The sequence below is a fragment of the Tarenaya hassleriana genome, unplaced genomic scaffold, assembly GCF_000463585.1.
Source record: "Tarenaya hassleriana unplaced genomic scaffold, ASM46358v1 Cleome34, whole genome shotgun sequence".
NCBI lineage: Eukaryota > Viridiplantae > Streptophyta > Magnoliopsida > Brassicales > Cleomaceae > Tarenaya > Tarenaya hassleriana.
This window is the reverse complement of record NW_010966542.1, coordinates 5,446-76,822: the sequence shown is the minus strand read 5'-3', so window position 1 is coordinate 76,822 and position 71,377 is coordinate 5,446. Positions and strand designations below refer to the sequence as shown.

The 71,377-nt window shown below is 35.2% G+C and overlaps 7 protein-coding genes, 2 long non-coding RNA genes and 2 pseudogenes across 16 annotated transcripts in view; 9 read left to right on the top strand and 2 right to left on the bottom strand.

Moving 5' to 3' along the window:
- Positions 1–2,467, bottom strand: part of LOC104821616 (receptor-like protein kinase 2) — a 4,533-nt gene extending 2,066 nt beyond the window's left edge. The window contains exon 1 of the mRNA XM_010552536.1: positions 1–2,467. This exon is cut by the window's left edge and continues 709 nt beyond it. Within this exon, the coding sequence (XP_010550838.1) occupies positions 1–2,178 (2,178 nt within the window). The 5' untranslated portion in view covers positions 2,179–2,467.
- Positions 2,468–7,724: 5,257 nt separating this feature from the next.
- LOC104821615 lies at positions 7,725–9,756 on the top strand. Of its 6 annotated transcripts, XR_773103.1 has the most exons (5): positions 7,725–8,119; positions 8,398–8,468; positions 8,567–9,027; positions 9,127–9,204; positions 9,370–9,756. It is a non-coding gene; the product is annotated as an uncharacterized LOC104821615 (long non-coding RNA). The 6 variants fall into 6 exon arrangements; XR_773104.1 differs by having other exon boundaries at positions 8,567–8,715; positions 8,919–9,756; XR_773102.1 differs by having other exon boundaries at positions 9,127–9,756.
- A 362-nt stretch (positions 9,757–10,118) lies between these two features.
- LOC104821614 (ankyrin repeat domain-containing protein 13C-A) lies at positions 10,119–13,220 on the top strand. The gene is made up of 3 exons (XM_010552534.2): positions 10,119–10,537; positions 10,702–12,391; positions 12,477–13,220. Exons 2-3 carry the CDS (start codon positions 10,844–10,846, stop codon positions 12,822–12,824), a joined length of 1,896 nt encoding a protein of 631 aa, XP_010550836.1. The 5' UTR covers positions 10,119–10,537; positions 10,702–10,843; the 3' UTR covers positions 12,825–13,220.
- A 238-nt stretch (positions 13,221–13,458) lies between these two features.
- Positions 13,459–18,556, top strand: LOC104821613 (ubiquinone biosynthesis monooxygenase COQ6, mitochondrial). Of its 2 annotated transcripts, none has more exons than XM_010552533.1 (10): positions 13,459–13,555; positions 14,391–14,505; positions 14,740–14,839; positions 15,164–15,307; positions 15,527–15,585; positions 15,901–15,968; positions 16,046–16,097; positions 16,274–16,447; positions 16,944–17,549; positions 18,204–18,556. In XM_010552533.1, the coding sequence occupies exons 1-10, from the start codon at positions 13,548–13,550 to the stop codon at positions 18,417–18,419; spliced, it is 1,542 nt and encodes a 513-aa protein (XP_010550835.1). In that variant the 5' UTR covers positions 13,459–13,547; the 3' UTR covers positions 18,420–18,556. The 2 variants fall into 2 exon arrangements, with proteins under 2 accessions (XP_010550835.1, XP_010550834.1); XM_010552532.1 differs by having other exon boundaries at positions 14,391–14,520.
- A 2,008-nt stretch (positions 18,557–20,564) lies between these two features.
- Positions 20,565–22,968, top strand: LOC104821869 (annotated as a pseudogene).
- Positions 22,969–26,457: 3,489 nt separating this feature from the next.
- On the top strand, positions 26,458–29,874 carry LOC104821612 (protein PHR1-LIKE 3-like). The gene is made up of 6 exons (XM_010552531.1): positions 26,458–26,705; positions 27,747–27,823; positions 28,178–28,232; positions 28,546–28,624; positions 28,733–28,802; positions 29,243–29,874. Exons 1-6 carry the CDS (start codon positions 26,507–26,509, stop codon positions 29,690–29,692), a joined length of 930 nt encoding a protein of 309 aa, XP_010550833.1. The 5' UTR covers positions 26,458–26,506; the 3' UTR covers positions 29,693–29,874.
- Positions 29,875–33,010: 3,136 nt separating this feature from the next.
- On the bottom strand, positions 33,011–34,361 carry LOC104821868 (ethylene-responsive transcription factor ERF062-like). The gene has a single exon (XM_010552884.1). The coding sequence runs from the start codon at positions 34,359–34,361 to the stop codon at positions 33,084–33,086; it is 1,278 nt and encodes a 425-aa protein (XP_010551186.1). The 3' UTR covers positions 33,011–33,083.
- Positions 34,362–39,627: 5,266 nt separating this feature from the next.
- LOC109117009 lies at positions 39,628–40,808 on the top strand. The gene is made up of 2 exons (XM_019203450.1): positions 39,628–40,034; positions 40,178–40,808. Exons 1-2 carry the CDS (start codon positions 39,628–39,630, stop codon positions 40,806–40,808), a joined length of 1,038 nt encoding a protein of 345 aa, XP_019058995.1.
- A 9,412-nt stretch (positions 40,809–50,220) lies between these two features.
- LOC104821610 (glycine-rich RNA-binding protein 2, mitochondrial-like) lies at positions 50,221–51,774 on the top strand. Of its 2 annotated transcripts, none has more exons than XM_010552529.1 (5): positions 50,221–50,280; positions 50,589–50,718; positions 50,806–50,874; positions 51,175–51,281; positions 51,375–51,774. In XM_010552529.1, exons 2-5 carry the CDS (start codon positions 50,598–50,600, stop codon positions 51,585–51,587), a joined length of 510 nt encoding a protein of 169 aa, XP_010550831.1. In that variant the 5' UTR covers positions 50,221–50,280; positions 50,589–50,597; the 3' UTR covers positions 51,588–51,774. The 2 variants fall into 2 exon arrangements, with proteins under 2 accessions (XP_010550831.1, XP_010550832.1); XM_010552530.1 differs by lacking the exon at positions 50,221–50,280 and adding an exon at positions 50,291–50,362.
- A 9,181-nt stretch (positions 51,775–60,955) lies between these two features.
- LOC104821609 lies at positions 60,956–64,577 on the top strand (annotated as a pseudogene).
- Positions 64,578–68,591: 4,014 nt separating this feature from the next.
- LOC104821608 lies at positions 68,592–69,786 on the top strand. The gene is made up of 2 exons (XR_773099.1): positions 68,592–68,857; positions 69,427–69,786. It is a non-coding gene; the product is annotated as an uncharacterized LOC104821608 (long non-coding RNA).
- The last annotated feature ends 1,591 nt before the right edge of the window (positions 69,787–71,377 follow it).

Sequence of the window (71,377 nt, the reverse complement as noted above, 5' to 3'; positions counted from 1 at the left end):
TGCTACCCTGAGTTTTCTTGTTCGGGATGAGCCATCAGCGAGTCCGTTCCTGTTTCCGTCGCGTATAAAGCAAGAATCTTGGCTCGAAGAACATAGCTTCGTGTTTTCTTCCAGATCTTGAGGAGGTAACTGTCTGAAGAGCTTGTTGTCAGGAAGATAACCTGAGAACCCGTTGTGAGAAATGTTCAGAGATACGAGGTTATCGAGCTTGGCGAGTGGGCTGAGATTGCCTTCGAGCATGTTGTGGGAGATATCGAGAATCGAAAGCTTGTTGAGTGAAGAGATCGAAGACGGGATTTTGCCTGTGAGCTTGTTGCAGCTTAGGTTTAACGCTATCTCGAGATCTTCGATCTGTCCGAGCTCTGAAGGAATGCTTCCCATGAGCTCATTGCTGCTAAGATCAAGCAACTGAAGACCTGAACATAGACCAAGAGAAGATGGGATCGATCCTGACAATGAGTTTCCACGCAAAATCAGCTTGTTCATCGAGACAAGCCGTCCCAAGCTCGCGGGGATCTGGCCCGAGAGTTTGTTTAGCGAAAAGTCGAGAACTTGCAGACCCGAAAGCGAAGAGATCGAATTCGGCAATGGGCCCTCGAGAGAGTTATTGCTGAGATCAAGCATCTGCAGCTCTGAGCAGCCTCCAATCTCATATGGAACCGACCCGTGAAGCCGGTTGCTCGACAAGTCGAGAAAGTTCAACTTCTTGAGAGAGCCGATTCCCCGAGGGATCTCGCCTGAAATCCTGTTGTTACCTAATCTCAATCTCACAAGAGAGCTGCAGTTTCCGATTTCTTGAGGTATGAAACCCGAAAGATCATTCGATATCAAGAGGAGTTTGGTGAGGTTCTGAAGCATAAACAATCCTGGAGGAACCGTTCCCGTGAGCGAGTTATGAGACAAATCCAGCGCCTCGAGATTTCTACACTCTGCCAAATTCGGAGGAATGCTTCCTTCGAGCTGGTTTGCCCACGCGAAGAAGACGTTAAGCCTCGATAAGGAGCCGAGTTCTGGAGGTATCAGACCCGAAATCTGATTCGTATCAAGCTGTAATTGCAGAAGATCTGTGCAGTTTGCAATGTTTGCAGGTATAGATCCAGAAATGTTGTTGTCACTGATCATAAACTCTTCGAGCAAAGATAATCTCCCGATCGATAGAGGAATAGATCCGGAAAGCGAATTCAGAGACAAATCAATCATCCTGAGATTATTACAGTTGCCTATCTCTTCAGGTATATCACCAACAAGACCATTCTGCCATAGAAACAGCTGTTCTAGCTTTCCGAGTTTCCCGATCTCTCTCGGGATTGAACCAGACAAGCTGTTCTCATACAGGAACAGATTCACAAGCTCAGTACAGTTCCCTAATTCTGGAGGGATCTCACCACTTAACAGTGTAGTGTAAATGGAAAGTGTCTGAAGCTTCTTGAGCTTACCTAAGGATGAAGGCAACGTACCAGAAACACCCGTCTCGGCCAAACCCAGAACGGTCAGATTCCAGCAATCTCCGATCTCCGGAGGAATCCGACCACTGATGTCTTTGTTCCCTCCTGCTCTTATGACTTCGAGACCAGACAACTTCCCGAGCTCCGGGGGAATATTCCCGTTCAAGAGATTGTCGAAAAGAATCAGATTCTTGAGATTGATGCAGTTCCCAAACCCTGGGAGGATTCTTCCGGAGAGCTGGTTCGAGTTCACGATCAAGCTCTCAAGATTCTGGAGCTTGCTTAAAGTCCACGGAATGTCGCCAACGAGACTGTTGGAACTCAGGTCAAGAACCGTCAAGCCGAGGCAGTCTCCGAGATTCTCGGGCAACTTTCCGGTGAGATTTGCGCCGGAAATCACGAGTTTCCGGAGGGAACGGAAAGCCGGGAGGTTGTCGGGCAAGGGGAGCTGAAGAGGAACAGAGTTAATGTTGATGTCGGTGACGAAACCATCTGGAGAACATGTAATGAAGGTCCAGTTGTTGCAAGGAGTGGCGTCGATGGAGTTCCAGTTGAAGAGAGGAGAAGGTGGTGATGAAGAAGGTGCACGGGAGGAAGAGTGGAGCCATGTGTAGAGGATCGAAGCTTCCTGGTTTTGCTCTGCATTTGTTTTGTGCCAGAGGAAGAAACAGAGGAAGAAGAAGAGGAAGAGAAATGAAGAAGAAGAAGAAGAGATTTGGGGATGCAGAGACATTTGCCTCAAATTCCGAAAAGAAGTTATCTTCTTCTCGGGTTTAGTCCCATTTAGGGCTCGGTGCTGTGTTTCTTCTCAATCTCTGTGCCCCTCTCTCTCTCTCTCTCTCTCTCTCTCTCTCTCTCTCTCTGATTCTTGAAATCTGTTTCTTGCTTGGTTTAAACTCAAACTTAAGAACAGTCACTTGTAGTTGTGATCCTTTTTTGTTCTTCTTTTGTAATGAAGAGAAAGACCAAGGGTGAAGCAAAACCCATAAATAAAAAAACAGTGCCTAGAGATCAACAAAACTGCACCACCCCACCTCCATGCCACCTCACCTTGGATGCCCATCAAGTATATATATTATATTACACATATACATATATACATATGCTTGTGGATTTGTATACTCTGATACGTGTACTATACAATTACATATATAATTTTTTTTATTGTACATATATATATATATATATATATATATATATTGGACAAATTCATTTGTCTTTTGGTACTCATATGGGCACTTGCTAAGATATGGTTGAAAATATTACTCTACTCGTCATTATCAAGCATTATTATAAGAAAATTTTTTAAACGTTTTTCAAGATTTAAAAATATATAAGAAATATTCTCAATATAACTTTTTTAAGAAATAGAGATATGTATGACGTATTAAATAAAAAAATTGGGGTCTTGTTACTAATTACTAATTTGATAGCTTTACAAGTGTAGTTAATATAAGAAAATATATCAATGTAGAGTGTATTATAACATTTTAAATTGTATATTATGGTATTTTTTTTCTTCAAAATGATACAATTGGAATGCCCCACACTCCAATCCTTTCTCATATCCACGAGAAATTGCAAGTTACCACTAAAAAAATAATGTTATAAATGATAATGAAAATATAGCAGTGTAATTTTTAACTAGAGAATGAGCTAATTAAAGTTTTATGAGATAATGATGAATCTTTTTTATTTTTGGGTGTTTAATTTATTTTTAGCTTAAAATAATATATATATATAGTAGTAACATAAGTAAATTTATGTTTAATGATTATGATACTATCTAATGCTGATACCAATATTAAACCCTCAAGGTTCTACGTTTTAGCACTAAAATCTACAAACTACACTTTACAACAATTCATAATGCAATATAGGTCTCTCTATGTATATTACATAATTACATGTATACAAACATGTATATGTATATATGACTTTTGGTATGTTAATGGGTTTACCTATATAACATACATACATACATACATACATACATACATACATACATACATACATACATACATACATACATACATACATACATACATACATACATACATACATACATACATACATACATACATACATACATACATACATACATACATACATACATACATACATACATACATACATACATACATACATACATACATACATACATACATACATACATACATACATACATACATACATACATACATACCAGGCATGGGAATCCTTCGAGATTAGTGATTGGACTCGGAGCCTTGTTAGATCCAATGGAGTTTTCAATTTTTTTTAATTAATCAATTGATTGATTAAGCGCCAATATTCAGCAAGAGTTGGTACGTAATCCGCTATAATAATGTTCATATGGAATCTTTCGAATTAAATACAAAGACAGTGTAGTAAGGAGTCCTATGAGTTCCCATATTGTGATATTTAATTTATGTATAAAATAAAAATATTATTAATTGCTCTAAAAATTGACATTATATCACAATTTTTGTACTCTTCTCAATATTCTACTTCAATGTTACCGTTTTATAGATAATTTTACAATATTTTTGTAATGTATATATTAAAGATAAGGACATACTTGTTTTAATTCAGAAGTTTAGTAAAAATTGTCTAATTTATTTCTTTAACCCTAACGATATACCTGATATTTTCGACTCATTCTTATAGTTTATATTTGTTGGAAATTAGTTCGTATTTTTAGATTATAAAAAATTTGAATATCTGTTATATTAAATTTTGTTTTAATTGCAATATCACATGTGGAATACTATACTCTGTAGAAAAAGTTAATAGAAAGCATCATCATCATCATGCATAGGGCTTTTGAATTTGAATCATTATAGTACGAAAATGATTTTGATAATATAATGCAACGAAATTAGCTTTATCAAACCGTAGACATGACAATTTTTGTTTATTTAAATAAAATCAAATCGAATAATTATGATATATGTAGTTTATAAATCTAAAAATCCAAAGAATAAAAAATAAATATAAAATTATAAAAACTAGATAAACCCAAATGAAAACCTAACAATATATACAATATGGAAATAAGAAGGAATATTAAAATAATTACTAATAAAAAAAAATGAGGCAAGAAAGCAGAGGAGGATGGATGGGAAGCTTTTAGGTTAGGCGACAAACCCTTAACCCTGATTTTGAGGGAGTGTCACGTGAGATCACCCGACCCACTCATTAACCTACCCCGCTAATTATTACTTATTTTTAACCTTTTTTTAATTACAAAATTATAATATATGATCGTGTTTATACAATTGTTTTATACTTCTTAGGCCGAATCTGTAATATTGTATACTTTTTGGACCAATTCTATTTGAATATTAATTTTTTTAAAATAAAACAGTATGAAGAATTTATAAAATATAATTTTCTTATATTCTCTGATTATTAATATTACTTTGTTTTCAATTTTATTTTATATTGAATTAATCCATCTGATTATGGTCTAATTATATTTAAATCAAGTATGATATAAAAATTTAAAGAATATATTTTTAAAAAAGAAAGTATTTAGAATTCAAATTTAACATAGAGAATAATAGAAAAAACATATGAAATCATTTTCATAATAAGGAATAATTTTATCAGTAAAAATAAGGTAAAATCTAGTCAAATTGAACAAAAAATCTAATCGAACCCTATAATTTAAAAAAACGAAATTGATTATTAATTAACAATTATATTTAAAATGAGAGAGAGAGAGACATAAAGGGCCAAGGGGCAAAGAAGAGGAAAAGCAAAACGGCGGAAAGGCACAAATAGAGAAAGCCCATGTTTCAAGGGTCTTTGCCTCGGGACTCTCTTTTGTTTTTTAATTTTTTTTTTTGGAATCTCTCCATGTTTTTTCCTTTCCCCCATGAATTCTTTCAATATTTTTTTCTTATATTTTGTATTTTATTTCAATCCTTACCATACAACCACTCCCAATTCACAATTAAATTATATAAATATAATTATTTATTCCCATTTTATATATTTAAAAATGAATTTTACAGGAATCAAACTCTCCCACTTGGATTCACATTGTGTTTAAATATTATATTTCACTTTTATTAGTATAGGTCGGGTTTAATCCCGGTTTAGTTTTATTTTGATTTGAGTGGATTTAATCCGGTTTAATTTAGTTTAGGGATAATCTCATATTCCCCCACAAATATTCGAAAAAGTTCCAATTTCCTACACCAATTTTTAATTTGACAAAAAACTACACCGGATTTCAAATATTTCCAAATTCCTACACAAAATCTTAGAATGTGTTGCAATTTCCCCCATATCCGTAAACGGCGTTATTTCCGTCAATTTTAATGCTGACGTGGCATGCCACGTCATACAAATTTCGCCAAATCAGCACATTTCGCTACATCATCCAGCCACGTCAGCAAATAAATAAAAAATAAAATAAAAATAAAAAAAATTTAGATTTTTTTTTAAAACTAATAAAATAAAATAAAAATACAGAATTTCAAATTTTATTTTTAAAAATAAAATAGAAAATTACATATACATATATATACACTTTTATATCTATACACAATTATATACACATATACATCTACATACATAATTATATACATATATATATATACACACTTATATATTTACATATATACACATTTTTACGTTAGCTTTTGTTCCTTTTATATACACAATTTTTTAAAAAAACTTTTAAAAAATTACAGAATTTTAAAATTTATTTTTTTAAAATAAAATAAAAAATTACATATACATATATACTCTAATAATATATATATATATATATATATATATATATTCACATATGTATATATACATATTCATATATATACATATATATATATATCCATATATATACATTGAATATGTATATATATGTGAATATGTATGTATTTGTGTATAAATATATATATATACATACATATTCATATGCATATATATACATATATACATATATATATATACATTTATACATACATATATACATATGTGTTCTCCTTTATACATACATGTATATATGTATGTATGCATGTATGTATGTATAAATGTATATATATGCATATGAATATGTATGTATATATATATATTTATACATATATACATACATATTCACATATATATATATACATATTCAATATATATATATATATGGATATATATGTATATATATGAATATGTATATATACATATGTGAATATATATATATATATATATTATTTGTGTATATATGTATATGTAATTTTTTATTTTATTTTAAAAAAATAAATTTTAAAATTATGTAATTTTTTAAAAGTTTTTTAAAAAGATTGTGTATATATGTAAAAATGTGTATATATGTAAATGTATAAGTGTGTATATATATATATATATGTATATAATTATGTATGTAGATGTATATATGTATATATGTATATGTATATAATTGTGTATAGATATAAAAGTGTATATATATGTATATGTAATTTTCTATTTTATTTTAAAAAAATAAAATTTGAAATTCTGTATTTTTATTTTATTTTATTAGTTTTTAAAAAAATTCTAGATATTTTTATTTTAATTTTAATTTTTATTTATTTTTCTGACGTGGCTGGATGATGTGGCGAAATGTGCTGATTTGGCGAAATCTGTATGACGTGGCATGCCACATCAGCATTAAAATTGACGGAACTTAACGCCGTTTACGGATATGGGGGAAATTGCAACACATTTTAAGATTTTGTGTGGGAATTTGGAAATATTTGAAATCCGGTGTAGTTTTTTGTCAAATTAAAAATTGGTGTAGGAAATTGGAACTTTTTCGAAAATTTGTGGGGGAATATGGGATTATCCCTTTAGTTTATTTTATTCTCATGAATACACAAATTTGGTGTTATAGTACAACTGAAAATTTTGCTTCGAATTCCATTTTGATTCTCTCTATTTTAATAAATTATTCGAATTCTCCAAATAGCAAGGAAACTTAATAAATTCTTTTAAAAAATTTAGTAAAGGGAAATATTTTTAGGCTACTTAACAAATGCTAGTGTCAAGAGAGATTTTGTGTTAGCACAGAAGATAAATATGTCTGAACGACCATACACATGTTAGAGTTATAGTTGTCTGATTTGGACCAAGCGTTGACTTATCAAACTATATGGGCCTACATAAGGCCTAAAGTTCAATGGGCTTAACCCGAACCCGGCCCGACTCGATTATAACCCATTATGATTGTTGGGCCCATATTGGGCATACACCCAAATCAAGATCTTTAGGGGAGGGCATTCAGAGAGTCTGGGTTTCCAAGAATCTCCTCTGAATCTCCTCTACACGCACTCTCTCTCTTGATTCCTGCGAAGGACTTGAGTGATTCCAAGTTATTGGAGTGAAAACGGCGGCGGCGGCGGCGGCGGCGGGAGGGACGGTGGTGCCGCGGCGGATGACATTCGTGACGGGAAATGCGCGGAAGCTCGAAGAGGTCAAGGCAATTCTGGGGGAATTCCATTCCTTTCAAGTCTCTCGAGCTCGACCGTCCGTACCCATTTCGAATCTTCCGCCAAAATCCCGTCTGTCTTCCTCGTTTTCGATTAAAATCTTATAGCGTTCTCTTTTGGGTGTTCTTGTTTCGGTGTGCCTGAGTTGCAAGGTGAACCTGAGGATATCTCCCCAAAGAGAAGGCTCGTTTGGCCGCTCTTCAGGTGCCTTTGTTGGCCTCCTTTGTTTTTTGTTCATTATTTTCTGATGGAAGTTTTTACCTTTTTTTTTGGTACTTGTTATCATTGTTTTTTATAAGCAAATTCACTTTTAACAATGGAGTTGATACAGTAGTCGTCTATATAATGGTTGTGTAACTCATCTATGGAATTTGCATGATTGCACGTTTCTTTTCCTCCGTTGGATTGTTTGTGATTGAGTTTTTAGTTACAAAGAGTGAGATAGATGACATGAAATTATGTGTTTGTTGATAAATACAAAGGTAAACGGGCCGGTGCTAGTGGAGGATACATGCCTCTGTTTCAAATTCAATGCCCTGAAAGATCTTCCCTGGTATGGTGTTTAGGTTTCTTGAACATCTTGAACTTATCCTTTGTTGTCCAGTGGATTTTCAGATTGTGTTATGATGTTGTTTTGATATGTTTTTGCAGGGCCATACATGTTAGCTTTTGTTCCTTTCCTCCTCCTTTGTCTTGATGCCGTCTTTGTAAGTCGTAATTGCCACTCTTTTTTATGTACATGCCGCAATAAGAGACAAAACGATGCATTCGTAGAGAATGGGATCACGAGCCATGCATTGGTAATATAATCGTTGAAGCTTTACTGGCTTCCTTAGATATTTTTTTTTAGAAATTTTTGAAACTGGCTTGGAACACTCTGGTTCTTGATTTTCTTTTGGTGGCTGGTAACGAGTGTGAGTAATGAGTATAGTCAGTCCATTGATGACCTGGTGAACTATCTTACTACATTCGTTCTAATCCTAGATGTTCCCATTGATCGCAGTACCGGATTGCGAAGAAACATTATTTTCCTGGGATCTCGCTAGAGCTCATACTTGACACTTCTGATGTTTTTTTGTGTTTTTGCATAAAAGGGTTTCTGGAGAAGCTTGGTCTCTTTCTCCTTCATGTTTCACCTCGTTCTTTCATCTGATTCATCCTTTTTTTTTTCCGGAAAATAATCGTATGTGTGTTTTTGCTTGAATGCCCAGGTCTGAACGACTTACTGATGGCGTATAGAGATAAATCAGCTTATGCTTTGTGTGCATTTTCATTCTCACTAGGGTCAGGTGCGGAACCTCTCACGTTTTTCGAGGAAAACTTCGGCATGTTGCACGTTATCATCAAACTCTCGAAACCATCTGTTGCATAAGTTACACATTGAACTTATACGACCATTTCCATGCCAAGGCAGATCTTTTTCATGATGTTTTTGTTATGGTGGTGTTGTCAAGAAAAAAATGTTTCAGGGTAAGATAGTTACTGCAAGAGGGCCAAATGATTTCGGGTGGGGATCCCTTCGACCCGGTGGCTATGACAAAACGTCTGACTCTGTCCACTCCCGAGAGACACGTTGTGCTAATCCCGGGCTATCACAGTAGCATTTCTGGTTCATTTGGGTTGCAGATATGCAGAAATGGCAAAGGAAGAAAAAGAACAAGATATCTCATGGGTACAGGGCCGTTGAAATAACACTTTGCTGAGGCTGGACATGTTTTGTTTTGCAGACAGATGATGATGCTGCCTTGTAAGATGGAAAAGCATTTGTCTTACACTTTGATTTCGTTGTAAATGGTGGTTGTTATTTATATAAGCTAATCTAATATTTTTGTTTTCTGCCATTTATTCTATTCAAATGAATTCATCTATGTAATCAGTACTAGCAAATTCTTTTTATCCGTATAAGTTAAACAAATTATAAACTTCAAACCTTAATCTAAATACTGATTTGTAAGTGAGTTGGTCCAAATTCCGGATTACATGCCAATACCTTCAGTTTCTCTCAAGAAATGTAAATCCATTGGCATATTTTACCATCTGACCAAGCCAATAAATAATATATATAAAAGGTTTGGTGAGTATTAACTTGGTTTTTCAAAAACAGATTAATTAAATATAGTTTGCTAATACAATATATACACATAAAATGTACGTATACATATATATTGATTGTATCGGAGTGAATATTTTCCAATTTCACTGTGGTTGGTTCGCTGTCTTCCCTCCCACTAAGCACATGCTTCTTCTTCTTCTCCACCATCTCCGCGACTCCATTTCCCATTTTTCTTTCTTTTTTTTTTCTCTGTAACCAAATCTGGAATTGATTTCATATTCGCACCTTTTTTTGTGCCCTTTGAAATTCTCTTTTATTTTTGTGGCATTTTGTTTTTTGTTTCACGCTCCCACATGCGTCGCTCTCGTGTTGTCTGATCTGTACTGGATCACAAGAATCTCTCCTTCTGCTACTTTAATACTCTCTTCTCTTGTTCTTCCTCTGTAGAAGAAGAGGGGAATCGGAATATATCGAGGGGAAATGAAGAGAAAAGGTGCGACGTCAATGGTGTCTCCGACATGATTTTTCTCATCAGCCGAGAAAGTCAAGAGGGGACAGAAAAGAAAAAGGTGAGAACTTTCATGGGTTTTTGGATTTCTTGATCTGGACCCACCAATTTTCTCGTAGTGGGTTCCCCTTTTTCGTCGATCTTGATTGATCTCTTGTGTTTCCTCTGCTTGGGTTCTCGATTGGGTTTTTGACAATCTCTTTGCTTGTTGCTTACCTTCTTCAGGAAATTCCGAATATTAGCTTGAATCTCTACAATTGGCTTCCGAAGGTCGAAATGATTAGTTCTAGATTCGAAATTCTGAAGAGTTCACTTATGTTTTGGGGTTGAATTTTGGAACTTGATCTGATATATCTGTTGTTGAGACATGGAAACTACCATTGATGCTGCCAAGTACATACACAGTCCAGTTCACAGAGCCGTTGCCTGCAGAGACTATGCCGGTCTCAGGGTTATACTGTCTGGTCTCCCGAAGCATCGGAACCCGTCTGAGATTCAGACAGAATCAACTTCCTTAGCCGAGGAGGTGAAAGCCGATGCCATCTCGGCTATCATTGATAGAAGAGATGTTCCAAACCGGGACACGCCCCTTCAATTAGCTGTCAAACTGAGAGACGCAACCATGGTTGAAATGCTCATGATCTCGGGTGCTGACTGGACATTGCAGAATGAACACGGTTGGAACGCTCTACAAGAAGCTATATGTAGTAGGCAAGAGGCAATTGCGATGATAATAGTGCGGCATTACCAGCCATTGGCTTGGGCTAAATGGTGTAGAAGATTGCCTCGCTTGATCGCGTCAATGCATAGAATGAAGGATTTTTACTTGGAGATTAGTTTTCAATTTGAGAGTTCTGTTGTACCCTTTGTGTCCAAGATTGCTCCTTCGGACACTTATAAGGTGTGGAAGGTAGGAGCGAATCTGAGAGCGGATATGACTTTAGCCGGGTTTGATGGGTTCAAGATTCAGCGGTCGGATCAGAGTATACTTTTCCTCGGTGATGGGTCGGAGGATGGGAAAGTTCCTCCTGGTTCGCTTTGTATGGTTTCACATAAGGAGAAAGAAGTTATGAACGCTCTGGATGGTGCAGGTGCTCCAGCATCAGAGGAAGAGGTCAAGAAAGAAGTGGCTGCAATGTCTCAAAGCAATATATTTAGACCCGGGATTGATGTTACGGAAGCTGTGCTCTTGCCACAAACGACTTGGAGGCGACAGGAAAAGATCGAGATGGTGGGTCCGTGGAAAGCTAAGGTATATGATATGCACAATGTGGTTGTCAGCATTAAATCCAGATGTGTTCCCGGCTCTGCAACTGATAAGGAGTACGAGAACGGCGCAGAAGGGGGTGATGATGATCTCAGCGATATTTTAACAGAGGAAGAGCAAAGGCAACTAGAGGCTGCACTTAAGCTTGATCTTCCAGAAAACCTTCTTAACGAGAATGGTGAAAATGGTTCTCGAGATATTCATGTAGAGGATTTTAACGAGATGCGAAATGGGGGCAACGGGAAACACGAGAAGAAAGGGTGGTTTGGGGGTTGGAGAAGAAAGGAGAGTAAACACGAGAAGCAGAGTGTATATGTACCTCCGAGAAGTTCTCTCTGCGTAGACGAGAAGGTAAGTGATCTCCTCGGAGATTCTAAACAGATAAAACCCGGGAGACACTCGGTGGAGGTGGTGGTGAGGGATGAACACAGGAAAGCAAGAGTCACTTCTAAATCACTGAAGGAGGCAAACCATGAAAGCGAGTACAAGAAAAGTTTAAGACCTGTTCTCTGGCTCTCCCCGAACTTTCCCCTGCAAACTGAAGAACTGCTTCCATTGCTTGACATAATTGCCAACAAGGTCAAGGCAATTCGTCGTTTACGTGATCTTCTCACAACAAAACTCCCGGTGGGTACATTTCCCGTCAAGGTACGTTTTCTAATCGTATTCTGTTGAATCAAATCAATCGACCTGATCATAAACGATCTTTACAACATGTTCCTTGTGTGTTCAGGTTGCTATTCCTGTTGTACCGACAATCAGAGTGCTTGTTACCTTCACGAAATTTGAAGAACTGCAGCCAGCAGATGAATTCAAGACACCTCCCTCGAGCCCTACTGCTTCTGGCTATGAGAGCCCAGCTCCAACACATTCATCATCATCATCATCTTCCTGGTTTAGTTGGGCAAAAGCTCCATCTAACCACTCTAGAACAAACCCCTATGGTTCGAGCAGCTTGATCCATTCACATCAAGACCCGTTTGCTATCCCGGCTGATTACACTTGGGTCTCTGCTGAAGCAAGGAAGAAGCTGAAGCAACAGAAGCAGAAATCCAAAAAGGGAAAGAACCAGAACCAGTGAGATCACAGATGATGACCCGAGTTTTGAGACATACTCCTAACCTACACAGGTTTTATCGACACATTGCCCTGCAAGGATAGCGTATTCTTCACGGGGAAAACACGGAGAAACAAGGGCTATGCTTTTTACGTCAAAGCGGATAACCTCAGTTTCGAAGAGGAATTAGAACATTTCAATTGGGAATCAGATTGTTGATTGCTTGCTTGTTCTTGGATGGTACTAACATGTTTGATTGTTCATTTTGTAATATACGAGACAGAATTCTGCCTTTTACAGTTTCTTTGAGGAGCTGCAGATTGTTTGAACTTTCCTTGAGTTGATGGAAGGTTATTCTTTTAAATGTAACAGACATCATTCTTGTTCCTTTTGTATCTGAGAAGTGTTTCTACTTACACAGTTTCATCTCTTTGTTTCTCTTTTTTTCTCCTCCTAATTCTTGGTAAAGTTTGAAACTTTGTGTGAAAATCCGCGGCTTTTAGTGTAAGAACATGAGCTTTGAGCGCGTTCGCGTTTGAGACGTTTAGGACCGCACTGTACAAACTGTAACGCAGACCTCGCGTTTGTAACGCGATTAGAATCGGGAATCCGGATCCGGAAACACAAAAACGGGTCAACCCGATTTGATGCCTATATGCTTTTCAAGTTTTTTTTTTTTGGTTAAGCTTTTCAAGTTGTTTGCAAGCTCCGCATACCGTCTGATTCTCTCTCACCCACGACAATACGATGAAGAGGTTCGTGTTTCGCCTTGTTCGCCCTGTGTGTTCTCTTCACTTGATTTCCTGTGCATGCGGATTGCGATATTTTTTTCCTCGTAAAAACCAATTGTTCGATTAATCCAGACAGTAATTAGATAATCGTCGTTGATTGTGTTTTTTCTGTAAATTCATCTTCAAGGGTATTACGGATTCCAGATTCCGCTGTGAACAATACCCATTTGAGCTGATAATGATGTAAAAGATTTGATCTTTTCTTTTGGGTTGGAAATGGATGACGAAGTTTGCTGTTCCTGTAATTTGATTTTTAGCTATTTGGGTTCTCGAAAGTTGATTCCTTTAGCTTTGACGCGTTGGTTAATTTGATCTTGAAATAGTATTTCTTCACTGTGATATTGTCAACATGGTCCTGCATCTGATTCATGTGAATGGAATCATAATGACTCAAATTGCTTTTTGTTCTTGAGTATCACTGGCTTCCAGGGTTAGATGATTTTGTGATTCTACTGTCTGATTACATATTTTCTTCAATAGATAATTCTTAAGAAGCAAGAGGGAGATTTATCCAACATTCTCATGAATGTTTTTGGTATTTTATTGGAGTGGGAATTTTGTGGATGATTATCCAGTTCAGACTTTTCTTTTTCATTGCTTGTTTAAACCGAAAACCATGGATAAACTTAGAACCGGAGTTATGTTCTTCTATTTTGGTTTGGCACAGGGTCAAACACTTTCTCTTAGGAAGTTTGATTTGGGTTATCTATAATTTGATTCAGCTTACCTGAATACTAATGCATAGATCACCGTATTTATTGTTCCGTGCTTTGTCTAATGGGATCGGTCTATTGGGCAGGGTTCTTGCAAGGAAAGTTAGGACAAGTATAGGTGGGCCAAAGATTTTGCTGAGAACTTGTTCGAGTTATGTGACACCCGAAGCATCTGATTTTGGTTCTGCTGTGGGTGACGGTGTAAGATTCTTTGGAGTACGTTCTTGTGCATCGGTTCAGATATTTCATTTTCTAAGAATTCTCAGAAGCTACTTATATTATCATATCCCCTTTATAATGATATAAATTTCCTTCAGGGCTCCAGATTTTCTGTTGTTCATTTCCTTTCTTTGTGACAAAAATATATACGGTCCATGGAATACGATTTTGTGATATAAATTTGTAAACTCGGTTTACGTTTATTCATCAATTTAGGGGAGCGATACAAAAAAGAGTTCCACTGATGGTAGTCAACAACATGACATTGCTATTGTTGGTGGAGGAATGGTGGGCATTGCATTAGCTGCTTCATTGGGTAAGTAGCGATTGCAGTTTATAATTTCTCTAAATTAACTGGCTTTTATGCTCCCCCCAGTTCAATGAAATTTGTTTGGAGGTATAAAGGTGCGTCATTTCATCATTGTAATCTTTAATGGCAGAAGTACGGAATAATATCTCCGTCTTCTTGTTTACTAAGAAAATTTTCACAAATCTCTTGACTTCTTGGTTTTATTCTAAGAGTTTTTAACCTTCTTCTGCCTTTCATTATCGGTTTTGATTATATCTGTGCCTTCTTCCTCCAGCTTCTTCTACATAAACAATCACACATCGCCCTTTGCTTAATTTTATTATCTTTCAGCGAGCAAGCCATTGACGAAGCACTTGAATGTTGCCATTATTGACAACAATCCCCTTTTGGGGAGAAGAAATATCATCGGGAAGGGAGACCCTCCTGATCCCAGAGTCAGCACCGTCACGCCTGCAACAATTTCCTTCTTCAAAGGTACCGTAAGTACAATATTTCAGGAATTTTCTCTTCTTCACACTGATTGTAAGCTTATTATTCTATCAGAGGTCTCCATATAGTACTATAGGCTCCATTAAAGTTTATAATTCTGATTTGCATCCCTGAAGCCAAGTTTTTCCATGTTTTCGTCTTGGTTCAGTCCATGAAAATCCTATCCACTTCCGGGTCGCGCTTATTCAAGCTTAAATTTTGCAGATATTGGTGCATGGCAGTACGTTGAACAGCATCGACATGCATATTTCGATAAAATGCAGGTTGTCATCCCTAAAAACTTCTACTTCAGAATTCTATGCTGAAGAAACATAGTTGATGATGACTGCTGAAATCTTTTTCAAATTCATGAAATAATAGCCTCTTTTGGCATTGGTATTAATGTGGCCCTTATAAACCCTCCTATAATGGACCTCCTTTCTCGTTTGGATTTGATCTTAACGCAACAGAACAAGCAGACCTAGAGAATCATCAACTTGGTGTTGACACTATTCATAAAGAATGAAAGAAGTTTAGGACTGTATATTCTGATCATGGACCGAACATCACAAACGTTTGTACTTTTGTTTCGGTTTTAGGTTTGGGACTATACCGGCCTCGGGTACACAAGATACAACGCAAGAGACGTAGATAAAGACGTTTTGGGGTAAGTAATTGTTCGTTTTTTCTACCTTTTGCATTCTTGATGTAAAGTTGTGAACTAATTCTAAACATAATCTATAGGTGTGTGGTGGAGAACAAGGTTCTTCAGAGTTCTCTGCTATCTTGTGTACAGGTATTTTTTCCTTGTTCATGCATCCAAACCGATGTTTATTTCTCATCTTTATACCGTTCGCGAATACGAGTCAGTGATCATTTGATAATACATTTTCCACAACAAATGCCATTCTCTCTTCAAAATCTGGATGCTTAGCCATCAGTTTGGTGTGTACCCATTTTTGATATCGACAGGATTCAGATCTTCAGAAGACTATTTACCCGGCAAGGTTAAGTTCCATGGATATGCTACCGAGCTCATCATTGTCTGGTTTGGGCGGAGCCCCATCTACGACCGACTTATATATGCGAGGACGCCTTGCTAAACTCGAACTAACTGATGGAAATAACGTCTATGCAAAGCTTGTGGTAGGTGTTCTCGGGTGCTTGTAAAGTGAAAAAGGATTATATATTGAGGGGTGGGCATAAATACCCAAAAATCGGTACCGTGAATACCCGATTTTCGGGTAACTGACCTTTCATGGTTCGGAGCGAGTTTTTTATAACCCGTTGAACGGTATGGGTAACTAAAAATTGGTAATGGGTACCCGCGTGTAAATTACAAATGACATATATACTCCTAGAAATTTTAAATACTTACCCTTTTGTCTTCATATACCAGATTCGGGTACCCGAACTTAAATTTTTTTGTTATAATTCTGTTTTTTTAATATAATTTTTTAGTTTGGGTACCCGCGAGTATCCAAATAGTTTGTCAGGTATTTGAGAACTCCGAGTACGAGTATGGTTATCAAATTATGATACCCAATTTCTTCGAATACGAGTCTAGATATCTTGAATTTTTTGGGTGTCCACCCCTATTATACCTCACCAAGTTAAGATATAATATCTAACATTTGTACAGGTAGGTGCCGACGGGTCCAAGTCGCGAGTGAGGGAATTGGCGGGGATCAAAACGACCGGGTGGAACTACTCGCAGAACGCTATCATTTGTACAGTAGAGCATGCTGTTGAAAACCACACGGCGTGGCAACGGTTCTTGCCCAATGGCCCAATCGCGCTTTTGCCGGTCGGGGACAAGTATAGCAACATAGTGTGGACGATGGACCCGAAAGAAGCTTCAGATCGTAAATCAATGAGCGAGGATGAGTTCATCAAAGCTTTGAATGATGCACTAGATCACGGGTACGGCCCACATCCCGAGACAACGACGAGTTCTCGGGGAGATTTAGGGGTTCTCTCTTGGTTTTCGGGAGTTGGTACTGTATCGGCCAAGGAGAGATTCGAGATCCCGCCGAAGGTGGTGAAGTTATCCTCGGAAAGAATGGCGTTTCCGCTGTCTCTAAGGCATGCGAAAGATTACGCATCGAAGCGGGTAGCCCTGATCGGCGATGCAGCTCACACGGTCCATCCATTGGCTGGTCAAGGGGTTAATCTTGGATTTGCGGATGCATCTGCTCTCTCCAAAGCAATCACAGAAGGCATCGCTCTTGGCACAGATATAGGCGAGGTATGTGTATGAAGTCATTGAAAGCTCTTCTTTTTTTCTTTTTGGTAAAGTACTCGTACATTTGGAAACAGGGGTGGACACAAATATCCGGAAATTGGATACCCGACCCGCAGGATACCCAATTTTTGGGTATATGGCACGGGTGTGGAACGGTTTTCTTAAACCGTCTAACGGGTATGGGCACGAGTAGACAAAAATCAAGTTAACCTTATATATCTGTTGAGAACTTATACACACCTTTTAATTTTTAGTATTATCCTTTTAGTCTTTGGAACGCAAGGATTTGGTTACTTTTCATGCACCCGCCATGTGATATGTTTTGCGTTTTTTGTTACAAATATGTTTTATTTTTAATTTTCGGGTTCAGATACCCGTGATACCGAATGTTTTACCGGAACTCGTCATTCTCGGATACAAATATGGGTATCAATTTGTGATACCTGAATCCTTCAAATATAGGTCCGGATACCTTAAAACTTTCAGGCACTCTATCCGTTCCCACCCCTTGGTTAACCGGAAGGAATGGTTAGAATCCATAGCCTCTAGGGGGAAATGATAAAAACTCGAACCACTAGGACTCGGGCCTCGTTGTTAGGAAGCTCGTGTCCCAGACAGGTTTTTTGCTTCATTTTCACCGTGATTGTTGTCGTGTAGGCGAATCTGCTGAGACGGTACGAGAGGGAGAGAAAATCCGAGAACATAGCGATGATGGCGGTCCTTGATGGATTCCAGAAGCTTTATTCGGTGGATCTGGGGCCTCTGAACGTAATGAGAGCTGTCGGATTTCATGGAGCTCAGTACATTTCGCCGCTGAAGAGACGAATCATTTCGTACGCTTCCGGAGAAAGATCTCTTCCTCTCTTCTTGTAAGGCTTGTCGTTTACTACTGTATGTTACATGAACAAGTAACGGTCTCTCCCCTCTTCTGGTCTTGTGATGTCAAAAACATGTTTTTGTAACAATCATCGAATAAGGTTCCTTGAATTAGATTAGACCCATCTTATTCATTGCGCCTATCAAATTAAAAGTTTACATATTTTTTTTTTTTACATTTTACATAATTATTTAAAATACTTATATAGATTTTCCCATAAATTATACAACATTATAGGTATAAATATAATGAGCTTCTGTTCTCAAACGTGTGGGCGCGATATGCATGTTAGGATTGTTTTATTATTAATTATCAATTATTATTATTATTATTATTATTATTAGTATTAATTACGAATTAAAAATAAACTTAGGGTTTGCCAACAAAGTCATTATGCGAGTCCTTAAGAACTGAGGAGGCTCAGAAATCTTCGAGACCGTTTTTAAGAGGTCTCCCTCCATTAATTTACGTTTATTAATGCGTAGTTAATTCAGTTAAAGCGAGTTTTGAATTCGTTGAACTATAATTACTTCAGTTAATGTGATTTCTAAATTATAAAATCATCCGCAATTGCACTCACACTCACATCAGCAATACGAAATTTGAATCGGGTGTTACACTGCGCTCTTGAAATCCAAGGTTTCTATAATCCGTTCTTCTTTTGTTTTTGTTTGTTTCATTCAATTTTTAATTTTTTTATGTTCTTCTGTATACTCTTTGTTCTTTGCATATTTTTTTTTTCTATTTTTCCTTACACGATTCGCACGGTAGCGAAGCATCTCTAAGCTGTGAAGAAGAAAATATCACTGCATTTAAATCGATCAAATATAAAGATCTTGTTACCTTCATTATCAGAAACTAAACATTTAAAAAGCAATTTTATCTTCTATAATCATAACTTAATATCGTGATACGATTGGATCAACGGTTCGTTGGATTATTAAGCCAACTATATATATATATATATATATATGCGTGTGTGTGTGTGTGTCTATATGTATCCACCTTGAGGCTCTATCCAAATGGTAATTTGTAAATGCATGAAATGATTGTGTAGATGATGAAGGGTCCCACTTTTGCATTTGTGAGTGTGTGAGAAGGGCTTTTGAATAGTGATGATTTCATAGAATCCCTTGGATTGAGGATATATATATAGATGTATGTGTGTATATATATATATTGTTTCTTTCTTGCTGCAGCCTTAAATCGTGGGACCTTTTCATTTTATTTTCATCATCGCTCTATAATATCATTTTCAAAACATTGCATTAGTTTTACCACATCATCAAAAGAAGAGAGGAAGGAATATGAGGAAGGGGGAAAAGAGGGATAAGGGAGAATATGTGATGTGCATTTTCCTATTTCGTCCATCTATCGTTTGTTTGGGTTTTGTTGTAGAATCCAAATTATGTGTATTGCAGAAAATGAGAGGAGAGGAAGACTTGGAAAAGCATCTCATTTGGAGAAATGGGTGACAAAGATAAAGTCGGCGGTGACCGCCGAAGAAACTGTGTTTGCTGTTGCGTTTGAGTGGGACCGGTCAATGGGAACGCCGAAGGCGTTTGTGATCAAGAACAATCACTGCAGCCAATTCTTTCTCAAGTCTCTCACTCTCCATGATGTTCCTGATGCCTCTGGGCCCATCCATTTTGTCTGCAATTCTTGGATCTACCCTTCTCACTGTTTTGGTTACGATCGTGTCTTTTTCTCAAATCAGGTAATCAATTAATAATAAGATTTAGATTTATATTTTGATTGTGGGTCTAATTGTTTCCATTTTTTCTCGTATAAATTAGGCATATCTACCGAGTGAAATGCCGGAGTTGCTCAAGGAAATAAGGGTAGAAGAGTTGAAGAATCTGCGAGGGAATGGGGAAGGAGAGAGGAAGGAATGAGACAGAGTCTATGATTACGATGTTTTCAATGACTTGGGAGCTCCGGACAAAGTTTAAGACTCTGCTCGTCCTGTCCTCTGTGGTTCCCCTGAATACCCTTATCCTCGCCGTTGTCGTACTGGACGTAAACCTACTAAGACCAGTTAGATTCTCAAAACTATTCCATTTTTTGTTTGATCGAGGGTTTTCACATACAATATATATATTTATAGTCATAAAATGTGTTGAATGAAATATATTACAGTCATGAGGTTGTTCATAGTAAAATTGAGGTAGACCTTATAAAATATCAAAGTAATGCATTTAAGTTTATAAAACATTAGATAACATGTTAATTCTCATCACGGTTTTTCATTAGCACAAATTCGAAGTCAGAGAGCAGATTGTCACTACTGAGTCTGGACATATACGTCCCTCGAGATGAGAGGTTAAACATGGTGAAGTTCTCAAACTGTATCGCTTATGCTATCAAATCTGTGGCTCAAGTCATCGTCCCTGAAATCGGTTCTCTTTGTGACAAGAACTTCAACGAGTTTGATAGTTTCGATGATATTTCAATCTTTATGAGGGTGGTATCAAGCACCCTAATGCTCATATTATTTCCAAGATTCGTGACATTCTTCCATGGGAGATGTTTAGAGAACTCGTTCGTAATGATGGCGATCGATTTTTGAAGTATCCGATGCCCACTATCATCAAAGGTATGTGTTATTGTACTTGTGTTGTCGTCATAACGAAGTGGACTTCAGGTTTCTCTTGTGAAAGTTTATGTTTTTACAGAGAGTAGATCGGCTTGGAGAACCGATGAGGAGTTTGGCCGTGAAATGATCGCCGGTCTCAATCCATTTGTCATCATGCGTCTCCAGGTCTTAGAATCGTATCATCTTTTCTCTTTGTTTGTTGCTTTTTTTTGTTGAAATCTCGTGCAAAATGCAGGAATTTCCTCCGGTGAGCAAGCTGGATTATGATAAATATGGTAACCACCACTCTTCTATCCACGAAGAGCACGTCGAGCCCAACATGAATGGTCTTACCATCGACGAGGTACTTGAAACTATAATCGTTAGATCGCTCTCATGTCTGTTATGGTTGTCTAAAAGTTCTGATATGTTATTGTAGGCATTGAAGCAAAACAAGTTATACATTTTGGATTATCATGATTCGTTGATGCCCTACTTGAGAAGGATAAACTCTATAGGTGCAAAACTATACGCTACTCGGACCATTTTGCTCCTTCAAGACAATGGGATTCTGATGCCTCTGGCCATTGAGTTGAGTCTTCCTCATCCACAAGGCGAAAAGTATGGAGCTGTAAGCAAGACCTTCACTCCGGCTGAGAAAGGTGTCGAGGGTTTAATATGGCAGCTCGCTAAGGCTTATGTTGCAATTAATGATTCTGGTTATCATCAACTCATCAGCCACTGGTAAAAGACCAATCATCTAGCTAGTTATTATGCTAAAGTGTTGCTTTAAACTGATTCTTATATTTGATATCGATCGATTTTCATAGGTTACACACTCATGCTACTATGGAGCCGTTCATAATCTCAGCGAATAGGCAACTGAGTGTGTTCATCCGATCTATAAGCTTTTACATCCTCATTTTTGCGACATAATGCAGATAAATGCGTTGGCTCGTCATATTCTTATTAATGCTGATGGTGTGCTCGAAAGGACAGTTTTCCCGGGCAAGTACTCCATGGAACTGTCTTCTTCACGCTATCGACACTGGGTTTTCACCGATCATGCTCTTCCTGCAGATCTTCTCAAGAGGTTATCCTCTAAGCTAGCTTTTTATTCTTCAGTGGAACTTGGGTAACAAGTAACCTAATGAGTGTTTTTAACTTGTATGTACATAGGAATGGCGGTTCTGGATCTAAACTGTGATGGCGGTGTTCGTCTTCTGATCGAGGATTATCCATACGTTGTTGATGGGCTTGAGATATGGTCAGCCATTGAAACATGGGTTACAGAGTATTGTTCGTACTGTTACAAGACCGACAAAGCTATCCAAGCCGATGTCGAGCTTTAGGCTTGGTGGTTTGAACTCCGAAACGTAGGCCATGGAGATAAGAAATACGAGCCTTGGTGGCCGAGAATGCAATCTCGGTCCGAACTGATCCAAACTTGTTCGATCATCGTCTGGATTGCATCCGCTCTTCACGCTGCAGTTAACTTCGGTCAATATCCCTATGCTGGTTTTCTCCCTAACCGACCAACTGTTAGACGTAAGTTTATGCCTGAACCGGGTACGGAAGAGTATGAAGAATTAAAGAAAGATCCTGATGTCGCATATTTGAAGACGATCACTCCGCAACTACAGACACTACTCGGAATTTCTATCATCGAGGTTTTGTCTATGCATTCAACGGACGAACTTTATTTGGGTCAGAGAGAATCTCCGAATTGGACGGCTGATGATGAGATTTTGGCTGTCTAGAAGATTCACCGAGAGGCTTGAGCAGATCGAAAACAACATCATCAAAAGGAACAACGATAAGAGCTTGAAGAACCGGTTTGGTCCGGTGAAGATGTCGTACACTTTGTTGTATCCAAACACTTCGGACTACACAAGGGAAGGTGGCATGACCGGAAAGGGCATCCCGAATAGCATTTCGGTTTAGAGATCCACTACAATATAATAAAGCCGAATGGAAGTCTGGTTCGAGATATATAATAAAGTGCGTTGTGTTTTCAAGCTTATATATTTCTAAACTTCTGAGGTCAGAATCTGATCGTGTTTGTGGTTGTGGAGCTTTGGTTTTGCCCTCAGTCGAGTTTTGCAAATTGGAATACAGTGTCCTTTGTCGGATGCAACAACAGCAACAAGAACATAAGAAACAGTCCATGTGTTGATTGATCTTCAGTGACATAGGGTTTTTTTTTCTCATAATCGTTTTGAAATTGTTAGAATAAAATTGAAATGGAATAAAAAAAAATGATAAGAAATTAGTGATATAATAAAGCCGAATCGAAGTCTTGTAACTCAGAAAGGCTTTCGTTTTGTGGTTCGAGATATATAATAAAGTGCGTTGTGTTTTCAAGCTTATATATTTCTAAACTTCTGAGGTCAGAATCTGATCGTGTTTGTGGTTGTGGAGCTTTGGTTTTGCCCTCAGTCGAGTTTTGCAAATTGGAATACAGTGTCCCTTGTCGGATGCAGCAACAGCAACAAGAACGTAAAAAACAGTATCTTCGGTGACAGGGTTTTTTCTCATAATCGTTTTGAAATTGTTAGAATAAAATTGAAATGAAATAAAAAATGGAATAAGAAATAGGTGATGTAATTAAAAATAATGAAAATAAACTAAAATACACCAAATGTCCATTCCTCGGTTACACATTGTTCAACGTAAAAATTTAACATTTTTTTTATAATTTTATTGTAGTGACAACATTCGGTTTGGTATTATTAATAATCTAAAACTAAATCTTATAAAAAAAAATACCATATTATTTTTGAATAGCAGCTAACTTGGATATTTTCAATTCGGATTAAAAAAAAATCATTGGAAACAAATTGATGGCGGAGAAGAGATGAGGGTTATATTTAGGGCACTATTGATTTGATACAATGTTTGATCGTGTTGGGTCCTAATGAACAAATCCTGTCGAGCCTGCCTTTTGTCTCTCTTGCCTGCTATTGGACTGACCAACGCATAATTTCTAAAAATATAAAATTATATTTATCAATACAATTCATTTTTCATTTCCATTTATGAGAAGAACCTTATATATAATTACTGTTTCTATAGATTGGTTTAGTGGAAAATGATATTGATTCCGCGAGGTATATATATATATATATAAGTGATATTTCATATGGGTCTACTACATCAGTAAATTATAGAAAGGAATATAATATGTTCACTAAGGTATCTATGCAATGTAATAATGATCTTCTTGATATATTATTTAAAAATGTAAAGGTCCAACCTACCAATCCAAAAGAGTAATTATATTCAATTGATGTTAACAAAAGTACAGCTCCTCATAATTCATAAATTATTCATGCATTACCAAACTTAAAATCATGAAAACACATCTGCGGTCACATATATTATAATAGTTAGTGTATATATATATATGTGTGTATTATGTGAAGAGGGTTGGTGGAAAGTGATGGTTTTCATTTAATTAATTAAAACACAGCAGTTATTATTATATTATTAAACACATAAATAATGTAGTTTTTTTTATTTTGCTTAGTAATCCTAATTCCTTATTGTTTTTTTAAGGTACATATACTTTAATTATTTTTTTTTTGTCAAAAGAGTATATAATAGGTTTGAAGTGAAAACCATGTTTGGAAAAATAACGATTGATTATTACGAAGACAATGATATTACAATTTCAAAACGAGGGAATCAAGCTAAAGAAAATTAACCATCAAATTGCATGTTTAGTTATTATTTTGATTTTGCTTCTTTATTTTTTTTCCCCTCATGTTTATAAGCACCTTTTTAATTTAACTTAATTGTTATAGCAATTGAACGGACGAATTTCGTGTCATTTGTTTAATGTATGTATCTCATAAAAAAAATTTAAATTACTATATTTATATCAACTAGATATATTTTAAATTCATCAAAAAAAATTTCAACTGCAGTATTTCAAAAAAAAATCATTTATCTTCTAAAATAAAATAGTTATAGTTTCTCAAAATAATAAATTTATAGCTTTCACAGATGAGTTAAGTCCGTTTTTTCGTACAAAGGAATAATATAAGATTGTGTGTAAAATGTAATTGTTTATAATTTTTTTAGTATTATTATAAGTTTTTTAAAAAAATAGTATTTTAGGGTTATTAATAAAACATGTATTTTTCCAAACTAGTGTGTGTTTTTTTTACATGAGTAATACAATTTAATGTTTTTTTGCGTATGGAATTTTCTACGGTATATATATATATATATTTATATATACACGCGTAGAGAATCGCCTATAACTTGGAAATAAATAGATGAATAAGAAATGTAATATTATAAATAAAATATAAATAATATAAAGGAAAACAGAGAAGAGTACTATTGGATCGACAAAGACACTACACACAACATTACACGACATCGTTGTCATGCCTCTGCATGCCTCTCATCTTTGCTTTTTTCTTTACCCTTTTTTCATACATTTGGATTTTTCCATCATGTCCCCATCAATATGCATAGATACAATAACTATTTAAATTCATTAATATATAATCAATGAAATTTACTCTTGATATACATCTCTGTATACACATTGCACGGCCCACCTTAGAGAGACTCCACATTTAAGATTTTTTTAAAAAAATTATGTTTAATAAATGTTTTTATAATTTTAAAAAATTCAAATAGAATTATAGAGTAATATTTTTTTTTCATTGATTCGGACTTAAATTTTTTTATTATTTTAATATTTTAAACTTTTTCATTAGTTAATATTATTAATAATAACATTTTTTTTGTAGTGGTACGTTTAAGTTTTTAATACAATATATCATAATATTCATAAATTTATATATTTTTTAGTTTTGTTTTACTTAACTTCTTTTATACATTTAAATTTGATGTTTAAATTATCTATTAAAATATCATTTATTCGGGAACCGACTTGTTTAGGTTAAGAGACACACGAACGAAGTCGATGCGAGATTTCTTTACCTCGTTTAAAAACGAGTCTGACGAATTGAACTCAGATTCGTGTCGTTTAGATCCAAATCGAGCCGAGTTGGCTCACTTGACAACCAAGCCATTAAGAATTTCGATTTCGCCCCTGACCTTAAACGAACCGTTTTACTTGAGTATATATCGAAACCTTAATCAGTGAAGTAAAACCGAAATAGTTAAATAATATATTCAATTTCGCACTCATGTAGATAAATATAATAGTGTGATTAAACGGATATAATTGAACGTGATTATTTAATTAGTCTAGTTATTACTTTATTAAATTATACTATTATTTATTTATTTATTTGCGATACATGTTCCTTCTATGTATTGTTCACGCATGTCGGGACGTACGTCCAATCTATCCACTCGTCTCTTCGCTGTCCCATGACCCGACCCGACCCGACCCGACCCGACCCGGACCCATTTTCCCAGAAATCTGCATATCGCTCTCTTAAATCTCCCCCACATTTTCCTTCATTTTCCCGGGGAAATAGAAAAAGAGAAAGAGAGAGAAGGCAGAAAAAAAACGAGCCAATGTACTCAGCGATTCGCTCGCTTCCGCTCGATGGAAGTGTTGGTAGGCATGGGGCGAACCATGGAGCTCTCGATGGAACTAACCTTCCCGGCGACGCGTGCTTGGTCTTGACGACGGACCCGAAGCCCCGCCTCCGTTGGACAGCGGAGCTCCATGAGCGGTTCGTCGACGCCGTCACCCAGCTCGGTGGACCCGACAGTGAGTAGTGTGTATATATATGCGTGCTGTATGCGTGCGTGTGTGTGTTTGGAATTTCTGGATCTTGGGGGAGAAATGCAGGTTCAGTGTGGGATGATTATTTGGTGGGTCTCTTGCGGTTTGACTGCTGGGTTCATGGTTTCTTCGCTGTAGCTCTTCTCTAGGGGTTGCAGTGATTTCTTCCTTGATTTGCGGTTGTTCATGTATTGGATTGGATGGGTCGAGTCAATCTTCGTTTCCTGCGATGAATTTGTCCTACAAATTCGGCCATTTGAATGTTTAGTAATAGCTGCTTGATTCGATGAAGCTTAGGCTCACATGTGTGGAAGTCGTCTCTAGGATCAATCGAACTTGGTCGCCGGAGATTTGCTATTCTTAGATTTGGATCAATTTCTTTGGAGATTTCAAGTCCCACATTTTGTTTCCTACTACAGAGTGACTTCTTTTCCGGAATCATTGCATAGTTAACAAAACAAAATCTCAAGATGTCAGAATCCTGTCAGAAAAGCTGGGTTTTTTTTGTGGATTTAGTTTGGTAAATAGCAAAAACTTGTGGGGCACTGTGACAAGAACCCTAGCCATACGTTTTGAAGTTCAAGAAGGTGAAGAGAAGTGTAGTAAACAGTTACGACACAAAAATTTCCACAAAATTAGAAAGGTCGGGAAAAAGTGTTTGGTTTCTTGATGTTTAATTCATGTTTTGTGAGTCTTTGCTAGTCGCAGAGGTAATTTGAAGGACATTTAGGCCAAGAATTTTTTATTCACTAAACAATTGTATTGCAACAAGCCTGGTTCAAGTCCAACCCTTAATGGCTACTGCCTAATCTTTTGTTTTTGCTTTTTCTTCAGCGACTGCAATACCGTTGTATTCTTTTATATCCAAACACTTTTTGTTGTATTGTATGTTTTTCACCTGAAATTTGATTAAACCGGTACAGGATCCTCTCCACCCGCTTGTGGTCAAGAACCTGTTGTCTTTTCCCCGGATTTGGACTATGGTTAATGAATGCCTTTCTGACCCCTTGTCTAACCATCTTACAGAAGCAACACCCAAAACTATTATGAGAACGATGGGGGTGAAGGGCCTTACACTCTACCACCTGAAATCACATCTTCAGGTTTGTTGCCGCCCCTGAAAATGCATGAGTCACTCCTTTACTTGTCATTGATTTGCTTCAAACAGACAAAATCTTGGGGATATTGGCTTTTGTATAACAATGTGTTTAAGCATTTGCTACATGAGTGGAAACCTAAAACTCTGACTACTTTACACATTTTAAATGTAAGATTCTGAGATATGTAAAGGCTGAACAAGTCGACTATGTATGGTATTATTTGTCTCAATTAAGCAATCTAGCAAGTATCTGCCTAATATTTAGGCTTTCAGTCTTTTGTCCTTGATCCAGAACTTCCTGCAAGTTAATGTTTCGATCGTGTTCTTCCCCTAATTCTGACTGTTTTTTGCTCAACAGAAATACCGCCTAGGGAGGCAAGTATGCAAGGAATCAAATGAGAATTCTAAGGATGGTATTCATTCTAGTCTCATTTTATCAAACCTTTATATTTGTCCAGTTTCTTTGGTATCCTTTCAATTCTCTCATATGCACCTCATACACCTGTTTTCTGGGGTTGGGGCATGGCACCCTTTTGTTTATCTTCGATGTTATCTGCAGAAGTATAAAGAAACTGTCCAAGGCTATATATATACTTGGTTTCTCCTGCAATTAAAAGATCTTATCTGTAAAAACATAAACTGAACCCTATTTTCTTGGATTCGAATTGAAGATTGTTTCTCATGCCTGATGCCTTACTCTAATTGCTTGAGTTGCTGATGCCACAGCTTCTTGTGTTGGGGAGAGTCAGGACACGGGCTCGTCTTCAACATCATCATTGAGAATGGCGGTGCAGGAACAGAACGAGTATGAATACTGTTAGCTTTTTAGTCTCCTATTTCTCCTCATTTTCCTGCCTCTCCTGAATATCCATTGTATGACCAGACGTTTCATTTTTGTTTCCCGGTGAGATAGGGGTTACCAGGTCACTGAAGCTTTGCGTGCACAGATGGAAGTCCAGAGAAGACTACATGAGCAATTAGAGGTTAAGTTTTCTTCCGCTTACTGGCTGATTTTCATGGTGTGGGTATATGCACACGCATTGGATACATAGTAATTTCCATGGGACATCCTTTTTAGGAAACATTTGGCCTTAAATTTGCAGAACCTAATGTTAACAATATCTCATGGATAACAGCATAAGCTTTCAAAGCCTGAGATTTGAGATACACACGTGATTCGGGTTGATGTCACAGCATAGTACATAAGATACATAATTGTTAATGTTCTATCGATATCGTATCTTCTTCAATGGGCAAATACTGGCTTAAAACTCTTGCGCAAACCCTGATTTCATTTGTTCTGTGTCTCTGCCAAAAGAAGAATCATCAACTGCATTGGTCACGGAAAAACCCGGGTGGTAAATTTCTTAGATGATTACTGCCTTGGGGACGATTTTTTTTAACACGTATTTAGCATGAGCAGGTGCAAAGGCGACTCCAGCTGAGAATAGAGGCACAAGGGAAGTATCTCCAGACGATTCTCGAGAAGGCTTGCAAGGCTTTAGACGAGCAAGCGGCTGCATTTGCCGGGCTAGAGGCTGCAAGAGAAGAGCTTTCGGAATTAGCCATCAAGGTCTCAAATGGGTTTCAAGGAACAGCAGTTTCGTCGGACACAACTAAGATGATGATGCCATCCTTGTCTGAACTGGCAGAAGCCATCGAGCACCAGACCACCGCCACAAACAACAACAACTGTTCAGTCGAGAGCTCTCTGGCTTCCTCCACTAATGCGGGAAGCCCGGTTTCTGCTGCAATGGCGAAGAAGAGACACCGAGGAGGTGTGTTTGGCAACGCTGATAGCGTCGTTCTGGCTGAAGGGACAATGAGGCAGGGAGGAACAGAGTGGGTGATGCCTGGTAGCACCATTGGATAAGTTAGGAAGAATTCTGGGAAAGTAGAAATGAGATTAACTTGTTTGTTTTTATCATCCTTTTTTTTTAATTTAACTGTTTTTAACAACCAACATCGTCATCAAAATGCTGTCTTTAGTCATTCGTGTATATATCGGTGAAGATTTATTTCTTTATTTTTATCGGTCGGAATCATTTCGCCTTATCTAGGGTTTATGTGGGTTCACATTGATTTTGTTTATTTTGTTTCCTAATTTAAATCTAAGTTATATTACGCAAAATTCGAAGGGAAAAGGTGTAAACTTTCTTGTACAATTCCTAATAGTAAATCGGTTTTAAAACTGATTAAGAGCAACATGTGTAGTAATTGCTACGTAAGATGACATGAAGGGGTGATTATACGTGTTCTTATTTGTCTTTACATGAAAAAAGTAATGACTACACTTAATTAAAAAAATTATATAATTCGCGTAGATGATTACTCACAAAGAATTATGTACTATAGTTACTTAAATAGATGTATAAATCTTTAGTTGTCTCTCTTTACTCACATCCAATTAAATTCTCAATACTTGACGTTTTTAAGTTTTTTTTTTTATTTTTGTTATAAAATAGGTGTGAATTGTAACTAAATAAATGTATAACTAGGAATAATTAAATAAACAGATTAGGGTTGACATTTATCAGTGGACTTTCATGTGATTAATTGGGATTCAGCCATACTATATTAATTTAAAAACTCATTAAGTATGATATCCGTTAGATTTCGTAAATCTTTGGCCACAATAAAATAAAGTCAACCTCTAATATCATCATTTAAGTTCCCCGATTTTTTTTGGATAAACACGTTTCTTGTGGATGTAGACTCGATAAATATAATGGATATTTCGATTTTGACATATAAAATATAAAATTGAACCGGATAATATCTAACTAATTTAAACCCAACTCTATCTCAAAATTAATTGGATAATATTTTTTAGATATAACTACTAAAGCTATATTTAGTTCGAAGTAAATACAAAAAGTGAAACAAATCGAATTTTTAGAAAATTGTGTATTTATCTTACACAAAATACCGAAAATAGCATACATTTCGCATAGGTAAATATTTTATTTTTCAAATTCTTGCCCCCAAAGTTTTCTCCCATTCCATATTCGGTAACCAATTTGATTTGAGAAGATTGGGAAAAAAATAAAATATAAATATAAATTATCATAATCTATAGGCTATATAACACATTAATATATCAGATAATGTCACGTTATTCGATGATTTTGGTCGGCCCAAAGGAAAGTACAAAGAGGATGATGATGATTTGGTAATTGGTCTTAGGGTATCAATTTAGATCCAAGTCCGAAGATGGGCTCAACCCAATCCGAAAATTAGAATATTTTGGATCTAAATTTTTTCACTCGAAAAAAATCGGATTTTTGGGTCAGACTTAAATCGGCGGTCCATATGAAAGCCCAGTATTTAAAAAAAAAATTTAAAAATCGAAAAAAAATAATATATATATTTTTTTTACAAAAAAAAAAATATGCGGACCGATCCGATCCAACCTGAACCTGAAATATATAGGATCGGGTTTCGGGCTTAGTTACATGGATCCGAAAAATATCAGGCTAGCCCGAGTTCGAATCCAAAACCTTCCTATCGAGTGCTGACTCGGGTCCGACTAGACAGGCCTGATTGACTGATGGAGTTTTCTTCCACAACCCACTTTCCTGATATGGAAATTAAAGTATTTTTCTTATTACAGGACACAACAGAACTCGTCTGCCCATAATATGTCCTTCGACGTGTTTTTTTTAAGGGATAATTCCATTTAAAACCCTGTACTTTTCTCTCGTCGCAATTTAAACCCTGTACTTTTTTATTAGCTTCTATAAAAATAATATTTTTATTCTAATATAAAAAATAAATAACATTATAAGAATGTATTATAATCAGTTAAAAAGCTATCAAGTCTAAAGAACATTGTGAGAATATTCAAACTTTAATCTATTTTATAACTTATATTTTAGTTAAAATTTTGAATTATATTGCGGATACCTCTATGGCATTGGAAAAAAAAACATTATAAAAAATAGCCTTCTCTTATCGGACGCGGATGACGATGATGATGATGATATAAAATTTTAAAACTTCATCAACAAAACTCTAAACATGATAAACAAATGGAGTTTGAGTAATATTTTAGTTAAAACTATTATAATATTTATCCACGATTAAAAAAAACGAAATGATCTTGGTATTATATTTATTTGGGAAAATCCCAATTATAAAAATCTTGTATTTTTCTTTCGTCGCAATTTAAACCTTATATTTTTTTTTATCCAAAAAAACGTTGTACTTTTAAAAATTGGCAAATAAAACTCTGAACGAAAAAAAAATACTACTTAATCCTGACATGATATCCTAATCACCTTCCACAACATCTACCCTTGATATTTAATAATATTAATTAATAAAAAATAATAATATTAATAAAATAAAAATTTAAAAATTATATACATTCATATACACATATATCACACATACATATATAATGAAATTAAATGATATACATATATAAACATATATATATATATAATACATACATATATATATGTGTATAATTATATGTTATATGTATGTGTGATATATGATTTTTTCTTCAAAAACACATATATATATATATAATATTTTTTAGGGAAAAATACATATATAACACATACATATAAAACATATAATAATTATACACATATATAGATATATATGTATCATATGTATATATATGTATATATGTATATATAAATATATTTATATATGTATATAATTTTAAAATTTTTATAAACATGTTTATATATGTGTATAATTTTATGAATATATATAATTTTTAAAATTTTATTTTTATTTTTATTATTTTATTTTTATTTTATATTAATTAATATTATTAAATATTAGGGATTGATGATGTGGCAGATGACTAGGATGCCATGTCAGCATTAAATAATATTGTTTTTCGTTCAGGGTTTTATTTGCTAATTTTTAAAAGTATAGAGTTTTAATTGCCAATTTTTAAAAGTACAATGTTTTTTTGGATCAAAAAAAAGTATAGGGTTTAAATTGCGACGAGAGAAAAGTACAGGGTTTTAAATGGAATTATCCCTTTTTTTAACAACAATGGATCCCTCTGATTACTTCTAACCAGAAGGGAAAAAAAAAAGACAGAGAGAAACAATAACACAGATGTTATTGCTTCTGTTATTTATATATGAATCTTGGCAAAACAAAAAAGATCACACAAATCTGTATGTATATATAAACCTGGAAACAACTCTTTCCAAGATTCAAAATCTTGGAATTCGGTAAAAAGGGAAAAAGGGAAATAATTAGTAATCAATAAATCATAACAATATATAACTTCTTTATTGTGGGGTTGGTTTCGTCACCAGGAGAGCTTCCCAGATCATGTCCATGTCCAAGGAAGGCATTCTACTCAACTGCACACCTTCTGTTTCAGACAACATCGCCTCCTGACGGTCCTGTTCCTTGATCATCACTTCTCCGGATTCGACTCCTATTATCCTCTCACCGAAATCGAGTTTTTGGCTCAGATTCTTCACGGGCCTTGCGTTTAAACCGGATTCCGACATGTCGTTCTTCTCCTGTGTCACCTTCTCGAGATCGAAGGCAGCATTCCTGTCGCCGGATTTTGCTTGATGAGATGATGAGATCTGCTGGATTTTCGATTCCAGGAGCGAGGCAATCATGTTTCTCAAAGAGCTTGTCTTGAGCTGATTCTTGAGATCTGGAAAGTTCAAATGAGCGTATTCGCCTCTCAGAATATAAGCAGCCGTGTCATAAGCCATAGCCGCTTCTTCAGCTGTATCGAATGTCCCCAGCCAAACACGAGTTCTGTTCCTAGGAAGCCTAATCTCTGCAACCCATTTGCCCCAATGCCTTTGTCTCACTCCTCTATACAGCTTTCCCGGAGATTGAACATTGCTGTTAGGTTTTCTTGATGATCCAGTAGTGAGCTTCATGGGCTGAGTCTTGGTGGCACTTAACCAGTAACTTCCAAACCCTTTGGAAGGATGGTTGGTTAGTGTTTTGTTGATCTTGATCCACTCGTTGATCGCTTGTGATTGGTTTTTATCTGATTGGAGCAAGTTCGGGGTGAAGTTATGGTACTTGCAGAACGAAGAAACGTTATAGCCATTGTTGGTGTTATGATATTCGGTTTGAGAGAGATCCGGAAACTTTGGTTCTTGTAGAAACAAGTTGAGGTTTGGGGGTTTGGGAAGTGGGTGATGATCAGAAACACGCGATTGCAATTGCGATTGCGATTGCGTTTGATGAGGAAAAGATTCTAGAAAGTTCCAAGGAACAGGAGAAGAAGAAGCTACATGAGGTTGAGCAGAAGTGTTGAACTCATCTGAAAATTTGAAGAAACGGCAGCTTGGAGATGACGCCTTCTGCAAGTGATGAGGGCAAGAAAGCATGTTGTTTGAAGCCTCGCTCACAGGAGAAGATGTTGGAGACGACGAAGGTGAGGAAGACGGCGGAGGAGGAGGAGGAGATTTCAGACAGTCCAAGATTCTTGGAACTCCAAGAAGCTTTGACAACGATGATGATGAACTCAAGAGCTTGTTGTCTTCGTGCATGAAGTTGTTAGTTTCCATTTTAGGAAACTGATCTTCCATGTTCATCGTTTCTTCTGACTTTTGTCCTGAAAATGCAACAAACAGATGAATGTTTTTTTTTTCAATTAATATATATATGAAAATGAACGTAGAATAAATGCTTATATATATATACAGGAATGTGTGTATGTATATATAGATATGTATGTGTGTGTCATGTGGGGATATTATTATAAAACTTAGGAAACCTAACTTTATTTCCGATAAAAAAACATTATCGTCTGACTCAGATCTGCCATAACAACAATTAAGAGCCCTACAAACACTTTTTATTTCTTTATTAGTATTCATCGTTAATCTTCCCATCTGGCAATTCGTTCGTGCTTCCCATTCATTATCTCTAACCAATCCAAACATGACAACTCAGCCCTACCCGTTTAGGTGTTAAACAAAGTTCTTCTTCACACACATTTATATGTATATGTATATGTATATGTATATGTATATGTATATGTATATGTATATGTATATGTATGTGTTGTTGAATATATTAACCATACATGCATATATATATTAAGATCTACTAAACAAGTATTCTACAAGGCAGTCCGGTGAACAAAGCAAGTATTCCACACAATTCCAATTTAATTATAACGCAACCTCTCTCATTCAACAGTTACATATACTATTTTATGTGATCTCATTCATAAATTTAATTTTAGCTGACGATTGCCATAATATATAATAGGAAAATTCTCACATCATTTTAAAAAACTAGCACATATATATATATATATATATATAATTAAATATTTTTTTCATATAAACATATCAATTATTTTAAAATTTTATATAAATGTATAAACTTTAAAACTGTTATTGAATTCTACAGAAATAATGAAAATATTAAATGCCGGTAATGATATTTATAATTTGAAAATAGTAGCATTATAAACAACAGATAAAAATATCTATATTTTGAAAATTGGATAGAAATTCGGAAATATTTTAATTAGGAGTGGTCATTTCGGTTTGCACTCGGATTCGGTTGAGTTTTATTCGAATTCATTTATTTCGATTTTTAAAACTATATATAATATTTGTTTTTATACTTAATTCGGTCATTTCGATTTCAGTTTGGATTCGATTCTAAAACAATTTTATTCATTAAAATACTCATTTAAAATTTTATTTATTGTGTTATTTTTATTCAGTTATATTCAATACAGTTTTGTTTTTGGTTTTAGAAAAAAAAAAGTACAACTATTCAATTTTTATGTGGATTCAGTTCGGATATAATTATGTGTTATTTTCGGTGATTTGGTTCGGTTTATTCGATTATTAATCAAATTAGTCACCCTTAATTTTAATGTTGTTTTACTATTTCAATAAAAAACCATTAATATTCTTAAATTGATCATATTTATTAGAAATTTCAAATGGTTGATGTATTTATGCATAGTAGAAAAAATTTATATAAAATCCAAATATCTGTATTGGTTTTTCCCTCAATACAAACTAGTTACTCTACCTTTTAACTCATTCAAGAGATCATCGAAATATTCTTTACTAAAGTTAATACGCATCTTCTTAATTGCCTATACATATATATATATATATGTGTGTGTGTGTTTTACCCTTATATTACTAGCATGTGATTTACTCTAAAACATCCACATGTATATATTCTCCTCTCTTTTTTTGTTACTTTACTATGATATTAATGTAGAAAAATAAAATGGGGAAATAAAATAAGACAAATAGATAAAAACGGAATTACTTTTATTGCTACGTCTCTTCTTCTTCTTGTTGATTACAATGAAAATAACTCACATATTTATAAGAAAATTAACAAATGAAATAAAAAGAAATATAGATATAACGGAAATAAATATGATTCATAATATTTAACATAATATTGTGTTCCTCCAAAATCTAGATTTTCCTCCAATCACATATTCATTTTTCTACTTCAACAATTAATTATTAGGGTTTTTTTTTTCTAATTTGTATAAGAAGCTTAATCCTCAAGCATCATTAAGCTTTCTATGAATAATAAGCTAATTGTAACTGCGTCTTGTATTTCTATATTATCCTCGTACGTGGCATCTATTTAATCATTCTATGTATTTGCAAGGCTATACACAACCTAGGGACCGGGCTTGGACCACAACAAAAAGGTATTATTCAAGATACATCATATATATTCATCCATCCCATCATGTAATATACATCATATATGCTAAAAATATTTATATAGCGTACGATCTTGTATAAATTAATTATAATCATCGAATATATTATGTTATTGAAGATAAGCATTTTTCCATATATTTAAATTTCGATCCGTTCTTATATATACTAATTATTGAATATATATAGTATATAAATTATAATTAGAATTTTTTTGTTGTAGATATTAAGAATGTGTAATTCTCGACCAAACTGCTTGGTTTCTGCCTCGTATTTGTATACAAATTCTAAATATGGAAAACAGGTTTAAGTAGTTCCTCTTAATTTCCAGAAAATCCGTAAAATAAATCAAATACTCCAACTACCGATAACATAAAATAATTTTATATTAAGAACAAATAATTAATATAGAGAACAAGAAGAATTAAGGATATCATTAATTAACCAGCATAACAGGTAATCACCGCATACACTTATAATTAGGGAGTCTACATTTATTAATATTATCATCTAATACAATGATCAGCTTCTAATTTTGACCTCTAATTAAAATTATTTTAATTAAAAATTAATTAATGAGGAAGTCATGGCTGTCTTAACATAATGTGTTTGTCTTTTCATGGAAAATTTTATATGGAACCAATTTTTAACTACGCCCTTAGCTACCATTATATTTAGGGTTTGCCCACAATTTTATTTTTTTCAATCTAATTCTTATACGTTTTTGTTAATGTGAACAGCCATACTGCAAGAATTTTTTTCCCAAGAAATTCTGTCATTTTCACTGAATTTCGAAGTCATCTTTAATGTTTCTTTCTATGCAGTTTCTCATCCTTTTTCAAGTTTAAAACTTGTAAAACATAATTTACACATGTTTTTTAGTACATAATAGTAAACAGAAATATAAAATTTCTAAAATTTTAAAGAAAATCTAAAAGAGAAAATATCATTGTGAAATAAGGTTAATTTTAAAAATTTTATCCGAAATTTTTAATAGGACATATTTTCAAACTTCTGTAAGTTTAGGGTCACTTTAGAAGGTTTCCCAACAAAATCTTTCCCCCACATAATACTTTTGTGTCCTTTGAGAGGACCATTGGGACGCTTTAGGGAAACATTCATTGCCTTCGAGACACGAAGAAAAAAAAAACTCAAATGAGGCATATGGTAATCTGAGTATACGAGGCAACAAATATTCAGAAGAAACCCTAATATGAGCATGTGAAGCTAAATTCTTAAATTGTGTGTGTGTGTGTGTGTGTGTGTATATATATGATTAAAGCTATATGTCACATGTTTAGTGTCTCTAGATCATGTGTTAATTTGTCAGAAATGTCACTATATGTACCCTTCAAACATTTGAAAATTCCCTGCCTTGTCACATCCATTTGCTAGATTCAAAGCCAAGGCACTAAGTAGGTAGCATTCCCCCAACTAAAAGGGGTAAAATAAGCTTTTTCATGTGAAACTCTCATCTATAACCTAAAAATAATGTAAACAATTAATTAATTATATATATATATATATATATATATATATATATATACGAAGGATTGGACCAAATAGGGATATATTGATAATTTGCACCGAGTGGGCAATGAAATAATGTTGTTGTCATTTTGCAACTAATATTTTTGTGGTCCGTGGAAAACAAAATATTTATTTGGAAAAAATTGCTAGTTTCCAATTCGAAACTCTCACAACAATTTTTTTTTTTTTGCAACGATTTAAAGATCAACGGGATGTGTTTATTTTTTAGAATGCATGAGCAGAATCTCAAAAGGATGTTCAAACTGAAACAGGAGGAAACTAAACCTTATAATATATATATATATATATATATATATAATAGATCTAATGTTGATTTTATTATTATTTCTTTATGATAATTAAGAATCTTTTTTTTTTCTTCTTTTCCCTAAATCTTGTGGGTTGATTGAGGACGAGATATGGAATAAGCCAAACTAGAGAAAAACATTTAGGTTGTCGATTCGATCTTCCATGCGGGAGGGAGAGACGCCATAAAAATTACGTGTTCAAAAGTCGTTCACGGGTCCAGAGGATGTAGATTGGGTTGAAGGTCCAGATGAATCTCCTAATTGATTAAAAAAATACAATATTTTTTTTTATAATCCGGAAGTTCACCGGGTCTTTGATCCGACTACATTTTCCAAAAGACCGAAGAAACCCAGGTGAATGCCTCTCCCCACGCTTGAGTTTGAACCTAGGATGAGAGCATGCTTTGCATGTTCTTCCACCACTAGACCCTAAGCGTCGGACAAAAACAAAATACAATATTAATAATACAAGGACTACAAGTGTGCGTGTTCTTGTCCTATAACAATACGTATATCTTTTCGAACCCTTTAGGTGAAGTTTGACGTCATTATATCTTTAAGAAAATATGTGCCGCAAGACTTTTGATGATCCTTACTAATTACATGTCACATATTATACATACATATATACACACACACGCACATGTATAGAAACGGAATTTAAAAAAATGTAATGCATATATGTCATACTTTCTTTGTATGCATGCATGCATGCATGTATGTATGTGACTCTCCAGAATAAAAATATACTCGCGGATGAGAATACAAGCTCACAGCTGTTATTCAGCTTTTGTTCTTGAAATTATACCAACGTAAATTCACGGACACGTAAGGCGTGCTAATACGAGACCTTTTTCTTTTTGCCGGTCCATATTAAATTTTGAATTTCTTACAATGACGTTATGTGTATATATATACATGAAATACTTTTTTGTAATCTCCGTTTAAAATGTTTTTTTGATAATACAAAATCTATTAATTTTTTTTTTTTTTGATATTATGTGATTTGTCAGGATAAAATCTATTAAGTTATAAATACATAGATTTTGTTCGTTGCAGTAAAATGAGTACACAAAACGATTTGTTGGACTATTTCAAGGGGACCATTTTTTATATTTAAATTTCAATATAACCACTATTAGTTAATTAGTATCATTTCGACCCACATGAAATAGTGAATACTTTATATTAAATAGCAAATAATTTTACTCCTACGATCAGTGATCTACAGCATAATTAACTTCTGGGCAGCGGTATTTATTTTACCGAAGCGGTGCATCAAATCTATTGAACGAATGTGCTCTGCATTCCTTTGGACGGGAGCTCCAGAAACAGCCAAAGACGCAAAGGTTTCATGGGCATCTGTTTGTACTCCAAAAAAGTATGGCGGCCTCGGGTTAAGGAGGGTGGAAGTCTGGAACCGCATCCTCTGTCTTCGATTAATTTGGTTGCTATTCACGAAGGGGGGTTCTTTGTGGGTTGCATGGGTCAAATCTAATTTGTTGGCTGACAAGTCATTCTGGGATCTCAAGACAACGAGCAAAGGGAGTTGGTCTTGGAAGAAGTTATTGAAACTGAGATCAGAGGCTAGGACATTCTCGAGGTGTCGATTGGGGAACGGATCTTCCTGCAACTTCTGGTTGGATTCTTGGCTCCCACAGGGGCCACTGATTGCTGAACTAGGAGAATCCGGTCCGCGACAGTTGGGCATCCCTCGCTAATCCCTTGTGAGTGCTGTTTATTTTTCGGATTGCTGGCATCTACCTCCTGCACGGAGTGAAACGGAAGTCAGTCTCCACAACCAGCTTCTTCAGCTGGGATTATCTGGATCTTTGAATGCGGTAGATACCTATTACTGATCATCCACTTATTATATGACTCCTCATTGCTGCCATTCAGTACGTCCAGGGCTTGGGATTTACTTCACTGCTTCTCCTCGACTGACATTGCTCCATGGCACAAGAGCGTCTGGTTTACTGGTTCGGTTCCTAAACACGCGTTTATCTCATGGTTGGCTGTCAAAAAACGGCTACCAACGCGGGACAGACTGCTCTCGTGGGGGTTAAATACACCCCCTGATTGCTTACTTTGTGGGTCGGAAATTGAAACTACACATCATATTTTCTTTGGCTGTGATTTTTCAAATGAGATTTGGACCTCTTTGCTGGTTTCATGCCCTCTCTCGGACTGTTTGGCATCATCATTGCAGGAAGTTCTCATATGGGCAAACCGATGTTCGAATGACCCGACGATTAGGCTCATGGTCAAACTACTGCTACAAGCGGCTATATACCTAATATGGAGGGAACGAAACACTAGGCTTCACGACACTCAGTCCAAACCGGCGGACATTATCCTTAAGGATATTCTAACTACAACACGAATGCGGCTTTCTTCGTTCAGAGGCTCAAACATGGACATGAACGCACACGATTCGTTGCTAACTATTTGGTTTCGACACTTTGAATGTAGTTGATTCAAGATTTTGTATTCTCTCATATGGGTCTGATTACTGCATCTTGGGATTGGGTGTTTTGATGTTCTCACACCAATCGTTACTGTACAACATATTTTGAAGTTAATATATATTTACCTTTACCCAAAAAAAAATAATTTTACTCCAAACTATGAATGCAATGGGAATAATTTCCCAATTCTTTTTTTTTATGCTATTATAAAGACAAACATTAACAATATTATCATCACACTAATTATTAAATGAGCACCCTGATGCAACTAACCAAGCCTATTTTTCTAATTATAATTATCATTCCAAATTAATATCCACTTTATAATTTTGTTTATGTGAATCTCATAAATTATTACTGTTTCTAATTTCATTTTCCTCCCAATAACATAGTTGATACAACTTATTATTTTAATTAAAATTCTAAACTTTTAATGGGGTTAGTATTTTACAATTTACGTGCATTAGAGGCCGTGACAAAAAAAAAACGCCGTGGGACAGCCTACGAACGTAAGACAGACAATCTAAGACAACAAATTACGTAGCACGAAAACGACACGTCATCTCCACTAAGTTATTGCCACGTGTCAGTTGATTTGTGGTTCATCCATTCCTCTCTTGTTGGCTCTCTTGCATCCCAATCCAAGCAATTTGTTTTTTTTTTTATTCACATGCAATTAATTTACTTATGGTCGTTTCTTAATGTTAAAAAAGTATTTGTCGGTAAATATATGGATGACATTTTTGTAATTAAGTTAAAATTTCATCATTCGAAATTAAATTATACGACCGTCTCTAGAATGTCTAAGTGACACAAAATTGGAATACCATTTAACTATTACGTCACACCATTTTTTAGAGAAAAATAAACCTCGTTTACTTTTTTAATTTATTGAGTATAAGTTAACTTATAATTATTATTTCAATCCGTATATTTTTCCTAATATTGATATATAGGAAATTAATATTCCTAAAATATTGTAATGGACCCATCATCGCTTTGTAATGAAGTTTTAAAACAAAAGAGAGTATATTTAAAATTATAAAACAAAGATTTGTTTTAACTCGTCTGTCACATGGATTAAGACATTTTAGGGTTTATAATCCTGGTCTTTTTCACATTATTGTTATTTTTATGTTATGGATGTGGACGAAGCAGATATGTTCATCCCCTTTCAACTCGCCAACGTCTTAAGGATAATTTAATTATTAGTTCGACCATTTTTAATATATATAAATTATCCCTTTTTTCTTTTCAAATTTGTTTGTGTATTTGATATGTTTTCATCACCAAAAGAAATGTGAAATGTTTTTTTTTATGAAAAGAAATGTGAAATGTTTAATTCCAACTGCTCCATATATAATGCCAAGTGTCAATTTCATAAGGGCTTTATGTGGATAATTTAAATGTACTTTTTGCAATTTGACTTTGGTTTTCGTAATTTATGTTTCTAGTCTCTCAATCTAAAACGATAGATAAACTTCATTGTCACAAGTAAATGTGTGTGTGTGTATATTTATATATTATACAAATATCTTATTTCTTTCTAGTTAAAATCAAATAAAACAGGACGTGGGCAGATTCACTAAACCAATAAACATTCTTTCTTTATTTTTATAAAATAAATAAATTATTTCCTATTTAAAGAATAACAATTAATATTTTAGAAATACTAAATGGACCCCAAACCCCGGGTCGGTCCAATCTATTCCATTAAAAAAAATGTTATTCGGGCTTTTGGTTTTTTAGGCCCGAGAAAATACAGATAGTGTATCAGCGAGAAACTTTTTATTTTTTTATTATATATTTTCTTTTACACTCTTTTTTTTCAAATTTATAATTTTAGGATTTATAAGGCTTATTACGATCAAACGCGAGATTTTATATAGATGATATATATTTTATTAATATAACTAAATAATTCAAAATTATACAAATCGAAATTCTTATAATCTTTAAATAAACATAACAGACATAATAATTATAATAAAATTATACGTAGGTATGATATAATTAACCTAAACATAGTGAGGTCCATCTGATCTGACTCGAGATCATTTCTGATTTGTAGCAAGGAGCAATTTGCAAAAGGACTAAATGTATCTAATCTTTCCCCTCTAATAGACAATTTGTAAACCATGGGCATAGAAGAGAGAGTAGGTCCTCTCCTAAAATTGCCGATGAAAAGAAATCAAGACACAATAAGCGTTCCAGTTCGAGGTCAATAGAGAAAAAAAAACACAGTTCAAAAGATAAAGGATCAAAACATCGTGAAAGGACAAGACAGTAGATTGTCTCCTAGAGGTTCTGAAGGTCGCAAGCACACGAAAAGACGTTCTCCATCAAGGTCCGTCCATTCAGATGATGCGAAAGATGAAAACGGAGATGCAAGATCTGGTATTACTCTTAGAACTTGTCACAATGCATAAGCTTGCGATCCAATTGATTCCCCTCTAAAAAGTTTAATACATGCGGATAAGGGTTTGAAGGAAAGCTATTAAGACAAAGGAAACTGTTGAAAATGCTGAAGAAGTGAGGCAGATGCAAGCTTTGGATGCTGAGGATAACTACTAAACTGGTAACCTTTCATGACTGTTTGCCTGGCTACTGATTTCATTGTTCTTTCACCATAAGTAGACATTTAGATCGGCAAGTTGTTGTATCTTGAACACATGCAGGTCGAAAATGATGTTTGCAGTTGGAGCTTGTCCTAATGATTGTTTGGCAGGAGTGATCTTTGCAATATCAAGTGAAGGTATGAAGTCACACGAAGTTAGAGACCCGATTGGCAGACAGTTTCACTACAAGAAAAACTGTAATTTGCCGACAGATATTAATCGGTCACTAAATCATTGTCGCAAAATCTGCGTGGTCGTGATTCTGTTGTAAATTGGCGACAGATGGAGCTGTAGGTAGTCGGTCGCAAATGTACGACATATGTAAATGTGTCGGTAATCTGTCACAAACCGGTGAATCTAGAGCTGTCGCATATTGCGACAGAAATAGGAGTAGGTATCTGTCGCAACTTAACGAAAAAATGATCGGTAGGTATTCGGTCGCAATATCGTTGTCGTGGAAGTTGTCGTTTCTGTCGCTGTGTAGCGACAGATTAATCCGTCGCACTCTGTCGCAAATCTATATATAAATTTTTTTTAAAAAATATTAATAAATAATAATTATTTAAATTAAATTAAATTTTAAAAAATAATTTAAAAAATATAAAATAAAAATATTTATTTAAAATTAAAAAGTATTTATTAAATAAAAAGAATTTATTAAAAACAAATTAAACCCTAAACAAAAAAGTTTTCCGGATTGTCTGATCCGGTTGTTTGGTCCGCCGGTGTCGTAGAAGGTCCGACTCCGGGCTCGGAAAGAGAGTATATTTAAAATTATAAAACAAAGATTTGTTTTAACTCGTCTGTCACATGGATTAAGACATTTTAGGGTTTATAATCCTGGTCTTTTTCACATTATTGTTATTTTTATGTTATGGATGTGGACGAAGCAGATATGTTCATCCCCTTTCAACTCGCCAACGTCTTAAGGATAATTTAATTATTAGTTCGACCATTTTTAATATATATAAATTATCCCTTTTTTCTTTTCAAATTTGTTTGTGTATTTGATATGTTTTCATCACCAAAAGAAATGTGAAATGTTTTTTTTTATGAAAAGAAATGTGAAATGTTTAATTCCAACTGCTCCATATATAATGCCAAGTGTCAATTTCATAAGGGCTTTATGTGGATAATTTAAATGTACTTTTTGCAATTTGACTTTGGTTTTCGTAATTTATGTTTCTAGTCTCTCAATCTAAAACGATAGATAAACTTCATTGTCACAAGTAAATGTGTGTGTGTGTATATTTATATATTATACAAATATCTTATTTCTTTCTAGTTAAAATCAAATAAAACAGGACGTGGGCAGATTCACTAAACCAATAAACATTCTTTCTTTATTTTTATAAAATAAATAAATTATTTCCTATTTAAAGAATAACAATTAATATTTTAGAAATACTAAATGGACCCCAAACCCCGGGTCGGTCCAATCTATTCCATTAAAAAAAATGTTATTCGGGCTTTTGGTTTTTTAGGCCCGAGAAAATACAGATAGTGTATCAGCGAGAAACTTTTTATTTTTTTATTATATATTTTCTTTTACACTCTTTTTTTTCAAATTTATAATTTTAGGATTTATAAGGCTTATTACGATCAAACGCGAGATTTTATATAGATGATATATATTTTATTAATATAACTAAATAATTCAAAATTATACAAATCGAAATTCTTATAATCTTTAAATAAACATAACAGACATAATAATTATAATAAAATTATACGTAGGTATGATATAATTAACCTAAACATAGTGAGGTCCATCTGATCTGACTCGAGATCATTTCTGATTTGTAGCAAGGAGCAATTTGCAAAAGGACTAAATGTATCTAATCTTTCCCCTCTAATAGACAATTTGTAAACCATGGGCATAGAAGAGAGAGTAGGTCCTCTCCTAAAATTGCCGATGAAAAGAAATCAAGACACAATAAGCGTTCCAGTTCGAGGTCAATAGAGAAAAAAAAACACAGTTCAAAAGATAAAGGATCAAAACATCGTGAAAGGACAAGACAGTAGATTGTCTCCTAGAGGTTCTGAAGGTCGCAAGCACACGAAAAGACGTTCTCCATCAAGGTCCGTCCATTCAGATGATGCGAAAGATGAAAACGGAGATGCAAGATCTGGTATTACTCTTAGAACTTGTCACAATGCATAAGCTTGCGATCCAATTGATTCCCCTCTAAAAAGTTTAATACATGCGGATAAGGGTTTGAAGGAAAGCTATTAAGACAAAGGAAACTGTTGAAAATGCTGAAGAAGTGAGGCAGATGCAAGCTTTGGATGCTGAGGATAACTACTAAACTGGTAACCTTTCATGACTGTTTGCCTGGCTACTGATTTCATTGTTCTTTCACCATAAGTAGACATTTAGATCGGCAAGTTGTTGTATCTTGAACACATGCAGGTCGAAAATGATGTTTGCAGTTGGAGCTTGTCCTAATGATTGTTTGGCAGGAGTGATCTTTGCAATATCAAGTGAAGGTATGAAGTCACACGAAGTTAGAGACCCGATTGGCAGACAGTTTCACTACAAGAAAAACTGTAATTTGCCGACAGATATTAATCGGTCACTAAATCATTGTCGCAAAATCTGCGTGGTCGTGATTCTGTTGTAAATTGGCGACAGATGGAGCTGTAGGTAGTCGGTCGCAAGTGTACGACATATGTAAATGTGTCGGTAATCTGTCACAAACCGGTGAATCTAGAGCTGTCGCATATTGCGACAGAAATAGGAGTAGGTATCTGTCGCAACTTAACGAAAAAATGATCGGTAGGTATTCGGTCGCAATATCGTTGTCGTGGAAGTTGTCGTTTCTGTCGCTGTGTAGCGACAGATTAATCCGTCGCACTCTGTCGCAAATCTATATATAAATTTTTTTTAAAAAATATTAATAAATAATAATTATTTAAATTAAATTAAATTTTAAAAAATAATTTAAAAAATAAAAAATAAAAAATATTTATTTAAAATTTAAAAGTAATTATTAAATAAAAAGTATTTATTAAAAACAAATTAAACCCTAAACAAAAAAGTTATCCGGATTGTCTGATTCGGTTGTTTGGTCTGTCGGTGTCGTAGAAGGTCCGACTCCGGGCTGAGGAGTCAGAAATGGGTTGAACGACATCTCTTGCGCCGTTGGTGGGTCGTCACGAGGAGAAAATAGCCGGGCGAAAAGCGTCTCGTAACGCGCAATCCGTGCCTCAGCTTCTTCAAGTCTAGCAATCTTCCTGCGATCGTCCTCGAACTCTTGAATCTTTTTCTTCAACAGCTCGACCTCCTTAGTGAGTGAGACGTGGTGACCGATCGATGTTGCATCCGGATGACCACCACCCAACTGAGTCGCCATTTCACCGACGCCGTATATACGTCCTTTGGCATCGGGTTGGACAACCTACGAAATCAAAAGTATACGTCAATTAAAATAATTTAATAAAAAAATAAAAAAAAATATAAATTTACCTCCAGATAGAGACTGTTGATTTCTGCTAGCGAAAGTTGAGTCGATCCACAACTCTCCTCTAACTGGGAGAGACGATCGGTGATCTTTGCCTGAATCGCATCCTCGATTTCCTGAACGCGATCGCTGATATAAGTACCGTCAGCTTGACGGTGAGTCTCATGCAGCAATCGCAACGCAGAAGGTTCTTCACCTTCCTTCTGCGTATGCACCCAAAATATTTAATTAAAAAAATTCAAAAAAAAATTAAAATAAATATTTATTTACTTACTATCTTATGGACGACTCGAACAAATGATCTCCGTCCTGCAGTGTGGGTCGGGGTGCGCGTTCGTTCTCCGCTCGGGATCGTCGATTGCTTGAGAATGTTTGACTCTTCTGCGTTCCTTCTTCTGAATCCCAATATTCAACTAGCTGATCGTAGATCGCCGTCGACATCCATGCAGGTCGTACGCGTCTGCTCTTTACCCGATAAATGATGTCCTTGAGGCGTGCTCAACGCCTACTTATCTGAAAAATACTATCATGTGGTACATACTTTTGTATTGTTGAATTGCGAGGAAGTTCTACCTTTTGAAAGGTTCGTTTATACATTTAATTATTTATGGCATATGCTTTTTTTAAATTAATTCGTTTACAAGTTTTTCGATATATTGTGCATGATTTTTGATGAACAAGTATACAACATGTATGGTGACGTAAATGACGAGGAGTTGACCAAAATTAAAGAAAAAGGGTTTGCAACATGGTTAAAAAAATATGTAAGAATTTTGCATCAAATTTCTTATTTATACCCATTTTTAAGATCGATCAAGTATATATTGATATTTAAACAACATATTTTTTTTTTTGTTTTGCATATTCGAACGTCACCAGAAGATCATCCATTGTGGTTGCATGAGCTAGTTCAAGGGTCCTTTTGTCGTGTTACATGTTGGCCTATATTTTTTACCAGAGGCTACGTTTTCCACACACATGAACAGGACAACATCGTTCGACACATAATTTTGGTGTTTGTGTGAAAGGGTCAGAGTGCTGTGCATCTGATAATGAACCCGATTTTTACGGACTACTGCAGCAGATTTTTGAACTCCAATATGCAGGTCATTTTGGACTCAAAGTGATGATGTTCAGGTGTGATTGGTTTGATCCTACACCCATGCGAGGGATCAGAGTCAACAAAACCGGTGTTTTTGACATATGTTACATACGTCGATACGGAAAATATGATCCTTTTATATTGGCTTCTCAAGCATATCAAGTGTGTTACATCTCTTATCCGAAGAAAATTACAAGAAGGTCAGACATTGATCGGCGAGCCGTCGTGAAGATCAACCCCAGGGGAACTATTATTCAAGAAGAAAATGATGAACAAATCCCGCTTCAAGATGTCGATCAAGGCCTTCTTCAAATTGAAGACACGATTGAGGTTGGAAAGTTAATAGCCGAAGAAGGAATAGTTGAAGAACTTGCAGACAATAATGACGAAGAGCAGGACAATACCGATGAGTCGGACGAAAAAACAACAGGAACTTCTGAATATGGTTCGTTTGATTAATAATAACTTTTTTTATGTATAAAATACCGATTTGTATTACAAGCAGACGCGTACGACCTGCATGGATGTCGACGCGTACAACCTGCATGAATGTTATACCATACTTGTGTTTCTCCTTCCAATTTTTAACCCCAAAGTTTCACCTACAACATTTTTAACCTAGAATTTTTTGTAAAACATTAAAAAGTTCATATTTTTTATGAACAAAATCCAAACAAACATAATTACTCATAAAAATGATAATGTCAAATAATTGTTGTTGTTATTGTAATTGTTGTTGTTGTTGTTATTACTGTTGTGGTATTTTTTTTCTTCTTCTTCTCACTCATCTTCTACTTCTTCTTTTTTCTATCCAAACTTTACCCTTCTTATTCTTTGTTTTATAGATTTTCTGGAATAAATTTCTACTTCATGAAACTTTTTTCAACATATGTTTTCCGGATTCATATCTAGATGGTGCACCAAAGAGATAATAGGTTGATTTGTACTTCCCTAATACTCCTTTAGATAAAAACAAAATGCTTCTTCATTCATTCCTGTCTATAGTATATTTTTTATTCTCTGAAAGAAAATGACTCATTATTACAATACTGAACCTTGTGACCATATGATCATGCGACTATGTGACTGTATGACCGTGTAACCATGTGACCGTATGACCGTGTGACCGTGTGACCTTGTGACTATGTGACCGTGAGACCATGTGATCATGTGAACATATGATTCATACTATGTGACCATTTACCATTGACCACAAAATCATGGTTTATATACTCATATGTTGGACCATGTGACCTAAATGACCATATGTCATATGACCTTATGATCATACGATCATGTCATCTATATGATTCTGTGACCATGTGATCGTGTGACTGTGTGGACATGTAACCATATAAATGTACAATATTTGTGAACCATATTCCGACTTGTAGAAGTTCTTTCCAGAAATTTTAGACTCCATAATGCATCCAGTCTTGATTGTGATCCTGTGACCTTATAATTGTGGTCATGTGACGATATGATTTGAATCTTCATGTCATCTACACATTCAAACATCGATCTATATGGTATTGTGACCTATATGACTGTCTTAAATGATCATGTGATCGAAACCTACCTATTTTACTCGATTTTAACCATTTCACATCTCAATTGATTACTTCGTTTCAAACCCAATATTTTATGTCAAAATCCCCAAAAATTTTAAAAACCCAAAACCCTAAATTTCTATCGGTCAAATCTCAAAATCACACTTCAATTCAACAACAACAAATTTCAAAATCCAACAAATCTGAAAGAAATTGAAGTTTAACTTACCATATATCTGTCTAACCCTACAATCTCCATATGGTTTTCATTCTCGGTCGAAGATGAGTAACGAGATGATTTTAAAGTCATGTTCTTCTCTCTCGTCGTTCTTTCTTCTTCGAATCTCGAATCTAATCGGAGATTTAAATAGAAAATAGATTTTTTGGAGAGAAATCGACACAAAACGCAAAAGATTGGAAGTTTTAAAAGAGATGAAGAGAACTGAAATCGTGAGAGTTAGGAGAGAGAGGAGAAAATTTTAGGATGAGAGAGAGGGGAGGAGAAGAAGAGTAAAGTTACGTAACTTTATTTTTTTAATTTTGAATTTTTTAAATTAAAAAAATAAAAGGTTTTTTTGTCTTTTTATTAATATGTAAAGATTTTATTGTCTTTTGTCATGTTCAACTTTTTTTATTTTATTTTTTGTTTAGAGGGTAGTGGTGGAAGTAGGTGTAGCATACAAATACAAAGGTACTTTACATATATCACTCTCTAGACCCTAGCTTCTACATTTCTCCTCCCTGATGTACGTTTTCTTCTCCTTCTCCTTCTTCGATCCTCCTTACTTGTTGTTATCTTTGTGTCTGCTCTCTCATGTTTGTTCATCGGTATCTGTCTTTGTTGTTCGTATGCTTTTCTTTGATTTTCTTGTTTGCTTTTGTTTAAATCGTCGTGTTAAGACTTAAGAGTTTGTGAACTTTGAACTTGTTTTCATGGTGAACGACATTGAGATTGAGGATGATCTGGTTCTGAATCTTGTTTTGGTTGTTCTTAAACGGTTTCTCTTGGATATGGTTTTGTTGACGTGCCCGTGTGTGTGTATTGGATTCACAGATATCTACGATGGCTTTCTGTAATAAACTCAGCGGTCTTTTGAGAAAAACGGTTACCCAGAACACACAGGCTCCTGTTTCATCTCTGCTCTGTTCTGTCCGCTACATGTCTACGACAATCTTCGTCGGAGGTAGTAATCTCTTGTCTATTTCTGCTTTCTGGTTCTGTCTGAATCCGCCTATTGGTTTTGAATCCCCCGTTGCTGTGTTTGGTTTAGGTCTCTCGCGGGGAACTGACGACCAGTCTTTGAGAGAGGTTTTTGCTAAATACGGTGATGTGATTGATGGTAATTCAATTATCCCATTTTTCTGGTTCTTCCTCGAATGATCTTTCCACCTAATTCCTTGTGCTGTTTTTGTCTGATAAGTTGTAGTGCAATGATATATGTAATAGTGACGAGGGATTGTCAGTTGCAGTTCCTGTCTTATGCATTATTGTCATCAGACACCTATTGATACATATTTCTAGTGTCATATATGGTTGTTCTGCAAGTCGGTTAATCCGGCGTCATGTCTGGATAATTTGCTTTCATGCTTGTCGTATTTTGTGGTTTGGTATTTGATCGAAACATCTCTGCGCTGTGCAGCTAGAGTTATCGTAGACAGAGACTCTGGTAGGTCAAGGGGTTTTGGCTTTGTCAACTTCAGCAGTGAGGAATCTGCTACTTCTGCCGTATCGGACATGGATGGCAAGGTCAGTATATACTGAAAAAAGCATGTGTTTATGTATTTGGGTTTTGTATAATGGGCTTAACTCAATCTTATCTCTTCAATGTTGGATTTTTAGGAACTGAACGGTCGTAACATCCGAGTGAACGCTGCCAATGACGGACCCAGTGCCCCTCGATCTTTCGGTGGTGACGGCTATGGTGGTGGCTATGACGGTGGAAATGGTGGTGGCTATAACGGCGGAGATGGTGGCGGCTGTGACGACGGAGATGGTGGCGGCTGTGACGGCGGCGGCGGCGGCTGTGACGGTGGAGATGGTGGTGGCTTTTAAGCTTAGGCAGGCAGTAACAATCGTTTAGATTGGCAAATCACATGGCGCTAACCAATTTGTGACGGTGGTAATAATCGAAGATCACGTCTTTGTGGATCTTTAACTTGGAGATCTGGAGTCTCTCTTTCTTATGGCGCTAATCAATTTGTGATTGTGAGAATAAAAGATGAAATCGATGATTTTTCAAGCGAAGAATTACAGAAAGTCATTCGATGTTCTCCAACTACCGAACTAGATTGTCGAGACCCACCCCCAAATATGGGTTTTTCGGTCATGTTAAAAATGTTGGGCCGCCAGTGTAAAACAAATAAAAAAACTGGCCCACGTGGCAATTGTACACACTAATATCCATACACCTAGATGTACCTGATTAGCCCTCTTCTGGGGAAAATAGATATTTTCCTCCTATAATTATAAAACCCTACTCTCTCTCTCTCTCTCTCTCTCTCTCTCTCTCTCTCTCTCTCTCTCTCTCTCTCTCACAACGGGGCAACTTCCATTTTAATCTCAATGTGCTACAAACACTTCTAGTGCTACCCTTGCATTGGAAAAAAAATTCCAACTTTCCCTCTTAATCCACAATTTACAAAAATAGTCTTTAGATATAAATTAAAAAAAAATAAAAAATTCTATTTTTCTAGGTTTTCTCTTTCATCACAAAAACCAATTTCTCTCTCCTCTTTTCACCATTGTCGACGAGCTCTCTCTCTCTACAGTATTTTCAGTCTCTTCCCCATCTTGTTATTTTATCTTCAAAATCCACAGAATTCGGACAAAATCACGAGAAAATCAAGCAAAATCAATGAGAAAAGTGAAAATAGGTAAGCTTGTGTCGAAATTCCAGTTTTTTCATGCACATTGATGGTTCTTACAGTTCTTTTCTTCCATTTGTTGTTTTTTCTATAGTTCTATCGTTTGTAGTAACAAATCTTTGTCGAATTTGCATGGATATATATGCCACAATGATCACAATGTGCACAACATTCATACGGGTCACATTGTGCAAAACACTCATACATGACACTATAGAAATAAATTACGAGTCACATGATCACGTGGTCATACGGTTACAGGATCATATGGTTCACAGGTCATTAGGACAACGGATCATATGGGTCACAACAGTCACAAGGTCACATGATTAGGGATGTCAATTAAGCCCGGAGCCCGAAACCCGATCACATGATTAGGGATGTCAATTAAGCCCGGAGCCCGAAATCCGGCCCGAGCCCGCCCGAAAATTATAAGGACATGGGCCTAAAAAATGTAGGCTCATTAAACTTCGGGCTTTCGGGCCTCGGGCCAAATGGGCTACGGGCCGGTCGGGCCGGCCGGTCGGGTCTCTAGCCGGGCTTGACGCCCGTTAATTTTTTTTTGTTTTTTCTAACCTTCTTTTCTAAACCAAAATTTTACCTCTCTATACTTATAAATATGTGAGCCTAAATATATATATATATTTGAACCAAATGATGAACTTTTATATCTTGGTTCCAATTAAACTTTTTAAAGTGACGGGAGTTTTGAATTTCTTAACCATATTACATCATATATATAAGTTTACATTTTAGAAAGGGTAGAAGTTTTCAAATATATATATTTTTAAACCTTTGTTTGTATATGAACATATTGATTTTTTTCTATAGGTTTTAAATTAATTACATCATAGAATTTCTTTTTATATTATGTTGTTATTTTTTTATCACGTTTAAAAGTTTTTAATCGCATGTTGTGGTGTTGGAAAATTGAACAATTGGATAATTTTTTCAATTTTATTTTTATTTGTGAACTAAATGACTTTGTTGTTATCGGTTTTAAAAATATTTTTGTTGAATGTTTATTATTATTATTATTATTATTATTATTATTATTATTATTATTATTATTATTATTATTATTATTATAATTATTATCGCAAAAAAAATATTTTTATTTAATAAAAAGCCGAACCCGCCCGAAGCCCGGTAGGGCCGGGCTCCGGACCATCGATCCTAGACCCGAAAAATAAATGGGCGAACTGGCCCGATCCGAAAAATTCTAGGCCCGAATTGAACCCGGCCCGACCCGCCCATTTTACACCCCTATACATGATCACAAGGTCACATGGTCACAATGTCACATGATCACATGGTCACATATTTCAGAACAGTCACAAGGTTAAAATAACACATTTTCATCGTTTTGGTGATCTATTTTCATGTGTAAAAAAATAATTCTCAACATAATTCATTTGTATCCAATGTGTTACATTAGGGTGTCAAAATTACCGGGCCGGCCCTGTGACACCCGAATCCCGCATCCCGTGAACAGGATATGTCACATGGACGAAACCAATAAAATACAATAAAACCGAAAGTACGGGAAATTAAAAATCATTTTTACATGAAAGTACGCAGCGGAAATAACACACATCACACGTCTCTTAAAACAACACATGTCCAAAAACGTAATTTAAACACAACCGTCTTCACATGGAACCATGTTCCACAGTCCAAAACACACGAAAGATCAAATGTCCGTACATGATGTCACTTTTCCCAAGTCGTCGTCGTCGCAAGTGCGCTACTCGTGCTCATCGGGATCTGAAAAATTCAACAACAGAGGGCTAAGCATAATGCTTAGTGAATGGCTCGGGTTGAGCCCGGAGAGCCCATTCTCATGAAGAACGGTGCCAACTAATCTCTCAACACAAGAATTCCTTATTTTATCCAATTAACGTTTTCTCAATAGTCTTTTTAAATTTATTATCATTTTCCACACATTTCCGATATCTGATGGTACTAACTCAAGTCGTCAACCGGCACCATCAGATACCAATTCCTATCGGCATCATCTAGTGACTCTATTCGTCCACCGCTACTAGATTCCACCCTGCTTCTCTATAATAGTACTGACTCCACTTCGTCAACCGGTACTATTATAGAGACGACCACACAGATCCACCAGTACTGACTCCACGTCGTCTACCGGTACCGGCTTCACTAACATTCCTATAACGGTACTGACTCCTCGTCGTCGACTGGTACCGTTATGGGAACGTCCACCCAACAACACCAGTACTGACTCCACATCGTCAACCGGTACTGGTGTTTTATTTCAGTAGTAGTACTAACTCCTAGTTCGTCAACCGGTACTACTACAGAAACCATTCACACCCAGTGCTGACTCCAAGTCGTCAACCGGCACTCGTTTCATATCCACACACCTCGTACTAGTACTGACTCACGCCGTCCACCGGTACTAAGTACGGGATTCCCAACCGTTCAATCACATGCATCACGACCCAATTATTTATCCACTACTTCTATATCATCACTTCCAAATTTTTCCTCTTAGATTTATCCTTAGCATTCGCTTTGATTTGCAGTTTACTTCTTTCCATTTTTATGCATTTATCTCTTTCCGTATTCGTTCTATACTTGTTTATCATTTTCGTTTTAATTACAACTTAACTCCGTATTCTAGTTTAATCCATTTGAACGGTCCAGCGATTTTGAGATTTTTCCCTTTTTATTTTGGCTTGGACCGGTCGGTCTACGAGTAGATCGTCCAGTCTACAAGTTCTGATCATCTCGTTTAAGTTTTAGGTGCAAGACCGATCGGTCTTTATGTAGACCAATCGGTCTACATTTTTTTGGTTTTCTCCCAATTTTTATGAACCTGTCTGATTCCTTAAGAAAAATAGTCTAGACCGATCGGTCTATGTATGTAGACCGATCGGTCTACGTTGGAATCGGACCGATCGCTAGTGTTGTCCATTTTCTCAAATTTTTGACCTAGACCGATCGGTCTACATGTTAGACCGATCAGTCTTTGTGTATCTCAGACCGTTCTTATGCCGTTGGCCCAAACCGTTCGGTCTAGACCTAGACCGATCGGTTTGGGTCCTGAACTTCGTCTTCTTCGCGAGTTCCAGCCCGATTTTCGCCATTTTTGCCCAAATTTTGATCCGATTTTGATTCTGATTGTTGCCCACTCATTATTTAACTTATCTAGGTCCTTAACTCTTGCAGAAACACTAATCTACACCATAAATCATGAGAATTGAATCTCACAAACACAACTCAAAACCACTCACCTCGGATTCAAGTGATGTGCGTTTTTTTCCGAGCTCGTGTACGTTCTTCGGGTCGTCTTTGGTCGTGAAACTTTCCAGGAACCTCCTAGGGATGTCCCTCTTCGATTTCCCGAACTTGTTTCGCCTCAAATCCCCTTGAATCTCTCTATTTTTCTATGCCTTCGAAGAACAGGTACTGGGTTGCAGAATGGTGATCTTCACCTGTTGGAGCCGGTTAAATCGACCTCTAACGCCGCCATAGGAGCTAGGGAGAGGGTAGAAGGGCCATAGGGTGTCGTCCACTGCATCTAGTTGTCGGACCGTCCGGTCTGGCCCGTGAACGTGCAGACCGATCGGTCTGCACTCTAGACCACTCGGTCTAGGCTCGGTTTTTCGCCTTTTCTTCGCTTTTTCCATGGACCGATCGGTCTACCCCTGGACCGATCGGTCTAGACCCATTTTTCCTTCGTTTTTCGACGGTTTCCACGCGTTTTAGCCCCACTTGTCCTCTGATTCGATATTTATGCCAATCATCTTATATTTTAGGGTTGTTTTACCCTATTTTATTCCAGAAATTAATTAAATAATTTTACTCAGGAATCGGGGTATTACAGGCCCGGTCCGGCCCGAGCCCGACACAAACCCGAATATTTACGGGTCGGATCGGCCCGACCCGAAAAAGCAATGGGCCTAAAATCTTTGGCCCGAAACCTGGCTCTATGGGCTTTTTTCGGGTTTGGACCGAGCTTCATGCTTGAAATTTTTAAAAATAAAATACAAAATAATAAACAAATTAAAATAATTAAAATACAAAAAAATTAATATATTTCTTGAAAATAAAAAGACAAAAAATAGATAACAAAGTTATATATTTTGATTTAATATAAATTAAAATTTCAATTTTCTAATTTTGTGAGGTAATAAATTTTTAAAAATGATAAATTATTATATTTGAAACTAATAGTATTTTAATTTTGATTATATCATTTATAAAAATATTATATCCTAAATTATTTAATATTAAATAATTTTTTAGTTTTTTTAGAACTTTCTATATTATATAATATTTGTATATTTTTTATACATATTATATATATATATATATATAAAAGATTGAATAAATGTATATATATATATGATTAAATATGAGCGAATATATATATGTATACATATATTTATCTATATACATATATATATATTTATATATATAATTTATATTTTAATCGGGTCTACGGGCCGGGGCTGAGCCAGTCCGGCTCGAACCCGCTTTTGGCCCACAATTTTTTGGGCGGGCTGGCCCGACCCGAAAAACGAACGAGCCTTGATTTGTGAAGCCCAAACCCGTAAATTTTACGGGCGGGTTCGGGCCGGATATCGGGCCTCGGGTGTTTTTGACACCCGTATGTTACATAAACACTAGTAGAACTTATGACTTGTTTTGGGAGAAACTACATTATAATGATCAATCCCTTTTGCAACGATACTTTTAAACTTGAAAAATTTGTTATAAGAGATAATTATTACCATGTTGACACTTTTAAACTCATAAATTCATCAATTTTGATAAAGTATGACCGTATGACCGGTATGACCATATGATCAGTATGACTTTCTGACCGTTGAACATGGAACATAAAGGTCCAAATTAAGTTTAAACGATTCGAAAAAGTGTATGGAGGTTAAAATAACACATTTTCATCGTTTTGGTGATCTATTTTCATGTATAAAAAAACAATTCTCAACATAATTCACTTGTATCCGATGTGTTACATAAACACTAGTAGAATTTATGACTTGTTTTGAAAGAAACTACATTATAATGATCAATCCCTTTTGCAACGATCCTTTTAAATTTGAAAATTTTGTTATAAGAGATAATTATTACCATGGTGACACTTTTGAATTTGTAAATTCATCAATTTTGATAAAATATGACCGTCTGACCGGTATGATTGTCTGACCGTTCGAACACGGAAAATAAAAGTCCAAATTAAGTTTAAACAATTTAAAAAGTTGTAGGGGGTTAAAATAACACATTTTCATCGTTTTGGTGCTCTATTTTCACGTGTAAAAAGAGAATTCTCAACATAAGTCATCTATACCCAATATATTACACAAATATTAGTAGAAATTATGACTTGTTTTGTCTTACGTTCGTCGAGTTTGTCTTAACCATGAGATGATGGCGTTTGATTAATGTCACATAAATATATTTTATATAATAAATATATAAGTATATATTGTTCTGCAACGTATGTGTTTTTAAAGTAAAATAGTCAAATAAATGAATATATTTGGTTCTGATATGTGTCCAAACTTTTCAAGGCTAAAACAGTACTGTCTACATTTTTGGTTTTTTTTTAACCTTAAGTAGAGAATGACAAGGTCATTTTTGCAATATTACCTTTTCAATTTGTTTGCAGGGCAAAATAACAAAAATAACCTTAAAAATGACAAGAGTAACAACCATAACTTTAGAATCTCTAGGGTTTCCCAAAAAACCAACATTTTTAATAAAATTACAAAAATACCACAATGACTAGTTTGACCAAAAAATTTGAGTATGACCAATTCAAACGGTATGACCAGTCTGACTAAATTTCTGTTAGTCTGACAAATTTTCACTTGGTATCAGAGCAAGGCAACGATTATGGACAACGAAAAAATTGATTTTTCGAAAGGATTACCATTAATATTAACAAATGAAGATGAGTGTTATCCCGGATTTTCTTATAAAGGAAAAGTGATAACAATACCAAAAAATCTTCATAATCAAAGCCGATATTATATTGGTACCATCTTTGATGATGATACTAATCATAATCTCGAAATAAAATAAAGAAAATAGGATTTACCTTAAATAATATTGTTGAAATGATTTCTTATGGAATCATACATCAAAATCCAGAAAATCACGAAGAATTAAAAAGAAATATTGAAAATATAAAATCAAATTTAGAAAATCAATTACAAAAATTAATAAAAATATTCGAACAAAACCATGAAAAACAAGATGAAACTAAAAATATAAATAAAAAATTAGAAGAAATAATATATCTACAAGGAAAAAGCATTAAGGAAATAAAACAAAACTCTGAAGAATTAAAAGAATATATTAAAACAATAATAGGATGACAGAAACTATGAAGGAAACTATAGAAAAATTAATTAAAGAAACATTTTCTGAAATAAATGAATTATTACTAAATATAAAAGAAATACTCACAACAACAAATAATTACAGTTATAATAACAGACAAATCCAAATAATAAAAGAACTTAATGACGCCAAAGAATTAATACAAAATATTATTACAAAAAATAAAGGAAAAGAAATAATAAATCCAAACGAAGATGAAAAACTAAAAATATTAGAAATAATAGATCAATTACAAGAAATAACTGGACGACTAAATCAAAACAAATACATTACTATAAAAGATCTACAAGATCACTTTAAGAAAGAAACAAAAGAATTAATTATTATTGATCAGTCTAATTTACGAATTAAACCACCACCTAAAATATAATGGAAGGATTAGATGATCAAATAGAAAAACTATCAACATTATTAGCTGCTCTCAACATACCCGAAGAACAACAACCAGATGAAACTGAAAAAATTGTCTTAGACTATAGTAGTGATGAAAATCCCTACGAAAGTCCTTACGAAAATCCTTTTTTTAGTCAAAATTGAACATCTAGAGAGGGGAGGAACTAGTAATGAAAATACATTACCCAAAAAACGAACACATGATGAATATCAAGGATACAAAGATTATGAATATGAATTATATCAAAATCAATATATTCCAAAAGAAAATAATTGGAGGAAAGTTCCACTTGAGTATATCCCGAAATATGATACGTTTAACGTAAAATCATTAGAAATATTGAATCTAGATTGTGAAATTAATCTGTTAAGAACATTGGAAGATTGGAAAAATCGAACAAGTTTATTAATACAGACTAATAAAGAAACAAGGGAATTACATCCTCATGAGATGTTAAATTACCTCGAACATAAAACAACGGGAATAATATATAATTATTTAACAAATCTATCATCGGGAATAAAAGCAGAAAAAATTCTTAGACCAACTGCATGAGAAACATTTATCAGATTAATCGACGTAATAAGTGAGGAATTTCTGGGAAGAACTTCCGACTCACCATTACGAGAAACACAAATATCTGAAATAGCATTATGGAAAATAGTAAATCTTAGAATTTGCAATATGTGCTATCTTGAAGCATTTATTTGTGAATTTAGAGATCATTACTATCGATTAACATCAGATAAGAAAATAGTAGCTGAAGAACTATTCTTCGGTAAGCTACCATTATCAATATTTGAAGAAATAAAAACTATATTTCGATAAAATGCAGGTTGTCCTCCCTAAAAACTTCTACTTCAGAATTCTATGCTGAAGAAACATTTAGTTGATGATGACTGCTGAAATCTTTTTCAAATTCATGAAATAATAGCCTCTTTAGGCGTTGGTATTAACGTGGCTCTTATAAACCCTCCTATAATGGACCTCCTTTCTCGTTTGGATTTGATCTCAACGTAACAGAACAAGCAGATCTAGAGAATCATCAACTTGGTGATGACACTATTCATAAAGAATGAAACAAGTTTAGGACTGTATATTCTGATGATGGACTGAACATCATAAACATTTGTACTTTTGTTTCGGTTTTAGGTTTGGGACTATACCGGCCTCGGGTACACAAGATACAACGCAAGAGATGCAGATAAAGACGTTTTGGGGTAAGTAGTTGTTCGTTTTTAAAAATAAACTTAGTGTTTGCCAACAAACTCATTATGTAAGACCTAAGAAATCTTTGAGACCGTTTTTAATTTACGTTTATTAATGCGTAATTAATTCGGTTGAACTATAATTACTTCAATTAATGTGAGTTCTAAACTATAAAAATCACCCTCCAACTCGCATCAGCAGTACGAAATTCGAATCGGTCTATTTGGTGTTTGAATGCGCTTGGAATCCAAGGTTTCTAAATCCCATCTTCTTTTTGCTTTTTTAATTTTTAATTAATAATTAATTTTCTTCTGTTTACTCTTTTGTTCTTTGCTTATTTTCTTTTTCTATTTTTTGTATATATATATATATATATTGATAATCAATTTTAATTATACTTTTGTGTGTGTGTGATTCCTTGCACGATTCGCACGGTAGCGAAAGTAGAATTCCCTCAGTATAATAGACGTTGCGAAAGCCATCGTTACTGGCTTTGTAGTGTTCGTGTTAGTCATATAGTTCTGTATGTGTTTATGCACACGCATATATCGTCGTATACACAGCCTATATACAATATAATATATATGTATTATGTACACAGTATATGTATTCTCCCAGCATCAGATTGCTGTCTCTCTAATCTCTCTCTCTCTCCCTGCGGTCTTACCATGAACTGCAGAGGCTTGGCAGAAATCTTCTTAGACAATGGCGGGAGAGGTCCAGAGATCTGTCACGATGATCCAAGGAGAAGTGGTCGTGATGAAGAAGAACGTGCTCGATTTCAAAGACGTCGTGGCATCCGTTCTTGACCGTGTTCATGAGCTCCTCGGCCGTCATGTCACTCTCCAGCTCGTCAGCTCTGTTCAACCCGATCCAGGTTATTTGAAACCCGACGACCAGTTTTCCTATTTCATCTCATCTGTCGTGTTTTTGGGTGTTGTTGTGGATTCCAAATTATGTGTATTGCAGAAAATGAGAGGAGAGGAAGACTCGGAAAAGCATCTCATTTGGAGAAATGGATGACAAAGATAAAGTCGACGGTGACCGCTGAAGAAACTGCGTTTGCCGTTGCGTTTGAGTGGGATGAGTCAATGGGGACGCCGAACGCATTTGTGATCAAGAACAATCACCGCAGCCAATTCTTTCTCAAGTCTCTCACTCTCCATGATGTTCCTGGTGCCTCTGGGCCCATCCATTTTGTCTGCAACTCTTGGATCTACCCTTCTCACTGTTATGGTTATGATCGTGTGTTTTTCTCAAATCAGGTAATCAGTTAACAATATCATTTAGATTTATCTTTTGATTGTGGGTCTAATTTTTTTTTTATTTTTTCTCGCATAAATTAGGCGTATCTGCCAAGTGAAATGCCGAAGTTGCTCAAGGAAATAAGGGTAGAAGAGTTGAAGAATCTACGAGGGAATGGAAAAGGAGAGAGGAAGGAATGGAACAGAGTCTATGATTACGATGTTTTCAATGACTTGGGAGCTCCGGACAAACATCAAGACTCTGCTCGTCCTGTCCTCAGTGGTTCCCCTGAATACCCTTATCCTCGTCGCTGTCGTACCGGACGCAAACCTACTAAGACCGGTTAGATTCTCAAAACTCTCCCATTTTTTATTTGATCAAGGGTTTTCACATACATAATATATAAATATATAGCCATAAAATGTGTTGAATGAAATATATTGCATGTCATGAAGTTGTTCATAGTAAAATTGAGGTAGGCCCCGTAAAATATCAAAGTAATGCATTTAAGTTTATAAAACATTAGATAATATGTTGATTCTCATCACGGTTTTTCATTAGAACAGATTCGAAGTCAGAGAGCAGATTGCCGCTACTAAGTCTGGACATATACGTCCCTCGAGATGAGAGGTTCAACATGGTGAAGTTCTCAGACTTTATCGCCTACGCTGTCAAATCTGTGACTCAAGTCATCGTCCCTGAAATCGGTTCTCTCTGTGACAAGAACTTCAACGAGTTTGATAGTTTCGATGATATTTTCAACCTTTATGAGGGTGGTATCAAGCATCCTAATGCTCATATTATTTCCAAGATTCGTGACATTCTTCCATGGGAGATGTTTAGAGAACTTGTTCATAATGATGGCGATCGCTTTTTGAAGTATCCGATGTCCGCTATTATCAAAGGTATGTGTTTTATTGTACTTGTGTTGTCGTCATAACAAAGTAGACTTCAGGTTTCTCTTGTGAAAGTTTGTGTTTTTACAGAGAGTAGATCGGCTTGGAGAACCGATGAGGAGTTTGGCCGTGAAATGATCGCCGATCTCAATCCACTTGTCATCATGCGTCTCCAGGTCTTAGAATCTTATCATTTTTTTCTCTTTATTCGATGCCTTTTTTGTTGAAATCTCGTGCAAAATGCAGGAATTTCCTCCGGTGAGTAAGCTAGATTCTGATATATATGGTAACCAACGCTCTTCTATCCGTGAAGAGCACGTCGAGCCCAACATGAATGGTCTTACCATCGACGAGGTACTTGAAACTATAATCGCCATATCGTTCACATGTTTGTTATTGCAGGCATTGAAGCAAAACAAGTTGTACATTTTGGATTATCATGATTCATTGATGCCCTACTTAAGGAGGATAAACTCTACAGGTGCAAAACTATATGCTACTCGGACCATTTTGCTCCTTCAAGACAATGGAATTCTGATGCCTCTAGCCATTGAGTTGAGTCTTCCTCATCCACAAGGCGAAAAGTATGGAGCTGTAAGTAAAATCTTCACTCCGGCTGAGAAAGGTGTCGAGGGTTCAATATGGCAGCTTGCTAAGGCTTATGTTGCAATCAATGATTCCTGTTATCATCAACTCATCAGCCACTGGTAAAAGACCAACCGATCTAGCTAGTTATTATGCTAAACTGTTGCTTTAAACTGATTCTTATATTTGATATCGATCGATTTTCATAGGTTGCATACTCATGCTACTATGGAGCCGTTCATAATATCAGCGAATAGGCAGCTGAGTGTGGTTCATCCGATCTATAAGCTTCTACATCCTCACTTTCGCGACACAATGCAGATAAACGCGTTGGCTCGTCATATCCTTATTAACGCCGATGGTGTGCTCGAAAGGACGGTATTCCCGGGCAAGTACTCCATGGAACTATCTTCTTCACGTTATCGAAACTGGGTTTTCATCGATCAGGCTCTTCCTGCATATCTTCTCAAGAGGTTATCCTCTAAACTAGCTTTTTATTCTTCAGTGGAACTTGGGGGTAACCTAATGAATGTTTATGTACAGAGGAATGGCAGTTCTGGATCCAAACTATGATGGTGGTGTTCGTCTTCTGATCGAGGATTATCCATACGCTGTTGATGGGCTTGAGATATGGTCAGCCATTGAAACATGGGTTACAGAATATTACAAGACCGACAAAGCTATCCAAGCCGATGTCGAGCTTCAAGCGTGGTGGTTTGAACTCCGAAACGTAGGCCATGGAGATAAGAAATACGAGCCTTGGTGGTCGAGAATGCAATCTCGGTCCGAACTGATCCAATCTTGTTCGATCATCATCTGGATTGCATCTGCTCTCCATGCTGCAGTTAACTTCGGTCAATATCCTTATGCTAGTTTTCACCCTAACCGACCAACTGTTAGTCGTAAGTTTATGCCTGAACCGGGTACGGAAGAGTATGAAGAATTGAAGAATGACCCTGATGTCGCATATTTGAAGACGATCACTCCGCAACTGCAGACACTACTCAGAATCTCTATCATCGAGGTTTTGTCTATGCATTCAACGGACGAGCTTTAATTGGGACAGAGGGAATCTCCGAATTGGACGACTGATGATGAGATTTTGGCTATGTCTAGAAGATTCACCAAGAGGCTTGAGCAGATAGAGAACAACATCATCAAAAGGAACAACGACAAGAGTTTGATGAACCGGTTTGGTCCGGTTAAGATGCCGTACACTTTGTTGTATCCAAACACTTCGGACTACACAAGGGAAGGTGGCATGACCGGAAAGGGCATACCGAATAGCATTTCGGTTTAGAGATCCACTACAATATAATAAAGCCGAATCGAAGTCTTGTAACTCAGGAAGGCTTTCGTTTTGTGGTTCGAGATATATAATAAAGTGCGTTGTGTTTTCAAGCTTATATATTTCTAAACTTCTGAGGTCAGAATCTGATCGTGTTTGTGGTTGTGGACCTTTGGTTTTGCCCTCAGTCGAGTTTTGCAAATTGGAATACAGTGTCCCTTGTCGGATGCAACAACAGCAACAAGAACATAAGAAACAGTCCATGTGTTGATTGATCTTCAGTGACATAGGGTTTTTTTTCTCATAATCGTTTTGAAATTGTTAGAATAAAATTGAAATGGAATAAAAAAATGATAAGAAATTAGTGATATAATTTTAAATTAATGAAAAATAAACTAAAATACACCAAATGTCCATTCCTCGGTTACACATTGTTTAACGTAAAAATTTAACATTTTTTTATAATTTTATTGTAGTGACAACATTTGGTTTGGTATTATATTATATATACTAATCTAAAACTAAATCTTATAAAAACAATACCATATTATTTTTGAATAGCAGCTAACTTGGATTTTCAATTGAAGAGATGAGGGTTATATTTAGGGCACTATTGATTTGATACAATGTTTGATCGTGTAGGGTCCTAGTGAACAAATCCTGTCGAGCCTGCCTTTTGTCTCTCTTGCCTGCTGTTGGACTGACCAACGCATAATTTCTAAAAATATAAAATTATATTTATTAATACAAATCATTTTTCATTTCCATTTATGAGAATAACCTTATATATAATTACTGTTTCTATAGATTGGTTTAGTGGAAAATGATCTTGATTCCGCGAGGTATATGTATATATATAAGTGATATTTCATATGGGTCTACTACATCAGTAAATTATAGAAAGGAATATAATATGTTCACTAAGGTATCTATGCAATGTAATAATGATCTTCTTGATATATTATTTAAAAATGTAAAGGTCCAACCTACCAATCCAAAAGAGTAATTATATTCAATTGATGTTAACAAAAGTACAGCTCCTCATAATTCATAAATTATTCATGCATTACCAAACTTAAAATCATGAAAACACATCTGCGGTCACATATATTATAATAGTTAGTGTATATATATATATGTGTGTATTATGTGAAGAGGGTTGGTGGAAAGTGATGGTTTTCATTTAATTAATTAAAACACAGCAGTTATTATTATATTATTAAACACATAAATAATGTAGTTTTTTTTATTTTGCTTAGTAATCCTAATTCCTTATTGTTTTTTTAAGGTACATATACTTTAATATTTTTTTTTATTTTGCCAAAAGAGTATATAATAGGTTTGAAGTGAAAACCATGTTTGGAAAAATAACGATAGATTATGGGTTCGACTGGTTGTACTGCAGTAGTTGCGGTTGCGAGTGGAGGTGTTTTCAGAGCGTTTGATAACGTTTATAAATGATAAGAATTGATTGGTTGATAAGTTGTTGTTAGCAGCGACTACAGGTGAGTGCGGTTAGAAGTGAATGGTTCGTTGCGGTTGTGTTTTGATATAAATTATAAATTATTATTATAATAATTTTAATTAAAATTTTTAGTATCATTTGATAAAAAATATTTGCTAAATTTATGATAATTAAATAATAAATTTAAAATATAAATATTATCAATTTAATTTATTTTAAAGTAAAAAAATAATTTTATTATAAAATTATTAAAAATAATCATTATTAAATCTAAAAAATATACTATTATATATTTTTTATTAAAATATAATACTAAAAAATAATATCAAACCATAACACTAAACAAACTCATCATAAATATATATATATTAGAGTTTTATATATTTTTTAATGAAGATATTTTAGCTTTTTTGTCAAAACGTCAGAAACCGCTAATAAAATGCAAGATAGAAGCTACGATTAGAAAACATAAGTTTGATTGCGGTCGCGGGTAGTTGCGGTTCAACCAGTCAGTTTTTCAATCGCCTGCAATCGCCGAAAATCGCAGTCCCTCCGTTTGCGGATAGCGGCGGTGCAACCAGTCGCCCTACGAAGACAATGATATTACAATTTCAAAACGAGGGAATCAAGCTAAAGAAAATTAACCATCAAATTGCATGTTTAGTTATTATTTTGATTTTGCTTCTTTATTCCCCCCCTCATGTTTATAAGCACCTTTTTAATTTATCTTAATTGTTATAGCAATTGAACGGACGAATTTCGTGTCATTTGTTTAATGCATTTATCTGATAATTTTTTTTAAAAAAATTACTATATTTATATCAACTAGATATATTTTAAATTCGTCATAGAAATTTTCAACTGCAGTATTTCAAAAATATATATATATATCTTCTAAAATAAAATAGTTATAGTTTCTGAAAATAATAAATTTATAGCTTTCACAAATGAGTTAAGTCCGTTTTTTCGTATAAAGGAATAATATAAGATTGTGTGTAAATGTAATTGTTTATAATCTTTTTAGTATTATTATAAGTTTTTTTAAAATAGTATTTTAGGATTATTAATAAAACATGTATTTTTCCAAACTAGTGTGTGTTTTTTTACATGAGTAATACAATTTAATGTTTTTTTTTTGCGTATGGAATTTTCTACGGTATATATATATATATATATACACACACACGCGCGTAGAGAATCGCCTATAACTTGGAAATAAATAGATAAATAAGCAATGTAATATTATAAAATATAAATATTATAAAGGAAAACAGAGAAGAGTACTATTGGATCGACAAAGACATTACACGACATCGTTGTCATGCCTCTGCATGCCTCTCATCTTTGCTTTTTTCTTTACCCTTTTTTATACATTGGGATTTTTCCACCATGTCCCCATCAATATGCATAGATACATAACTATTTAAATTCGTTAATATATAATCAATGAAATTTACTATTGATATATACATCTCTGTATTGTTCCCTACAGTGCCGTCTCAAAGGGTGAGGTTGCACGACCCCACCTTAGAGAGACTCCAATTTAAGATTTTTAAAAAACTTTACGTTTAGTAAAATTTTTTATTATTTAAACAAATTCAATTAGAATTATAGAGTAATATTTTTTTCATTTGATTAGAATTTAAAATTTTCTATTATTTTAATATTTTAAATTTTTATATAATTTAAGATTAATACTAAAAAATTTCACAACAATCGTTTTAAATGGATTTAAAAAATCATTTTCTCTTTCTATATTCAACATTCCACATCTAAATATTAACCTTATTCTCACTCACTGTATAAGATATCGAGTATTTATTTCTAATTTTCATTCATTATCTTCATATAAAAATTACATTATTATGTATTTCTATTTTCATTAGTTAATATTATTAATAATTACATTTTTTTGTAGTGGTACGTTTAAGTTTTAGTACAATATATCATAATAGAGTTAGAATTTGATATTATAAATTACATTCATAAATTTATATATTTTTTAGTTTTGTTTTACTTTTCTTCTTTTATACATTTAAAATTTGATGTTTAAATTATCTATTAAAATATCATTTATTATGTATTTTTTTCCTAAACAAGTCGATGCGAGATTTCTTTACCTCGTTTAAAAACGAGTCTTACGAGTTGAACTCAAATTCATATCGTTTAAATCCAAATCGAGTCGAGTTGACTCATTTGATAACCGGAAACTTTCCAAGCCATTAAGAATTTCAATTTCGCCTCTGTCCTTAAATGAATCATTTTACTTCATTAGATTTAGACTCTGGTTTCGGTCCGAATCACAATCCCAAATCCCCTCCGTTAAGGAATCTCCTCTTCCGTATATATCTCGAAATAGTTAAATAATATATTTAATTTCGCACTCATGTGAACAATAGTGTGATTAAACGGATATAATTGGCTAAGCATGTACTAAATTCGTTTATGCCATTTTTAATCTAATTGAACGTGATTATTTAATTGGTGTAGTTATTACTTTATTAAATTATACTATTATTTATTTATTTATTTGCGATACATGTTCCTTCTATGTATTGTTCACGCATGTCGGGACGTACGTCCAATCTATCCACCCGTCTCTTCGCTGTCCCATGACCCGACCCGACCCGACCCGACCCGACCCGATCCGGACCCATTTTCCCAGAAATCTGCATATCGATCGCTCTCTTAAATCTCCCCCACATTTTCCTTCATTTTCCCGGGGAAATAGAAAAAGGGAGAGAGAGAGAGAGAAGGCAGAAAAAAAACGAGCCAATGTACTCAGCGATTCGCTCGCTTCCGCTCGATGGAAGTGTTGGTGGGCATGGCGAGTACCATGGAGCTCTCGATGGAACTAACCTTCCCGGCGACGCGTGCTTGGTCTTGACGACGGACCCGAAGCCCCGCCTCCGTTGGACAGCGGAGCTCCATGAGCGGTTCGTCGACGCCGTCACCCAGCTCGGTGGACCCGACAGTGAGTAGTGTGTATATATATGCGTGCTGTATGCGTGCGTGTGTGTGTTTGGAATTTCTGGATCTTGGGGGAGAAATGCAGGTTCAGTGTGGGATGATTATTTGGTGGGTCTCTTGCGGTTTGACTGCTGGGTTCATGGTTTCTTCGCTGTAGCTCTTCTCTAGGGGTTGCAGTGATTTCTTCCTTGATTTGCGGTTGTTCATGTATTGGATTGGATGGGTCGAGTCAATCTTCGTTTCCTGCGATGAATTTGTCCTACAAATTCGGCCATTTGAATGTTTAGTAATAGCTGCTTGATTCGATGAAGCTTAGGCTCACATGTGTGGAAGTCGTCTCTAGGATCAATCGAACTTGGTCGCCGGAGATTTGCTATTCTTAGATTTGGATCAATTTCTTTGGAGATTTCAAGTCCCACATTTTGTTTCCTACTACAGAGTGACTTCTTTTCCGGAATCATTGCATAGTTAACAAAACAAAAAACTCAAGATGTCAGAATCCTGTCAGAAAAGTTGGGTTTTTTTGTGGATTTAGTTTGGTAAATAGCAAAAACTTTGTGGGGCACTGATAAGCCTTTTAGAGCGTTCGTGAGGAAGGCAACTAAATCCAGGAGGGCAGAAGGGGGAATTGCTGACTAGAAGGGAGAAGGACAGATCGACAAGCAAGAATAAAGGAAGTTTCGGCTGCTGTGACAGTTGGAGGCACACAGAGGGAGGGACGTGTTGGTGGCAGGAGTTTACATACATAGGGAATGCTTGTATAGGTTGTTAAGGCCTTGCTCAATTGTCCATGAGAAGGCTGAATATATATCTATCGTCTTTTGGCTTTTGAGAGAAGTTGTGAGGTGGGTAAGAGTTTTTGATCTCTGTAATGGGAAAAACTCTGTTATCGTTCTTATTTTACTAAGTAATACAAGCATCCCATTATCTAAACTCTTATCAGACACAGTGATAAGAACCCTAGCCATACGTTTTGAAGTTCAAGAAGGTGAAGAGAAGTGGAAACAGTTTCGACACAAATTTCCACAAAATTAGAAAGGTTGGGAAAAAGTGTTTGGTTTCTTGATGTTTAATTCATGTTCAGTCGAACCCAACTGCAAATCAAACCACACGAGATCATTATAGGAAGTAGAACATCATTTTAGCAATTTCAAACTCATATTCTTATGATTGCTTTTCAAGTTCATCTAATCAAACAGAAACAATACTTTGTCTTAAGCTATTAACTCATTTTTGCAGGTTTCCTGTGTAAAGCTTCGAAGTTTATCAAGCTTCTTACAGATAGAGCTTAACCTACAAAATCATAACTAATTAATCCGAAACAGTGAGGAAAATGAGGAATCCGAAAACAGAGTCACCGGCACATAACGATTTCACACAAACAAAGAGAGGGGAAAACTACCTCCGAATGACAAGAACAGGGACTACAAACGCTGGAGAGAGATAGAAACGAGAGAGAGACAGCCACGACGAGTATTTACGACGACACAGAGAGCAGCGGCGATTCCAGACGCCGCGAGAGAGAAAACCACGGCGACAGATACAGATGCACGTCGTCAGAGAGAGTAACGGCGACCGACACAGCGACGACGAGCCAGAGAGTCACAGCGACAAAGAGAGAGGCACGGCGGGAGAGAGTGACGGAGAGAGAGAGAGAGAGAGAGAGTGTGACATATGGGCAAGAGAGAATATGGTGAGTGAGTGTGGAAGAATCGAACGAAAACCCTAATCCCAAATCAATTTGGGGATTTTTTTTTTAAATAAACTTGGGGATTTTTTTTCAAAAAAATCTGATGTGTCTACACGTGGCAAATTTTATCCACGTGGTCGTACACGTCACTCGTTCTGTTAACGGAAATAAGCAAAACTTAACACCGTTTCGACTGATGTAGGAAATTGCAGTTAAATCCGGTAGTTCCTGTATCGATTTGGCATTTCTCATAATTTGGCGTAGGTTTTTGTCAAATTAAAAGTTCGTATAGGAAAAAGTTACATTTTGCAACGTTCGCGTAGAAAAATGTCATTTTCCCTATAATTAACCTAAACATAGTGATGTCCATCTGAGTCGAGATTATTTCTGACTTGTAGCAAGAAGCAATTTGCAAAAAAATTGGCCTTGAATGGTTGGAGTTTTTGAGAGTTTTTAGAATCCAAAAACCAAAAAAAATATTATTGTTTTCACAAAATTAATTTTTCTAAAAATTGGGAAAGCCCATTTTAGTGAAAAAAATTAAAGAAAAATTAAAAGTTATTTTTTTTTAGTTTTTAAATATTATAGAATCCAAAAGCCAAAAACCAAAACTAAAAACCAAAATCTAAAAATAAAAACTAAAAACCCAAAATAAAATTCATCCCCATTCAAAACCTAAATGTGTCTAATCTTTCCCCTCTAATAGACAATTTGTAAATCATGGGGCTAATGTGAAAGATTACTAAATATACGGGGGAGAAAACAGAAGAAAGAATTGTCCACTCTCAACTCGGATAAAGATTCTGTAATCACTTTTGATATTCCCGAGAATCA

What these genes read in the sequence shown, in the direction of transcription:
- LOC104821612 (XM_010552531.1), top strand. Translation starts at nt 26,507, where the DNA reads ATGTACTCAGCGATTCGCTCGCTTCCGCTCGATGGAAGTGTTGGTAGG. An exon ending in AAATGAGAATTCTAAGGATG is followed by an intron (nt 28,233 to 28,545) that starts GTATTCATTCTA and finishes CTGATGCCACAG; the next exon opens with CTTCTTGTGTTGGGGAGAGT. An exon ending in GCGGTGCAGGAACAGAACGA is followed by an intron (nt 28,625 to 28,732) that starts GTATGAATACTG and finishes CCGGTGAGATAG; the next exon opens with GGGTTACCAGGTCACTGAAG.
- LOC104821613 (XM_010552532.1), top strand. An exon ending in GTAGATAAAGACGTTTTGGG is followed by an intron (nt 15,969 to 16,045) that starts GTAAGTAATTGT and finishes CATAATCTATAG; the next exon opens with GTGTGTGGTGGAGAACAAGG. An exon ending in CTCTGCTATCTTGTGTACAG is followed by an intron (nt 16,098 to 16,273) that starts GTATTTTTTCCT and finishes TGATATCGACAG; the next exon opens with GATTCAGATCTTCAGAAGAC.
- LOC104821610 (XM_010552529.1), top strand. Translation starts at nt 50,598, where the DNA reads ATGGCTTTCTGTAATAAACTCAGCGGTCTTTTGAGAAAAACGGTTACC. An exon ending in TACGACAATCTTCGTCGGAG is followed by an intron (nt 50,719 to 50,805) that starts GTAGTAATCTCT and finishes TGTTTGGTTTAG; the next exon opens with GTCTCTCGCGGGGAACTGAC. An exon ending in ATACGGTGATGTGATTGATG is followed by an intron (nt 50,875 to 51,174) that starts GTAATTCAATTA and finishes TGCGCTGTGCAG; the next exon opens with CTAGAGTTATCGTAGACAGA.
- LOC104821868 (XM_010552884.1), bottom strand. Translation starts at nt 34,361, where the DNA reads ATGGAAGATCAGTTTCCTAAAATGGAAACTAACAACTTCATGCACGAA.
- LOC109117009 (XM_019203450.1), top strand. Translation starts at nt 39,628, where the DNA reads ATGTGCTCTGCATTCCTTTGGACGGGAGCTCCAGAAACAGCCAAAGAC. An exon ending in GGAGAATCCGGTCCGCGACA is followed by an intron (nt 40,035 to 40,177) that starts GTTGGGCATCCC and finishes TGAATGCGGTAG; the next exon opens with ATACCTATTACTGATCATCC.
- LOC104821614 (XM_010552534.2), top strand. Translation starts at nt 10,844, where the DNA reads ATGGAAACTACCATTGATGCTGCCAAGTACATACACAGTCCAGTTCAC. An exon ending in TGGGTACATTTCCCGTCAAG is followed by an intron (nt 12,392 to 12,476) that starts GTACGTTTTCTA and finishes TTGTGTGTTCAG; the next exon opens with GTTGCTATTCCTGTTGTACC.